The 72089-nt window shown below is 42.4% G+C and overlaps 2 non-coding genes and 1 pseudogene across 2 annotated transcripts; 2 read left to right on the top strand and 1 right to left on the bottom strand.

Annotated features, from left to right (window-relative positions):
• Window positions 1-26127: 26127 nt before the first annotated feature.
• Window positions 26128-26234, bottom strand: LOC147947037 (small nucleolar RNA R71). Its single transcript, XR_015595619.1, has one exon. It is a non-coding gene; the product is annotated as a small nucleolar RNA R71 (small nucleolar RNA).
• A 16535-nt stretch (window positions 26235-42769) lies between these two features.
• Window positions 42770-45846, top strand: LOC104779109 (lysine-specific demethylase JMJ29-like; annotated as a pseudogene).
• An 18260-nt stretch (window positions 45847-64106) lies between these two features.
• On the top strand, window positions 64107-64213 carry LOC147947036 (small nucleolar RNA R71). Its single transcript, XR_015595658.1, has one exon. It is a non-coding gene; the product is annotated as a small nucleolar RNA R71 (small nucleolar RNA).
• The last annotated feature ends 7876 nt before the right edge of the window (window positions 64214-72089 follow it).

Here is a 72089-nt window from a genome sequence, read left to right as displayed (position 1 = left end):
GCAACTAAACTCTAATGCATGATTAGTCCTAGAGCTACACAATAATGATGAAAATGGCTAGCAAAAGATGCAAAAGATGTGAATAAACTAAGGGAAAACATGGTAAAATATATGAACATCACATATGTCGCCCAAATCCAAGGAAGCTACACCAAAAGCGGCAAAACAAGACATATTCCTCTCTTACACTCAAGAATTCGAGAAGAATAAAGAAGTTGATAGCCAGTCCATCAACTCAAGTAACATAGTAGCAGAGTTACTTACAAAGGAGGAGAATATGATGATTCGCGTGGCTGCACTCTTTTTCCCTTATCATGATTTTTATCCCAATGAGTTTTTCCATGACAAGGTTTTTAACGAGGCAGCAAATAACACGCAAAAGATCAACCTCAAAGAAAAATGGTCCCATACCCACTAGCCACCTAACACAAATCACAAAACAACAGCGGAATAACAATACCAATTAAATAACCAGTAATAATCCAATATAGTATAACCAATATCCAATCCTAACCATTTCAATGTCAAACAACAGGAAAACAAGGAACCGGCAACCTAGCAAGTTCTAAAGACCAACTCTAGCAACCTAGCAACACTAGACAACATCCAATCGAGTCCCTAGAACATCTTCCTCTTCATTGCCTTGATTCCACGATCACACTTTGCCTTTACCTGCACCACAAACACAAATTGAGATGCATGAGTATTTGATAAATACTCAGTGAGGAAATCCTCCCATCTACTGGGCTATACACACAAGCAACAATGACTCCAATGTTCCAAACAATCAACAAACAAAACACACAAACCAGGAAAACGAACATCGTCACACTGGAAGGGAGGTGTCGACCAACACTGGCATTGGTGTCGACTGACACTACCCCATAGTGTCGATCGATGCCCATTTTGCTGGTGTTGACCGACACCAAGTGGTCTCGATCGACACTCCACCTGCAACTGCGATCCGCACGAAGCCGAGAGTCGAATCTGGCTTCCCAATCTCCTCCAAATTATCCAATACTCAAAACCCATGCCGAAAACATCATTAGGAACCTGTATAATCTAATCCCCAGCAAGAAAACACACAAAAACAACAACAAACAAGCAAGAACAAGGAAATCAAGGGCTTAGATTAGCCATGGTCATGCACTCACCTCTTTGCACGAAGATTCAGACCAATAGCAACGAATCTAACCCTCCTAGCAAGCTTCTATCTCCCCCTTAGCCTCAAATATCCCAAGAAAAGCCAACAATCTTCTCAAAAATCACCAAAATCTCAAGAACAAGGTTTTTCTCTCTTTTCTCTCAAAAACAGGAGAACGGCGACAAACACAACTTGCCAAAACCCTCTTCTGCGACAAAACACCTAAATATTTCGGTTCAATTCTCCCCCACCAAAATAGATTGAACAACTCCCAGTCAAGGACTCATGTGCTACCGACTCCACGGCCCGCACTCCTCCGACTGATATAAGAAAGTTCACCTCTAGGTGATAGACTCACGCTCCAGGCATTATTTGCTCTCGACTTTTGGACTCACCTTTTTTTTACTCACAGGCCCAAACCTTGAGTTTTTATTGGCTCCTCATCAGACTGAAGTCTGCATGCCATAATATTGGCTCCTCATCGGGCCTAAACCCGCATGCTATAATGTATATAAGGGAGTCCAATACTCGTCTCTCAGGTTGCCACCCTACACCGCGAAGTCGATATACCAGCCATACTCCCAAGCAACAAAGTCTTAGAATATGACGGTACTAGGAGAACCTTAGTTCCCCAAGAGTCGCGAGCAAACAATTCTGAACACGTCTGAGTCTTATCCCTATCTAGGTTTCCTTCTCGTGGCTCGCGTAAGACAACACAATGTCCTACCAACCACATATCCCCTCACTGGAATACCCCATGACCACACAAGGATCATCTCACTGCCCCACGGGACGCCACGAAGGCCAAACAAATGTCCTAAACAGGACCGCCACAAAGGCCAAACAAATTTCCTAAACAGCACCGCCAGAAAGGCCAAACAAATGTCCTAAACAGGACCGCCACAAAGGCCAAACAAATGTCCTCAATAGGACCGCCACCAAGGCTACTCGTCCCGAAGGACCATCACGAAGACCATCTGTCCCGCAGGACCGCCTCAACAGGCACTCTGGCTAAACAGCCCGCCACGAAGGCCACACAATGGCTAAACAGCCTGCCACGAAGGCCACACAATGGCTAAACAGCCCGCCACGAAGGCCACACAATGGATAAACTGCCCGCCACAAAGGCTAAACAGCCCCCCGCACAGGCCACACAAGCCCTCCCCCAGGATCTCCGCCACCAGAAATGTACAAATTCTAACTTACATAAAACTTTCCATTTTTAGCACTTACCACATTTGGAAACTTTCCACTTATAGCAACTTCTAATTCAGGGAACTTCCCTCCAAACACTGCCTTGCGGAAATTTTGTACCCCAAACACCACCTCATCTTGTTACTGAGTCACACAACCAACCACCCCAAGCGACCGAGTAACAAGAGAAATGGGCTGGATTACTCTATTCCCGCTCCAGCCACGGACTACATATGGGACTAGGCTAGGCAAGCTCAAGTCGTGGCTTGCTTCTCATACCACTTCCTAAACCTTGCCTTCATCCTCGCCTCAGGCTCCCAAGTCTGCTCCTCAACACGATCTCAGTCCCATAGGACTCTCATCAAAGGAATGTTCTTCTTCCGAAGTTCCTTGATCCTCCTCTCGAGAACCCTCACTGGTCTCGCCTCCAAAGTCATGTTGGGCTGAAGATCCTCAGGGATCTTAGCCAACAACTGGTCATCCTCACGGAGACACTTACGCAACATAGACACGTGGAAAACCTTATGAAATGCATGCACAACATTAGGTAACTCCAGCCTATATGCCGTTGGTCCAACTCGCTCACTCACTCTGAACGGACCCATATACCTCGGACTCAACTTAGTCTCAGTCAATGACCTGTCCGGGCCCTGCAACATGGCCATCTTGAGGTACACTCTATCTCCAACCTGAAACTCAAGATCTCTCCTCCTCCTATTGGCATAACTCCTCTGCCGATCCTGAGCTTCCTTCATCTTCAGCTTGAGAACCCGAATCTTCTCTGAAGTCTCCTGAACAAAATCTACCCCGTACATGCTCCTCTCCCCCACCTGAGTCCAGCATAACGGTGTACGACACGGCCTCCCATACAAAGCCTCATAAGGAGCCATGCCAATACTCGCCTGGTAACTGTTGTTATAAGCAAACTCTACCAAGCTCAAGTGATCTGCCCAATGACCACCCCAATCCAACACACACATCCTCAGAAAATCCTCCATCATCTGGATCGTCCTCTCTGACTGTCCATCTGTCTGGAGATGATAAGTTGTACTCATATGCACCTTAGTGCCCATCTCTGCCTGAAATGCCTTCTAGAACACCGAAGTGGACTTGGAATCCCTATCAGACACAATACTCGCTGGCACCCCATGCAACCTGACTATCTCCTTCACATACTTCTTAGCCAAGACTGCTGCTCCATCAGTCTTCTTAATGGCCAGAAAATGTGCCGACTTAGTCAACCAGTCCACAATGACCCAGATAGCATCAAACGTCCTGGACACTGGCAAACCCACCACAAATTCCATAGTAATCATATCCCACTTACACTCTGGAATGGGAAGACTCTTCAGAAAACCTCCAGGTACCTGATGCTCAGCCTTCACTAGCTGACACACATCGCACCTTGCAACCCAACTAGCCACATCTTTCTTCATCCCGACCTAGTGATAGTACTCTTGAGATCTCGGTACATCTTAGTCGCTCCTGGATGAATAGAGAACATGCTAGCATGAGCTTCTCTCAGAATCTCCTGCCTCAACTCCTCATCCTTAGGCACACAGATCCGCCCATGCACCAGAATAGTACCATTAGCCGAAACCTGATACTCTGAGTCAACATCCTTTGAGGCATTCACCAGCCCCAAATCCAACTCCTGAGCCAACCATACTCTGTTCAACAGATCTGCTTGATCAGCTGCAACTAAACCCAACGGCTCCTGAGAAACCGCACACAAGCTCAACGCACTGATCTCTCCTACCAGAGAATCCATATCCTGCTCCTGAGCCGAAGCATCCCGCTTCCGACTCAAAGCATCAGCAACCAAGTTAGCCTTATCGGGATGATAGGCTATCTCAAGATCATAATCCGCCACCAGCTCCATCCACCGCCTCTGCCTCAAGTTCAGCTCGGGCTGAGTGAATATATACTTTAGGCTCTTATGATTTGTAAACACCTGTACCTTTGCACCATAATGATAAGATCTCCAAATCATGAGTAGGATAGTTGTCGTAATGCTTCCACAACTGCCGCGAAGCATAGGCAATCACCTTCCCTTGCTGCATCAACACACATCCCAAACCAACTCTAGATGCGTCTGGATAAACCACATAAGGTTCTCCCTGCTCAGGCAAAGCCAACACCGGAGCAGTGGTCTACATCTCCTTCAGGCTTGCAAAGCCCTCCTCACACTCCTATGACCAGACAAAAGGGGCATCCTTCCCTGGCAACTTAGTCATAGGTCGTGCTCTGCTCGAAAACCCCTACACAAACCTCCTGTAGTATCCTGCCAACCCAATAAAAATCCTGATCTCCGTGGCATTCTGCGGTCTAGGCCAATCCCTGATAGCCTGAATCTTCTCCGGATCTACAAAAACCCCATCTGCACACACAATGTGACCCAGAAAACCCATCTCACGCTGCCAGAAACTACACTTGCTCAGCTTAGCAAACAACTTCTGCTCCCACAGCTTCTCCAGAACTGCCCTCAAATGCACTGCATGTTCTTCAGGACTCTTAGAATAATCCAGGATGTCGTCGATGAAAATGATGACAAACATGTCCAGAAACTCCTGAAACTCGCTGTTCATCAATCTCATAAACGCAGCTGGTGCGTTAGTCAACCCAAATGGCATAGCCACGAACTCATATCCATACCACGTCCTTTTACTTCACGTACAACACCGATGCTCCCCACGGTGAAGTAATAAGACGTAAGAATCCCCAATTTTCTTCCTCAGCTTTACTAGACTAATAATCAAGTATGCTGACATCATCTCACCACCACCCGGATATCCACACCTCTTGTCCATCCAAGAACCTCTAGTAACTTGCCTCTTAGGGAAACTTCCACAAGATAGCTTATTAGAAAGTTAGCTTTTCGCTTAGCAATTCTCCACAACAAATCATCAATACGAGCGTAATAAAACAAACAAGTACCATATGTTCGCACATTCTGATTTACCGCATCAAATGCTTTGCAAGCCGCCAACTCAAACCACTTGCCTTATTTCCCTCAGCAAGCTTACCAAAACCTTGAATCTAGCAACCTTGTCCATCTCCAATGAACGTAATCCAAATTGTCGCAACGATTAGATTATCCTGCCATGAAGGCTTCTCTGAACTTATGTATCTGGCAAACATGCCTTTCCCGGCTCAAACCTGCTGCAATTCTCCTTCCCGGGACTCCAGCACCACCAGCCTCATAATCCTGGCGCAACAGCCACACATTCATAACCGCTTCGGTCAATAAACCTCTGGCCCATTGGTCAACACATCTAAAACCCAAGTTTAAACCACCGTCAATCTCTCAAGGTCTACAATAAATCCTTATGTTTATACTCACGTCCTAGGCATTGCTTGCTCCCAACTCCTCCACCCTTAGGTCGCAACCTTTGAGCCATACCGATCTCATTCTTAGGCTAGCGTCTTCGAGTTATACCGTCTCACTCTTGGACCACAATCCGCAAAATCTCGGTATCAGGGAAACTACTCATCCCCTCAGGGGAACATAATCTCCTCTGCCACTCTCGGAGCCCCAACCCCTCGAGCTATCGGTATTCAGGGGAATCACCATCCCCTCAGGAGCAACAATCCTTAACGACTATAAACATATCCCGACCAAAAGTTCCTCCTATGGTCCGAGTATAACATTGCAATGTTACACCTTCCCACTCAATTTCTCATATCAACCTGGATTACCCATCAAACAGAGAAGTATCTGATCGAACTTCATATGAATACCTATCTGCCCCTCTAGGCTCGATAGCTCTCGAGAAGAATCTCGTACCGGTCATCTACAACTGCTCCATCCTCCTAAAAAAATATGGATAGTCCTCAACATCCGCAGCCCTCGGCTTCACCCCGCCTCATGCGGTACACTGGAGCCTGCACTAGTACCCCTCTCTGTAACCGCTCCCACAGCACGCCAACAGATCCGCCAAGCGATCATCTCGACCCTGGACTCCACCTGCTACAAGCCCACACTTGGGTTCCCAGCACCCCGGCACGCTCACCGGCTAACCCCCTCTGGGACCTCCTGATACGCTTGCGATCCTACGACGTACATCCTCCTGGAACTCTGGACCACACACTCGCTGGCCTCGGGAACCCGCCCGACCACGACCACGACAACGCCCATGTCCACGACCAACAACTCAAACACCTTTAACCACTGCACTTCCAAGAACAGGGATCGCACTGTAGCCTCAAAGAAGATGTTCTAGGACTCCATGCCACAAACAATTGACTAACTCACATAATCAATCAAGACATGCAATCTCAGACAACACAACAGAAACGACCTGACCCGTTTTTTTTTTTTTTTTAAATAATAACAATTACAATAATAATAATTAACTACGACGAGTGGTCCCATATCCACTAGCCACCTAACCATAATCACAAAACAACAGCGGAATAACAATACCAATTAAATAACCAGTAATAATTCAATTTAGAATAACCAATATCCAATCCTAACCATTTCAATGTCAAACAACAGGAAAACAAGGAACCGGCAACCTAGCAAGTTCTAAAGACCAACTCTAGCAACCTAGCAACGCCAGACAACATCCAATCGAGTCCCTAGAACATCTTCCTCTTCATTGCGTTTATTCCACGATCACACTTTGCCTTTACCTGCACCACAAACACAAATTGAGATGCATGAGTATTTGATAAATACTCAGTGAGGCAATCCTCCCATCTACTGGGCTATACACACAAGCAACAATGACTCCAATGTTCCAAACAATCAACAAACAAAACACACAAACCAGGAAAACGAACATCGTCACACTAGAAGGGAGGTGTCGACCGACACTTGCATTGGTGTCGACCGACACTACCCCACAGTGTCGATAGATGCCCATTTTTGCTGGTGTCGACCGACACCAAGTGGTGTCGATCGACACTCCACCTGCAACTGCAATCCGCACGAAGCCGAGAGTCAAATATGGCTTCTCAATCTCCTCCAAATCATCCAATACTCAAAACCCATGCCGAAAACATCATTAAGAACCTGTATAATCCAATCTCCAGCAAGAAAACACACAAAAACAAAAACAAACAAGCAAGAACAAAGAAATTAAGGGCTTAGATTAGCCATGGTCATGCACTCACCTCTTTGCACGAAGATTCAGACCATTAGCAACGAATCCAACCCTCCTAGCAAGCTTCTATCTCCCCCTTAGCCTCAAATCTCCCAAGAACAGTCAACAATCTTCTAAAAAATTACCAAAATCTCAAGAACAAGGTTTTTCTCTCTTTTCTCTCAAAAACAAGAGAACGACGACAAACACAACTTGCCAAAACCCTCTTCTGCGACAAAACACCTAAATAGTTTGGTTCAATGGTTTTTCCTAAACCAAATCGGTTCAAATCGATAATTAAATCGATCTGATCGAACCAGAATAAGTTGTGTCGACCGACCACACATGAGTGTCAATCGACACCCACCCCCAAAACGCAGAGTTTTGGTTCGCGGGCGTTACAAATGTCAATGGGCAAGGCCTATTTCTCTTCAAAATCTTTGTCATATATTGACTAGATCAGAAGAATGAAGAGAATGATCGATATGGATCATCTACGAAAGATAATAAGAAAAGTAGACTCGTATGTTCAAAGAAAAGAGTGGACGATATAAGTCATCTATGAAATCTATGAAGAAAACAAGACTCGTCTATTTTAGCGGGAAATTGCGTCACTGTACTCTTTTGTCCGAAACATGGCTTTTATCCTAAATTGTTTTTCAATTATAAGGTTTTTAACGAGACAGTACATAATATGCTAATAGTGATGGATACTCAAGGGGGAGTGTTATAAAATGGATAATTACTTTTGTGATTATCCATCACATACTTCCTCTCTAAGTAACTTAGACTTTAAGTAACTTAGGCTCTAAGTAGTATTTTGTTTTTATCCTTTAACTTCTCTATATATACTTCATTTGCTTCATTGTAATTGAGGATAAGGAGAGAACAATTTTCTTTCACTTACCTCTCATCCCTCTCCCTTTATTATTATAGTGTATATAGTTATACATATATATATATACACATATACATATATAATATAATATTATTATATATTTTTTGCGTTATGTTTTATAACAGTATATGAATATTTTTCATATCTTACAAATATATAAAATATCTTTAATATTTATATATTCTACTAATCATAATTATTATAAATTTATTTTTTTGGCATTACTATAGGACATTTGGATCTGCGGGAGATTTAAGACGTGAGATTGTTGAGATTTTTAAAAAGATGCTTGATAGTGTTGAGCTTTTTAAAAAGATGCTTGATAGTCATAACCCGCATGTTAAGGCGTTTAGATCGGCACATAAAAGATTTAATATGGAGGACGGTAGCAAAGGTTTGCGATTAATGTTACCTTTAGAAAGGACTATTGATGCAAGAACTCATAATATTCCTACCAGCAAAGATGTTGCTGCTCTAGTAACCGGAGATTTTACAGCTGATGAGTTGATAAGATAATTGAAGCTGCTGAAAAAGGACATGGAGATCTTGCACAACACGGAAAGAGAATATTTATTCTGTCATCGTTTACAGGTGGAAAGAGATATATGATGCAACATTATCTGGACGCCATGTCGACGATGCTGGTTATCCAATATATAGACGACGAAACAATGGGAGAGTTGTGGAAAAAAGGGGTTTTCAATACGATAATAGTTATGTTATCCCTATAATCGTGATTTGTCTCTCCGTTTTCGTTCTCATATTAATGTTGAGTGGTGCAATCAGACACGTTCAGTCAAGTATTTGTTCAAGTACATCACTAAAGGTCCGGATTATGTTAGAGCCAAAGTAGGAGAATAAGATCAGGAAACTGAAATCAAAAAGTTTTTCAATTGTAGGTAACCGTTTATACAAATTGTCAAACATATTCATATTTTTACTAACTAATTCAAACTTTTTTAGATACGTATCTGCATGTGAGGCCTCTTGGCGAATATTTCCTTTCCCGATTTATTATCGTACTACACCTGTAGAAAAGCTGCCGTTTCATCTTCCAGGACAAGAATTGGCCATTTACAATGAGGATGATCCAATAGAAGATGTCTTGCACCGTACAACGAACATAACTTCTAAATTTTTGGGCTGGATGGAATGCAACAAGATATATCCCAAAGCTAGAGAACTCACATATGCTAAATTTCCATCTAAATTTGTGTGGAATAGGAGAGAAAGACTTTGGAAGCCAAGGTCAGAGAAGGGGAAAAGTTTTGCAATATGCAGGATTACGTATGTACCGCCTTCTGTAGGAAAAGCCTATTACTTGAAAGTTTTGCTTAATAAGATTCTAGGACCAACAAGCTTTAACTATTTAAAAACAGTCAACGGTGTTCTTTATAAGGATTTTCAAGAAACTTGCTATGCATTGGGATTACTGGATGACGATAAGGAATACATTGCGGCTATAAATGAAGCAGGTGAATGGTGTTTTGGGGAATTTTTAAGGAAATTATTTGCGATCCTACTACATACAAAGAGTTCAACTGTTCCTCTTGAAGTTTGGAATATGAAACAACCCTTCTTTTTTTTTTTAATAATAATATCAATTCACTAGTGGTCCCATACCCACTAACATCCTAGCAACAATCAACATCAGCGGATAAAAAAACAATTCCATAGATCCAACATGAATTCCGAGAATAACAATCCAATAACCAACAATGCAATAAACCAAAAACCAACAATGAAATAACTAACTTCCAACATCCTACAATGTTCTATCAACTCAACACTAGCAACCTAAAAATAGCTAGACCACAATCAATCATGCCTCTAGAACATCCTCCTCCTCATCGCCTTGATTACACGATCACACTTTACCTTTACCTGCACATCACAAACAACAATTGAGATGCGTAAGTATTATCATAAATACTTAGTGAGGTCGTCCTCCCATCTACTAGGTTATACACACAAGCAACTGAGACTCTCGGGTTTAAACAAGCAAACAAACACAAACAATACATGAAACCAGGAAAACAAGTCTCATATGAGACTGGTGTCGACCAACCCTAACTCGGTGTCGATCGACGCTGGCACAGAGTGGTGTCGACCAACGCTATCTCAGTGTCGATCGATGCTGAGTGGTGTTGACCGACACTGCCTCTGCAGACACGAACTGCATGAACACGAACGATGAACCTCCGTTTCAAATCATCTCGAAATCGTCCCAAACTCACCCAAATGCCTCAGGAACCTATGGGAAACCCGAAAACAACAAACCCAAGCAAGCAAACACCACAAATAGACAAAGAACAGCCAAACAAAAGAGATCTCAGGCTTAGATCAACAATGGTCAAGCACTCACCTCTTTTACAGGAAGATTGGAATGAGAAACGGTGGAACCAACACCTTAGGAAGCTTCTCCTTCGTTCCCAATAACAGCTCTCCCTTCCACAGCCACATATCTCTCCAAAAACACCAAGAACAAGACAAAAATCTCTCAACAACACTCTCAACGCTCTCCAACATTTTCTCTCCTTTTTCTCTCTTCTCTCACTCAACGGCGACAAAACAAGACAACCTAAACCCTTAATTCGTTGCTTCTCCTCTTATATACTTGGTTTAGGGGTTTCCAATTGAACCAAGCCGAACCAAACAGCAATTAAAACAAAAAAAATCAAAACTGGAAATGATGGTGTCGATCGACACACCCATGGTGTCAATCGACACTCAGACGACAAATATAATTTCTGGTTCACCGATGTTACAATTCTCCCCCACCAACAAGGATTCGTCCTCGAATCCTGCAGCACCGTCCATCCATCAAGGACCTCCGTGCCACCGTCAAGACGGCCCGCACATCGACTGACTGGACTTAAATACCGTCAGCCAAGGTTTCCCGTGCAACTGTCGCAACAGCCCGCACACCTCTGACTGAACCCGGAGGTCTCCCTCTAGTCAATATACTCACATCCAAGACCCTATTTGCTCACAACTCAGTGCTTCCCCCGTCCGTGGTTGCAACGACCGAATCAGGCCGGCTCGCTATCATGCCAGCCGTCCTAAGCTACGACATCCAGGAAGTCACTCACACATACTCCCCCCGCTCTCGGGTCGCAACCCTCGAGACATAACGGCTCACTGCCGAGCCACGGCTCACAGCTACGGTATCCAGGGAGTCCCAAATATCCTGCTCTTGGGTCGTCACCCTAAAGCGCGCTCTCGGATCGTCATCCGGAGTAACATACCACTCCCACTCTCCGGACACAAAGTCCATCGAGCTATCGGTATCACATGAGTTGGGCCTTCACGGCCTTGAGCAAACAAGTCTGATACCCTCGAGTATCTCCCGACTAGATCTGCCTCAACACTTTCCACAAAATTTCCCTTTTTAGAAACTTTCTAACTCAGGAAACTTCCTTTATGTGGAAACTTCCTATTTATGGAAACTTTCCAAAATAATAGAAACCCGAGCTATTTCTCTTTTTCCCATGACAATAACAGTCAAACATAAAGAAAAATACTCATCTTATTAATCTGAAAAAGTCATAATCGGTACAACCCTAACGACAATACATAAGAAAAATAAGATATCACGATCCAATCCATTAACCCGCATCCCGAACACCACCTCATCTTGGTACTTAGTCGCACAACCAACCACCGCTAAGCGACCAAGTATCAAGAGATTCCTGGAATACTCCGTACCCGCTCCAACCACGGACTACAACTTGGACCCGGCTAGACAAGCTCAAGTCGCGACCTGCTTCTCAAACCACTTCTTAAACCTTGCCTTTATCCTCGCCTCGGGCTCCCAAGTCTGCTCCTTTACTCCATCACAGTCCCACAGGACTCTCATCAAAGGAATCTTCTTCTTCCGAAGTTCCTTGACTCTCCTCTCGAGCACCCTCAACGGTCTCGCCTCCAAGGTCATGTTGGGCTGAAGATCCTCAGGAATCTTAGCCAACAACCGATCGCCCTCGTGAAGACACTTCCTCAGCATCAACACATGAAATACTTTGTGGAATGCACGCATAACTTCAGGCAACTCCAGCCGGTATGCCACTCGTCCCACTCGCTCAACCACTCTGAACGGACCCATGTACCTTAGACTCAACTTAGACTCTGACAATGATCTGTTCAGACCCCGCAACATGGCCATCTTGAGGTACACTCTATCACCAACCTGAAACTCAAGATCCTTCCTCCTCTTATCAGCATAGCTCTTCCACCGATCCTGGGCCTCCTTCATGTTCAGCCTCAGAACCTGAATCTTCTCCGATGTCTCCTAAACAAAATCCGCACCATAAATGCTCCTCTCCCCAAACTGAGTCAAGCATAACGGTGTACGACAAGGCCTCCCATACAATGCCTCATTAGGAGCCATACCAATACTCGCCTGGTAGCTGTTGTTGTAAGCAAACTCTACCAAGCTCAGATGATCTGCCCAATGACCACCCCAATCCAACACACACATCCTCAGTAAATCCTCCAAAATATGGATCGTCCTCTGTGACTGACCGTCTGTCTGAGGATGGTAGACTGTACTCATATGCACCTTCGTGCCCATATCTGCCTGAAACGCCTTCCAGAACACCGAAGTGAACTTGGAATCTCTATCAGACACAATACTAGCGGGCACACCATGCAATCTGACTATCTCTCTCACGTACTTCCTGGCCAAAACTGCTGCTCCATCAGTCTTCTTGATGGCTAGGAAGTGGGAAGACTTAGTCAAGAGGTCCAGAATAACCCAAATCGCATCAAACATCCTCGACATAGGTAATCCCACCATGAAATCCATCGTGATCAAATCCCATTTCCACTCTGTAATGGGCAAACTCTGCAATAAACCACCAGAAACCTGATGTTCCGCCTTCACTAGCTGACATGTGTCACACTTCGCAACCCAATCGGCTACGTCCTTCTTCATCCCGACCCAGTGATAATACCGCCTGAGGTCACGATACATCTTGGTCGCTCCTGGATGAATAGAGAACTTGCTCGAATGAGCCTCTCTCAGTACCTCTTGCCTCAAATCCTCACCCTTGGACACACACACCCGACCATGCACAAGTATAGTACCAATAGCAGAGACCTGATACTCTGAACCTGCTGTCTTAGAGGCACTCACCAGCCCCTCATCACTCTCCTGAGCTAACCGCACTCTACTCAGCAAATCCGCTCGATCAGCTGCCTCCAAACCCAAAGGCTCCTGTGAGTTAGAACACAACCTCAATGCACTAATCTCACCTATCAATACCTCCATATCCTGCTCCTGAGCCGAAGCCGCCCGCTTCCGACTCAAGGCATCTGCAACTAGATTAGCCTTACTAGGATGGTAAGCTATGTCCAGATCATAATCCGCTACTAGCTCCATCCAACGCTTCTGTCTCAAATTCAGCTCTGGCTGAGTAAAAATGTACTTCAAACTCTTGTGATCTGTAAATACCTGTACCTTCCCGCCATACAGATAAAACCTCCAAATCTTCAGAGCAAAAATCACTGCTGCCATCTCCAGATCATGAGTATGGTAATTAGCCTCGTGCTTCCGCGAAGCGTAAGCTATAACCTTCCCCTGCTGCATAAGCACACAACCCAACCCCACTCCAGAAGCATCTGTATACACAACATAGAGCTCGTTCTGCTCATGCAGTGCTAACACCGGAGTGGTAGTCAACATCTGCTTGAGACTTACAAAACTCGCTTCACACTCTGATGACCACACAAATCGGACATCCTTCCCTGTAAGCTTAGTCATCGGCTGTGCCATACTCGCAAATCCTAGAACAAACCTCCTGTAGTAACCTGCTAAGCCCAAAAAACTCCGAATCTTAGTGGCACTCTGAGGCCTTGGCCACTCACTAATGGCCTGAATCTTCTCGGGATCCACCGAAACCCCCTCTGCAGAAACAATGTGGCCTAGGAAACCCATCTCACGCTGCCAGAAACTGCACTTACTCAGCTTAGCAAACAACTTCTCCTCCCGCAGCTTCTCTAAAACTGCCCTCAAATGTACTTCATGCTCCTCAGGACTCTTGAAAAATACCAGGATGTCGTCGATGAAAATGATGACTGACACGTCCAGAAACTCATGGAACATGCTGTTCATCAATCTCATAAACGCAGATGGCGTGTTCGTCAAACCAAAAGGCATCACCACAAACACATAATGCCTGTATCTCGTCCTGAAGGCAGTCTTCCTCACATCTGCCTCATGTATCCGAATCTGATGATAACCCGATGCCAAGTCAATCTTGGAGAACCAAGTAGAACCCCTCAACTGATCCAACAACTCATCAATCCTCGGGAGAGGGTACTTGTTCTTCACAGTGACCCGGTTCAAACCCCGGTAGTCGATACACAACCGAAAACTCCTGTCCTTCTTCTTAACGAACAGCACCGGTGCTCTCCATGGTGAACAACTAGGACGGATAAAGTCCTTACTCAATAAATCCTCCAACTGCTTCTTTAGCTCCGCCATCTCTGCTGGATCCATCCTGTAGGGCGCCTTAGACAACGGCATCGTCCCCGGTTCCAACTCTATCGTGAAAGGATCAGACTGAGATGGTGGTAATCCCTACAACAACTGGAACACATCCTCAAACTCCTCCACAACCAGAATACCTCTGACAGAAGACTGCCCCACAGACTACGGCATCGAGATTGTAACCAAACATGCTTCACGCCCCTTCTCGATCATCCTCCCGGCCTGCATAGACGAGATCACGAGACTCCCCAAAGTCGGTCTCACTCCCTCGAAAACCAACTTCCCTTGTGGGCGCTCAAAGACAACTCTGCCCCTGTAACAGTCCAAATGCACCCTATGACGATGCAACCAATCCATACCCAAAATCACATCATACAACTCCACTGGGCTGATGATCAAATCTGCCGGTCTCGACTCTCCCGCAATCAGAATTTCCACATCTCTCGCATGAATGAAGACTCTCAGGAACTTCCCTCCTGCAACCCTGACAACACCCATGCTCTCACCGGGATCTCCACTGATACAAGCGCTCTCCGTTCTCTCTGCGCTCTCTGCGCACTCTGACGTAATGAAGTAATGAGTTGCTCCAGAGTCAAACAAAACGTGGGAAATAAACCCGCCCACCAACACGGTCCCTACACAAACCTCATGTGTTGAGAACCTAACATTCAATAACAAGCAAAACAACAAGCAGAATCTGAACTAATGAATTGACCAAGTTTAAATCTCAGAAGTTATACTTGTGATCGCTCCCGCGATAGTGCCACCGGTCTCCACAGTCGAGTACACCCGCGATGTCGGCTCGATCCAACCCACCGGCTGCGACCCTCAGCCTGCACCGCTGCTACTGCCATCTGCTGCAACTTAGGACAACGAGGCTTGATATGCCCCGTCTCCCTGCAGTAGTAACACACCCGAGTATCTGTCCATGGCTCCATCACCGCCCGCTGCTCCGTCACTTCCCGCTGCTCACCTCTCTGCGGACAGTTGGTCACCTTGTGGTCCCTGCTACCACACCCAAAGCATCTCGGACAACTGTACCTCGATCTCTGCATATCCTCAAACTTCCGCTTTTGCCCCTGCGCAGGCTTGCCGCCCTTGCTAGGAACATAATGCAGCTGGGACCGTTGTGGCTGCACTAAAGGACTGACCACAACCACCTGTGACCTCAAGTCGTCCTCTATCCCAGCTGCAACCTCCACCAGCTCCGCTCTCGTAATATAGCTCTGCACTCTACACCGAGTCCTCAGATCATCCCGTAGAGCCAACAAAAACCTCCGCACCTGCATACCCCACAAGTCGCTTGAACTCAGCATCCAGCTCCCGCAATGTACGGTCACACTGAGTCTACCCCAAGAACCGTGCCTCCATGCGGTCAAGAGCCTCCTGAGGAAAATACTTGGAGTTAAACTCCCTCACAAAATCCTCCCAAGACATATCCCGATGCACCCTACGTGTTGTCACCGACCTCCACCACACACGTGCATCACCTGACAAGTAATGTACTACCAATTCCACCCTAAACTGGTCGGGACACCGTAGCGAACAGAAAAGATCCTCCATCCGCTCCCTCCACTCATCGCTACACTCGGATTCGTACCTCCCGAGAAAGATCCCGCCCCCACTCGCTGCAGCTGCACCATCATCTGCATGTACTGAGTGTCCACTACCTCGGCCCTCGGCTGCACACATGGTTGCAAACCTGCCACAGGCGGCACCGCTGGGACCCGCCCACCAACAACTGGCGGCACTACTGGAACCTGCCCACCAACCACTGGCGATACTACCAGAACCTGCTCACCAACCACAGGCGGCACCGCTGCTGGAAGCCGCGCCAAAACCTGAGTTAGCAAGCCCAACAAGACATCCTCCCTGCCTGGAGCACCCTGCTCTGCAGCCCTCACACCCGGGGCATCCCCGTGACCAGCACCGGGCCCATTCACCCTGCCGTCACCCAAACCAGCCTGGTCTCCAGCCACACTAGGATGAACCTGCGACTCCGCTATCTCCTCACTGGCCATACTCTGGGTCACACTCACACTGGCCTCGGGAACCTGACCTCGCCCCGACTACGACCACGACCACGAACTCGACCACGCCCGTGACTAACAGCATCCGCACCTCTAACCATCTGTATCACCAAGAACAGAAGGCTAAGCAACAATAACTCTAATTACACAAGATCACAACTCACCGTGGAATCACGAAGTAGGCTCGAAGGGGATGTTCTAGGACCTCATGCCAAACACAATTGACTAAATCACATAATCAACTCTAGCATGAAATCCCAAACAACAACAGTAAAAGCACAGTGGATAACTAAAACCGTAAGCGCTCTGATACCAAAATGAAACAACCCTTTTTTTATATATAATAATATCAATTCACTAGTGGTCCCATACCCACTAACATCCTAGCAACAATCAACATCAGTGGATAACAAAACAATTCCATAAATCCAACATGAATTCCAATAATAACAATCCAATAACCAACAATGCAATAAACCAAAAACCAACAATGAAATAACTAACTTCCAACATCCTACAATGTTCTATCAACTCAACACTAGCAGCCTAAAAATAGCTAGACCACAATCAATTAATCCTCTAGAACATCCTCCTCCTCATCGCCTTGATTCCACGATCACAGTTTACCTTTACCTGCACATCACAAACAACAATTGAGATGCGTAAGTATTATCATAAATACTTAGTGAGGCCGTCCTCCCATCTACTAGGTTATACACACAAGCAACTGAGACCCTCGGGTTTAAGCAAGCAAACAAACACAAACAATACATCAAACCAGGAAAACAAGTCTCGGATGAGACTGGTGTCGATCGACGCTAACTCGATGTTGATCGACGCTGGCACAGAGTGGTGTCGATCGACGCTATCTTGGTGTCGATCGATGCTGAGTGGTGTCGACCGACATCACATTGGTGTCGACCGACACTGCCTCTGCCGACGCAAACTGCACGAACACGAACGATGAACCTCCGTTTCAAATCATCTCGAAACCGTGCCAAACTTACCCAAATGTCTCAGGAACCTATGGGAAACCTGAAAACAACAAACCCAAGCAAGCAAACACCACAAATAGACAAAGAACAGCCAATCAAAAGAGATCTCAGGCTTAGATGACCATGGTCAAGCACACACCTCTTTTACAGGAAGATTGGAATGAGAAACGGTGGAACCAACACCTTAGGAAGCTTCTCCTTCGTTTCCAATAACAGCTCTCCCTTCCACAGCCACAGATCTTTCCAAAAACACCAAGAACAAGATACAAATCTCTCAAGAACACTCTCAACGCTCTCCAACACTTTCTCTCCTTTTTCTCTCTTCTCTCACTCAACGGCGACAAAACAAGACAACCTAAACCCTTAATTCGTCGCTTCTCCTCTTATATACTTCGTTTAGGGGTTTCCAATTGAACCAAACCGAACCAAACAGCAATTAAAACAAACCAATCAAAATTGGAAATGATGGTGTCGATCGACACACCCATGGTGTCGATCGACACTCAGACCACAAATATAATTTCTGGTTCGCGGATGTTACAGAATAAAACAAAGGACATCTTGTGTGAGGATATTTTGTTTAAAGAAAGGAGACGCAAAAATGATCCAGGTATATCAAAATGTTATTTTGTTAATTGAATATATTTCATTTTTCGCAAGACAAGATTATAAATAAGTGTTTAACTTTACTGTGGTAGGTCTAATGTTGACATGTGCTCAGATAGAAAATATATGTTTAACTGAAATAGAACTTATGTTGCGATCAAATGGGACGTCTCTTACGGCCTTCGAGAAAATGCCTAAACCAGACGATAGTATAATGAACACAGGTGTAAATAGGCTTATCGCAGATGAAAGAATTTATAAGCCTCATAAACAACAAGAATTGTACGATAAGTTGTTACCAGTGCTAACTGATGAGAAGAGACGTGTTTATGAAGAAATCATTCACTCTGTGAATCACGAAAAAGGTGATATTTTTGTTGTCCATGGTTTTTGTGGTATTGGGAAAACTTTCATGTGGACTATTCTTAGTGCTAATATAAGGTCTAAAGGTAATATTGTTCTGAATGTTGCCTCAAGTGGTATAGCTGCTTTGCTTTTGGAAGGTGGTAGAACGGCTCATTCAAGATTTGATATTCCAATCAATCTTAATGAATATTCTGTGTATTCTATCGATACCGAATCTGATCTTTCAGATTTAATTAGAGAAGCAAAGCTTATAATATGGGATAAGGCTCCAATGATGAACAAGCTTTGTTAATAAACTTTGGATAGGAGTTTGCGAGATATCATGAAGTGTGACCAGACTTTTGGAGGTAAAGTTGTTGTGTTAGGAGGTGATTTTAGACAGATACTACATGTTATTACCGAAGGAGGAAGAGTAGCGACAGTTTTAGCATCTATCAACTCATCTGTTCTTTGGAATAGTTGTAAAGTTATTAAACTTACCGAAAATTTGAGACTTCACAAGGCACGTAATAGTATGGACGCGGGTGCTCTCGCTACTTTTTCAAAGTGGCTTCTTGATATCGGGGATGGCAAAATCAATGAGTCAAATAGTGGGGATGTGGAGATAGAAATTCCGGATGATTTATTTACTAATACAAGTGGAAATCCTATTGAAGCAATAGTTAAAGAAATTTACGGAGAACATTTTGCAAGGAGGACTGATCCAAATTTCTTTAGTGAAAGAGCTATTCTAAGTCCAAGAAATAACGATGTTGATAAGATAAATCAGTTTATGCTTACTAAGCTCCCAGGTATGCAAATTTAATAGAATATGGAATATGGATATGGAAGAAAAAGTTTTTATTTAGAAAAGTATAATATTAAAACATACCTAAAATTCTAATTTTTTCTTAATTACAGGTGAAGAGAGACGATATTGTAGCTCTGATAGTATTGAAACGTCTGATACAAGCGGACATGATAATATGATCTACACTCAGGAAGTCTTAAACAGTATACAAGTTTCTGGATTGTGAAGCCATGTTTTGACGTTGAGAATAGGAGCACCTGTCATGTTGTTAAGGAATATAGATCCTAAGGGAGGTTTGTGTAACGGTAAGAGGCTAATTATTACTCAGATAGCCAATCATGTAATCGAAGCAAGAATCGTGACAGGAAAAAAGGTTGGTGATAGAGTACTTATCCCTAGGATGTATGTTAGTCCACCTGATGCAAAGGTTCCCTTTCGTATGAGGCGACGACAGTTTCCTGTTACCGTGGCGTTTGCAATTACTATAAACAAGAGTCAAGGTCAAACGCTAGAACATGTTAGATTGTTTCTACCGAAACCGGTTTTCACACATGGACAGCTTTATGTCTCCTTCTCTCGAGTCACAACCAGAAAATTGCTAAAGGTGTTAATTACAGATAAAGATGGAAAATGTCAAAAAAAACAATTAATGTTGTTTTCAAAGAGATATTGTTTTGGATCTTTAGACTTGAACTTTGTTTTATCTCTTAAAATAACATGATTTTTATGATATTTATAAATCTTTGCTTGCCCCATTATTTACTATATTTTACTTTAACATCTCTCAAATGATAAAAATGCTATGTCAGTAGAATTTAGACTTTCACATTGGATAAAACCATATTCTTAATATCGTCTTATTCTATATTATAAAAGAAGGAATAGAGAAATACATTGTTGATGCTCTAAGAACATATTATTTTAAATTTTCACATTATCAAATTTTATTAGTTTCAACAATGTTGTTTGAAATTATATATTTGTTAGCTATATCTTTAAGGTTATATATCAACAACAAAATTTACGTTTAATCAGTTATTATAAATATAATATTAATTGTTTAAAAAATACTTTATAGTCAAGTAAAGGTAAGACACTAAAATGTTTAACTCTAACATATCTCAAATAATAAGATTGTTATCTCATTAGGATATAAACTTTCAAATTACAGAAAGCCATTTTCCTAATATTTTCTTATTCTATATTATAAAATAAAAATTACACCAAAACATTGTAGATGGTCTAAGACAAAAAAGAAACACAGCTGCTAGCGTTCATGAATCAGAACTCGAACTTTGTTTACATCAGAAAAAACCCGCATATCTTCACCTGTGACTTTGAGGTGTAGATGAGATGTCTTGCTCTGAAACATAAGAGTTAGACCCATTTCTGTAAGTTGTCTATGTTTTCTTTCCGCCAACCCATTTTGTTGTGGTGTGTGTAGAGAAGAAATGTAGTGTTGTATACCAGACTCCTGCAAATGAGTCAAAAATATTTGACTTATGAATTCACCTCCACCATCAGTCTGAAAAATTCCAATTTTTTTTTATAGAAGATTTTCAACAAGAAGCTGATACTTGATGAATATGGAGCAAAAAACTGACTTTCTCTTAAGAGGATAAAACCATCAATATCTTGAAAAGTTTTCAATAAAGACTACATCAAACCTGAATCTTTGATGGAAGAAACAGAAGAAGGACACCAGAGATCACAATGAACTCTCTCTAAGGGTCTAGAAGCATGAAAATCAAAAGAAACAAATGGTAATTTCAAACTCTTCCCTAGCCAACATGATTCACTGATAACTCTCTAATTTATATGTTTTTAGCATCCTTTTTTGTCCATATTTTGCATTGTTCATACCTCTAACTTAGCATTTTTAGGTCATTAACTGTAGGAATTCACTTTTAGACCATAGGTTGTTGCATTTATGCATTTGCATATTTTGGATGAAAACAGGTACTAACGAGCCAAAAATGGGGAAAAACAAGGGCAATCCGAGCATGTACCCGAAGGAGCCATCGAGCTGCAAGAACAAGTCTGAACCCCAACACGATCGAGGAGGATCCGAGAGCATGAAGAACAACCCGAAGATCCACCCGAGGAGTAACCCGACTTCACCCACGTGTACCCCATCGAGTAGACCATCGGGCAGGTTTGGGAAGCTAGGTCAAAAGGGTTTCCATATATAAACCCCCTCCTCTATTAGCTCGCAGGGGAGCACGCCGCAGACCCTCAAACTAGAGAACGAGAGCTTCTGTGAGAGAACTGAGCGACTCAAACATTTTCCTTTTTGTTTTGCATTTTTGTTTCATAGTTTTTATAGTTTTCTTAGATTTATATCTTGTACTCTTTCTACTCTACTCTATCTTTTAATACAATGCAAGTTTCATTCATTTTCGTTATTTTGTTCCTTATTATCATGTCCGAGTAGTGTAGTAACGTTTCTAGGGATGAGATAGATGATTTTATGTTCTTGATTGGTTAAGATGCCTTAGTTTGATTGTAAATGATTGATAGATTTCCTTCTAGGTTGGTGTTCTTAATGTTGTCAACAGACCGAGAGGTTGAGATTAGATCTAGGGCGTTTCAGCAACCGAGAGGTGTAGATGAGATGCGTAAATTAGCCAATGCTAGAGGTTTACTTGACTCTGAGTAAGGGATTATATGAGTTTGAGTTTACTGACAATAATGAATCATTCTTAATGCATGCTTGTTCATATTGCTAGTGCGAGAGTGTGGTAAGTGATCAAGGTTGATTGTTGCTAGTGCGAGAGTGTGTTGACAAGGTTTTAGAGATTCATTGTCTAGGAAATAATTGCTTGAGGCATGTAAGGCATCTGTACTGGTCCAGAATACTTAGGATTCGATTACCCCATCCTTAGGAGCTTTCGTATTTTATTTGTTTACATTTTCTTTACTTACTCGACCACTTACCCGATCAGGTACACGATAACTTGCATCGATTAATACCTCGAGCTGTTCATATCTCATTTGCTTACTCGATCACCCCACTCGATCATGTACTCGACTGCTTGCATCGAGTACTTAGGTCGTGTGGTTTCTTTGTTTATATTCCTTTCTTTTATTTATTTTAGGACTGTTAGAACAATAACCCTATCTGCTTGGCTTGACTTGTATTGTCTTGATCATATTCTTCCTGCTAGCAATAAACAACCATTTGGATTGATAACCCTTTGTACTACAACAGCATATGGAATTGATACCCTGGGTGAAAACTCAACTATCAGTAAGCTTTTTCCTTTCTCTCTAGCCGACAAGGCTAATAGATGGTTGAAGTCTTTACCTCCTGGATCGCTTACTAGCTGGGAAGGATGCAAGTCAGCCTTTCTAAACCACTTCTACACCAAGTCGTGATCCAACTCTCTTCGCGACAAGCTGCAAAGTTTTCAACAAGGACCGGTCGAAACTTTTTTATGAAGCATTGGAACATTTCAAGGACTATGAACGTGATTGCCCCCATCATGGTTTTGCTCAAGGTAACCTCTTAAGTACTTTCTATAGAGGATTACACCCTAAGTATCAACTATCACTCGACACGGCCAGCAATGAAGATTTTATTACGAAGACTGTTCAAGAAGGACGAGCTCTCATTGACAATCTTGCCGCAAGTAGCAGCAACACTTGCACCGATTTTGATAGAACCATCCGTTCTAGCAATTCCGACTCTAAGGATATTGCTGACCTTAAGAACATGATGAACCAACTTCTAAGGAACCAACAACGTGGAGTAAACTCTTGTGAGAATCTTAACAATGGAAACATGGAGCCTTTCCAAGAAGATTCTTATGACCAAGAAGAAGAAGTCAACTATGTTGGTGCTCAAGGTTACTACCAAAACCGTGGGTACAACAAAAACTTCAACAACAACTTTAGAAATACTTATAACCTTTCTTATAGGAACCCAAATGTGGAGAATTCCTAGGATCAGAGTTATCCTCAGCAAGCTAATCGCTGTCAAGGCAACAAATTTGGTAGAAACAACAACAACAACTTTCAGCCGCGACCCCAATTCAACAACAACAAGCCGTCTTTCCAAACAGGACCAGCCCAAGCGTCTACCTCTCAAGCTGATGCCTACGTCGATACAAAGATGCAAGAGCTCCTTGTTGCTTTTCAAAAGCAATCAAGAGAGATCAACTCAAAGATGGATAACATCTATACTGAACTGAATGGGAAGTTTGAAAGCATTTCTATCCATGTCAAGAAGCTTGAAACTCAAGTCGCTCAAACCGCTAATGTTGTTCCACGCCAAGTTGGTGTACTTTCGGGAATACCCGAAGAGAATCCTAAAGGATATTGCAATGTTATTTCAGCCGTACCAGCCCTCACTTACCGTGACGCCAAGCCCATGGTACCACTCTTTGACTCTTATGAAGATGTTATTCGTATGATGATGTTCATATATTTTACCATGCTTTCCCTTAATATATTCACATCTTTTGCATCTTTTGCTATCCATTTTGACCATTATTGCATAGCTTTAGGACTGTTCTTGTATTAGAGTTTAGTTGCATTGCATTTGCATCTTTTCATGCATAAACAGGTGATTTTAGAGCTTAAGGAGCATGGAAGCAATGCTGAGGAGAAGTGAAGCAATCATGAGAAGAAAGCAAGAGAGCTAAGGCTGAAGAACCAAGGTCCGGAGTCCAACTCGACTGCCCACTCGACCAGACACTCGACCGTGTGCTGAGAGGGACTCGACCGAGTGGGAGGAGCACAAGAGGACCCAACTCGACCGGTCACTCGACCGAGCACCAGGTCGAGTTGGTCGAGCCGCCTAGCTATTTTGTCTTTTAGCGTTTTTAGGGATTCCACTACTTTTTCTATATAAGGGCTTGTACCTGCAGCCACCAAAGGAGTCCAGCTTTTTTAGAGAGTCAAAAACCTAGTTTTTACCTTTTTTAGAATTATTCCTTTTGCACCTTTATTTTTTTAGATCTTGTACTTCTTTTAAAAGGAGAAAAAAAAACTAAATTCTTCAATATTGTTGGTTTCATAACTTTCTTAATATTGAGAATTTGAGTTTGGTTCTTTCTTCAATGTTGTAGATCTTTAATTTATCTTTCTAATGATGCAAGTTTCAGTATTTTCTGGGTTTATGACTTTATTGTTGATCATGTGTTCTTGTGAGTAGTTGCTTAGGATCTTGAGGATGGGTTAGGCTGGGTTGTGTTTGAGGTTTGTTTGATTTGGTCAAGCTTCATTGTTGTAGATCTCTTATAGGCTAGATATTCTTAATGCTGATCCTATATCTGAGAGGGTAGAATCTGATTTTAAGCCTCTTAGCATCACACCAATGTCTAAGGAGCATAGATAAGGCTAGATCTGGAGACTATCATTAGGCTTGCTAAGAAATTAGAAGTCTTGTTTGATTTTTGACATATTGCTTAATGCCTGCTTGTGTAGATTCTTTACTTTGTGAAAACAAGTCTAGAAATGCATGAGTTTGATTGTTTCTTGCCATGAGAGTGGATTAAACATGTCTTAGAAATATATGTCTAGAGATTAGCTCAAGTTGTTTGAGATTTGTTGACCAAGTTAGATGACCTCAATCATAGTCCAGCCCATGAATCCCTCCTCAAGACCTTCCTTGTTTATTGATTTCTTAGCTTAAATCCTGTTGTTTGATCGTTGTTTGATTTGCTTTTGGTATTGCTCTATTTTTCTTGTGTTGCTCTGTTTTGCGTATTTGTCCAGCTCGACCCTCCACTCGATCAGCACTCGATCGAGTGCTTGCTCGAGTTCCAACCCAGAACTTGTGTTTATGATTTGTGTTTGTCCTATTTCACCCTAGTTGTATTTCTGTTGCATTCATTTAGTATCATGTTCATTACTTACCTTGCATTAGTTCAATACTTGCATTATCATAGTTTCTGTTTCTGTTTTAGCTTCATAATTGTCATAATCATTCTGTTCCATTTGCATTTAGCTTCCAATTCTTGTAGTTTTACTTTCTGCATTTTACATTTCATCATAGGATTGTTAGAGACAAACAACCTTTACATCTGGCTTGACTTAGACTCATATGCACATCTTGATTGATCACAAACACTCATATTGGATTGACACCTCTTATACTACAATTGCATAAGGGGAATCGAAACACCCTCACATCCATTCATTCATAAGTCATTATTCCATACATCATTCACCACAACCACAAAATAATGTGTTTCAATTTGGCGTCGTTGCCCATTTGAGTTTGTTTTGTGACATTTAGGATCATTATTAGTCTAAGATTAAGTTCGTTTATACACTTGTGACGTTACTGAACGCCAATGGAGGATCCTCTAGATCACCTTGATGAGGTTGACAGAATATGTGGACTCACAAAAATCAATGGAGTAAGTGAAGATGGCTTCAAGTTAAGGCTATTCCCATTTTCCCTTGGAGACAAAGCTCATCTATGGGAGAAGACTCTTCCTACTGGAGCTATAGCCACATGGGATGCATGCAAGAAAGCTTTTCTGGCCAAGTTCTTCTCCAATGCAAGGACTGCTAGGTTGAGGAATGAAATTTCTGGGTTTGCTCAAAGGAATAATGAGAGCTTTTGTGAAGCTTGGGAGAGGTTTAAAGGATTCCAGACTCAGTGTCCTCACCATGGCTTCAGCAATGAGTCCCTTCTCAGCACTTTGTATAGAGGAGTGCTTCCCAAGATAAGAATGCTTCTTGATACAGCTTCAAATGGCAACTTCCTCAACAAGAATGTGGAAGAAGGATGGGAATTGGTTGAGAACCTTGCTCAGTCAGATGGTAATTATAATGAAGATTATGATAGAACAATGAGGATCCCCTCCACTGATCAAGAGGACAAATACAAGCAGGATTTAAAGATGGTCAATGAGAAGCTTGACAAGATTCTCCTAAGCCAGTCAAAAACCATTCACTTCATTGGTGAAGAAGAAGCTCCAGTCCAAGAAGGAGATAGGGAGTTTGCTGAGTTGTGTTATATGCAGAACCAAGGAGGAGGATACAAAGGCTACAACCAAGGTGGAGGATTCAAGCAGAACAAACTCTCTTATAGGAGCACCAATTTAGCCAACCCTCAACACCAAGTCTATCCACCTCCTCAGCCTCAACAACAGCACAACTATGCACCCAAGCAGCAGCAACAAGTGTTCCAGCCCCAATTGTGTCCCCCACCAGGGTTTCAGACTAACCAAGGCCGGGAACAAGACCTAAGAGCAATGATACAACAGCTGTTGATTGGGCAAACCAATGGGAAGATTGAGGAAGCCAAACAGTTTGTTGAGCTGAATCAAAGGTTAACATCACAATATAATGATCTCAATATGAAGTTTGAAGGTCTTAACTCAAGAGTGAAGTATATGGAGAGCAATATAGCATCTACTTCAGCTCCAAAACCCACCCAACTCCCTGGAAAAGCAGTTCAAAACCCAAGGGAGTTTACTGCCAAAGCCATTCATATCTTTGAAGAGGAAGTCACTGAGGACAGTGAAGTTCAAGTTGGGGAGGATTGGTCATTTCTTGAAGCTCAGAGTGATATTTGTGCAAAGCAGACTGACTCCGGTATTGCATTCGACCAGGTGCTCGAGCATGCACTCGACCGAGTGAGTGTTCGTGTGGCCGATCGAGCTGAAGAGTCAGAAGCTGTCAAGCCTGCTAAGTACATCCCTCCTGCTTACAAACCGCCTCTACCATTCCCAGGACGTTTCAAGGCACATAAGCTTAAGGAATTAAGGGAAATCATTGAGAAAAAACAAATGTTAGCTTTGCAACAAAAGGAAGAGAAGGCTTTGAAGGAAGTGATTGTGATTGAGAAACAAGAAGAAGTGATGGCCATACAAGAGATCATTATTGCTTACCAAGAAGAAGAGAGAGGACCTGCCTTGGAACAGTATGATCCATATCCTCTCTATAAGGATTTTTTGCTTGATTTATCAAAGAAGAAGGCTCAAGCTCAAGATGAGAAGGATCTTGAAGACCTCGGAGGAGTAATCATCCCAATTAAGCTTAAGGATCCAGGTCCATTCTATCTGCCTTGCACACTTAGCTATCTTCACTACAACCAGTGCTTATGTGACTTGGGAGCATCTATCAGTGTGATGCCCTATTCTATAGCACCAAAGCTTGGGCACACTGACTTCAAGTCCACCAACCTTCATATATGCCTAGCTGATGGTTCAAACAGAGATGTGGTTGGCAAGTTGGAGAATATTCCAGTCAAGATAGGAAGAGCAAGGGTTCATACAGATTTTGTGGTATTGGAGATGGACAAGGAACCTGAAGATCCTATCATCCTTGGGAGGCCATTCTTAGCCACAGTTGGAGCTGTTATTGATGTTAAGGAAGGTCTTGTGACCTTGAACATTTCTGAGGGTATAGCTATGAAGTTTAACATCTATAACCCAACCAACCTTCCTACCATTGATGATCAACCTTTTACTATCAAGGACAAAGGTGGTCATGAAGGTTTAAGTGAAGTGGCAACTCCAAAGGACAATCTCTCTCTTTAAGAGGTCAGTTCAAGAGTTGACTGGTATGGTTAAGGATCTCCAATTCAAGCTAAACAAGAGGTCTTTGAGGAAAGCAAGACCAAGGCTCAAAATCAAGAAGAAATATGGTTTGTGTGTTAAGGGTGAGGTGATCAAGGATCAGACTCACAGTGATCAAGAAGTGCCAGGGAGGATTTCATCACCTCCTTGGTATCTAAACAAAGCCTAAGAAGGCAGCCAAAGTCAAGCTTAGTGACTCTAAACAAGCTCACTAGGGAGGAAGTCCCTAAGGTATCCTTTGTAAATATGCTTTATTTTCTTAGTAGTTTTGATGTGTTTTGTTTTATGTTTGTGTTGGGCAGGGCTTTCAATGAAAGTGTATATGGGTATGGAGAGATTTGGACTTGGGGAAGGAGATTCGCAAGCCCACTCGACCAGCCCACGAGAGGTACTCGACCGAGTTGGCAAAGAACTAAGACCCACTCGATTCTCATTTCTCTAGAATGATCGAGTGGAGGGAAGAACAAGAAGAAAATTTTTGAAATTTCAAACTTTGGTCAAGGAGCTCGACCACGTGCTGGTCGAGTGTGGGGTCGAGTGGCAGCAAAAAGCAGGTCAAAGATTCTCATTTCAAATTTGAATGGTATGGACGCTCCACCCTTGTCTCCTTGCCCCCTTAGCTTCTCTAAATAAAGCCTTACACGATCCTATGTCTCTCACACTCTCTCATTTGCCCAAAACAACTAAAATCAAGTTTTAAAATCTCTCTCAAAGTTCATCTTTTGCTCAAGCTTAGCTCTTTTAAGTTTTGAGGTCATTAACCTATTAAACTTAAGCTTTGAGTCTATTCCCTTCAGTTCTATTCGAAAATGTCTTCAAGGATTACAAGGAAGTCTCAACAAGCGACTGCAAGCTCCATGGAACGTTCTGATGATCGCCTACAATCAAGAGGAGAAGCTGGAAGAACCACTCGACGCCCCACTCGAGCATGCACTCGATCGAGTGGTGGTCTGAGTGGTCGATCGAGTCAGATGCCGTGTTCAAGAAATCAGTCAGTTGAGGGAGATCCTGAGAGAACTGAAAGTGAAGAGGAAAGGGAGCCAACTCTTAGTGATTTCATGAGGAGAAACAAGGCCAAAGGGAAGAGGCCAGCAGTTGAGATTGAACAAGAGGAGGTTGAGAGTGAGAGTGAAGAAGAAGGTGAAGAAGAAGAGGGAGAGGATGATGGAGAAGCAGAATCTTGTGGATTGACAAAGAGGCAACTTTATGAAGCCTTCATGAGAATAGAGTTCCTGGGAACTAGGTATCCACACAAGGAAACCATGGAGAAGCTAGCCATTGATAAAGATGTGGAGTACCTTTTTGAGAAGAGCAACCTAACCAAGTTCATGGGGATTTGCATGGAGGGGTATAAAGAAGAAAGTTGTGAGTTTCTAGCCACAGTCAAGCTGCACACATATGCAAGGAAGGATGATGAGTTTGGAGCTGGTCATATTGCTTTCCCAATCAAGGGGAAGAACTATGAGCTTTCTTTGAAGAAGATAGCAAATGTGTTTGGTTTTGAAGTTGGTAGTAATAGGAGCTTGATGATACCAAGAGAGGAGCTCTATGCCATTTGGGAAACCATTGGAGACAACATCACCTATTCATCCTCCAAGACCAAGAGTTCAAAGATAAGAAGCCCAGTCCTAAGGTACTTCCACAAGGCCTTAGCAAATACATTCTTTGCTAGGAAGGAGACTGGAAATCTCAATGAGGGTGAGCTCAAGGTAATTGACATGGCTCTCAATGGAATCATCCTTGAGGCAAGAAATGGAACCATCATTCTTGGGACCACTGTGGAGACTGACCTTGCAATGGTGCTCATTGACCACATGATATATTTGAGAAGTTGGGTAGGCAAGCTACAAAACAAAGGGTCAAGAGGAGCCTTAGCCATTGGAGGCATCATCACTCCAACACTACAAGCTGCCAAGGTCCCACTTAGAGGAGAGAAGGTTTTGCCAAGATGGACTGACTCAAGCTACCTCACCTCCACTCTCATATTGGCCAAGGAAATGCATCAAGGAAATCACATCTTCAACTTTGAGCTTCCAACAGTTGGGAAAAAACAGTTGATCTTACCTAACCAAGAGCTCACCACCATTCAAGAAGGAGCAAACATTGACTTTTGGCCAGCTGATGAGTTCTTGTTTGATGGGATAGTTCAACCTAGAGTTGATGAAGCTGGAGATGTGCAAATGGCTGATGGGGAGGAGCAATTTTACTTTGAAGATTATGAGCCCAACCCAAGGGATAGTAGAGGAGTGAGAGAGACTAGCAAGAGGTTGACTCTCCTACAAAAGTGGAGCAAGTGGCATGGGAAAATGTTTGATAAGCTTAAGAAGAAGGTGACCAATTTGGCTAAGTCCATCAAGGACCTAAAGAAGGAGATTGCTGAGCTGAAGAGTGCAAACTCATCTCCAAGCCATTCAAGCCCTTTGAGGAGGAGTAGCTCAACTAGAGCACTCTCAAGAGTTGCAAACCCTGTGGAACCAGCTAGAGCTTCAATGTACGAGCCAAATCAGAGGAAGAGGAGTTCAAGTAGCCGAGAACAACAATTTTCAAGGCACTCGACCGGGTCACTCGAGCACCCACTCGACCGAGCACCCCAGATGCACTCGGCCGAGTTCCAGCGCAGATCACCTTATGGCTTCCCACCACCAGCTGCTTATCCAGGATATCCAGGGTACCCTCCAATCCCACCCAGTACTTCATAGATCCAGCACTCTACCAGCAGTTCTACCAGCCGCAAGGTCAGAATTTTGCCACTCGCGGTCCAGCTCGACCCCCCTACTCGAGCACGTACTCGACCGAGTCCCGGTCGATTCCCATCGTCGAGCTGCCCCAATCTCCACCTCCAAGTCATCAACAAGACCCCAAATACACTTTTGACAGCATGCAAGAGGATGTGGACAGTTTCTTCTCCAATCCTTGAGGTACCACTATCACCTTCCCTTGTAAATACCATAGCATTTGATGTTGTGTTTTGTTTTTTATTTAGAATCTCTTACAAATTTCTTTCACACAGAGGACTGTGTGATTTAAGTTTGGGGGAGGGTTTGAGATAGCATTTGATATTGTGTTTTGTTTTCTTATTTCAAATTTTTAGCATCATCATGTTAGTACTTGCATAGCATATAAGGCATAGAAAAACCCTAAAAATTTGAAATTTTTTGCAAAAATCTTTATAAACAAAGAGTGTTCATGTAGTTTGCATTGCATAATAGCATCTTGTTCAGCATGTTTCATGTAGGATTGTATAATATTTGCATTAGGGATCTATGATGAGTTTTGCCTTGTTAGCTTGTTTAATTCACTAGACTAGGATCAATGCTCAAGTTAATAGTACTTTGATGCTAGTGGAGTGGTTAGAAGCATAAGATTGAACCAAGCCTTGAATTCCTGCATTACATTTGGTCTAAATTGAAGCATGTTGTGATTTGACACCATTTCCTACTTATAAGAACTTAATATTGACTGTTAAATATCAATGTGTGCATTGCTTTAAACTCAAGGATATCATATACATATTTGGATCATCTTTCTCCTCTTTACCACTCTTGTTGATCCAAGTAGCTGATTGAATCATTAAAATCAGTTTCTAATACCCTTAACCAACCCTTCTTTCAAGCCATGTTTATTCTTGAGTGTGTGAGGCCTTTTTGGGATTGAGCTTGGTAGAAAGTGTTATTTGAACTGACAAGAATAATGCCTTGTGTAGTTCTAGTTTGCATTTTCTAAACTAGATAGGACTAGGTGATTTCATTGTTGGGTTTGGGATTTGGTTGTTTGAAAAAGAAAGAAAAGAAAAGAGGAAAAGAGAAAGAAAAGGTTAGAGTCTTTAGGAGGGGAATGTGTTTAAGTAAAGTCAAAGTCTAGTGAAAGAATGGGACGTATGGTATTGTTTAAAGATGGTTTCAGTCAAAGAAAATAAAGAAAGAAAAAGAAGAGTATAGCAAAATGCTTTTATGTCTTAAGAATAAGAAGAAAAGAAAACCATAGCAAATAAGTAAGAATCTCCCATTCCACTAGAAAGATCAAATAAGAAACCTCTCCTAAGACTTTAAAATCAAAAGAGAAAAGGGTGAAAGAGAAGAGAAAAAGTTAAAGGGTAGCACTAGGATCAATTGGGTTTAGATTGATAGGATAAACACTTTGGGTGCCTTTGGGTAGACAAGGTTTTGTTCTTGTATGTGTCTAAGTGTTCTTACCTTTAGCATTCTTCTAAAGCTCAATCCATTTTTATGAGAGAACCTTGATATTGATAAGCCCCACTCTAAAGAGAGACCATCATTGTCTCTAAACCTTTTACTACCAAGCCAAATGAGTTTAAGCATTGCATATAATTGATTCATGTTCATGATTAATGAATGTTAAAGGAAATGGTTGATTTGAATGCATGTGGACATCTAAGGCTCAAATCAGTAAAGGATGTGATATGCTCATTCAACTTGCATTATAGTACTAGTAACTTGGACATTGATCCTAGATGGTCTATTTGCAAGCTTTACGAGCTGAGATCCCACTTTCAAACCTCACCTACCTTCTTATGGCTTGTTCATTTGCTTGAGGGCGAGCAAAGACTAAGTTTGGGAGTGTTGATGTTCATATATTTTACCTGTTTTCCCTTAATATATTCACATCTTTTGCATCTTTTGCTATTCATTTTGACCATTATTGCATAGCTTTAGGAATGTTCTTGCATTAGAGTTTAGTTGCATTGCATTTGCATCTTTTCATGCATAAACAGGTGATTTTGGAGCTTAAGGAGCATGGAAGCAATGCTGAGGAGAAGTGAAGCAATCATGAGGAGAAAGCAAGAGAGCTAAGGCTGAAGAACCAAGGTCCGGAGTCCAACTCGACTGCCCACTCGACCAGACACTCGACCGTGTGCTGAGAGGGACTCGACCGAGTGGGAGGAGCACAAGAGGAGCCAAATCGACCGGTCACTCGACCGAGCACCAGGTCGAGTTGGTCGAGCCTTCTAGCTATTTTGTTTTTTAGTGTTTTTAGGGCTTCCACTACTTTTTCTATATAAGGGCTTGTACCTGCAGCCACCAAAGGAGTCCAGCTTTTTTAGAGAGTCAAAAATCTAGTTTTTACCTTTTTGGAATTATTCCTTTTGCACTTTTTATTTTTTAGATCTTGTACTTCTTTTAAAAGGAGAAAAAAAAGTAAATTCTTCAATATTGTTGGTTTCATAACTTTCTTAATATTGAGAATTTGAGTTTGGTTCTTTATTCAATATTGTAGATCTTTGATTTATCTTTCTAATGATGAAAGTTTCAGTATTTTCTGGGTTTATGACTTTATTGTTCATCATGTATGCTTGTGAGTACTTGCTTAGGATCTTGAGGATGGGTTAGGCTGGGTTGTGTTTGAGGTTTGTTTGATTTGATCAAGCCTGATTGTTGTAGATCTCTTCTAGGCTAGATATTCTTAATGCTGATCCTATATCTGAGAGGGTAGGATCTGATTTCAAACCTCTTAGCATCACACCAATGTCTAAGGAGCATAGATAAGGCTAGATCTGGAGACTATCATTAGGCTTGCTAAGAGATTAGAAGTCTTGTTTGATTTTTGACATATTGCTTAATGCCTGCTTGTGTAGATTCTTTATTTTGTGAGAACAAGTCTAGAGATGCATGAGTTTGATTGTTTCTTGCCATGAGAGTGGATTAAACATGTCTTAGAAATATATGTCTAGAGATTAGCTCAAGTTGTTTGAGATTTGTTGACCAAGTTAGATGACCTCAATCATTAGTCCAGCCCATGAATCCCTCCTCAAGACCTTCCTTGTTTATTGATTTCTTAGTTTAAATCCTGTTGTTTGATCGTTGTTTGATTCGTTTTGGTATTGCTCTGTTTTTCTTGTGTTGCTCTGTTTTGCGTATTTGTCCAACTCGACCCTGCACTCGATCTACACTCGATCGAGTGCTTGCTCGAGTTCCAACCCAGAACTTGTGTTTATGATTTGTGTTTGTCCTGTTTCACTCTAGTTGCATTTATGTTGCATTCATTTAGTATCTTGTTCATTACTTACCTTGCATTAGTTCAATACTTGCATTATCATAGTTTCTATTTCTGTATTAGCTTCATAATTGTCATAATCATTCTGTTCCATTTGCATTTAGCTCCCAATTCTTGTAGTTTTACTTTCTGCATTTTACATTTCATCATAGGATTGTTAGTGACAAACAACCTTTACATCTGGCTTGACTTAGACTCATATGCACATCTTGATTGATCACAAACACTCAGATTGGATTGACACCTCTTATACTACAATTGCATAAGGGGAATTGAAACACCCTGACATCCATTCATTCATAAGTCATCATTCCATACATCATTCACCACAACCACAAAATAATGTGTTTCATATGACATGTCCATTTGATGAAGAAACCGCAAGCCACTACCCCTTAAGGAAACTACCTAAAGCTGAAGACCCAGGACGTTTTGTTTGCACATGCTCCATAACAGGCATTGAATTCTCTAACTCTCTTTGTGATTCTGGTGCTAATGTTAATGTTATGTCAAGAAGTGTAGCTGATACACTAGGATTGCGAGACATATCGCCAGCCAACCTCAGTTTATGGAGACTCATCACAGAAGGTTCCCGACAGATTCGTTCGAGACCTACAACTTGTTGTAGGAGATTGCATAGTCCCTACCGATTTTCACATCTTAGAGATGGAAGACAAGACAGAGAGACCATTGATTTTAGGAAGACCATTCCTAGCTACTGTTGGAGCCATCATCGACCACAAGTCAAAGAGGACAACCTTTACTAACATCAACAAGAAGAAGTTATATCTGACTATCTCTAAGTCGAAGCTATGGCCAACCAATTCATTACATGAAGAACCAATGGATCCTAACATCGACAAGCTGAAGCAATTCGACCATTCTGCATCCACAAGTACCAACAACCTGCTACCCAAGCAACCTAAACCGCCTAAGCCACCACAAATTTTCAAGATCAAGATCATAGTTCCTCCTGAGCTAAGTAGCGAGAGCAAGGAACAGATCCAAGAGATGATAACGCATACTAAAGAAGTTCTTCTTCATGCAAAAGTTTTTGAAACTTCCGCAAAAGGACAACTTGTTATTGAAGCTGGAGCAGACTATCAAGATATCAAAGGAGCCGAAGGAGCCGAAGGAGTATTCATTCCTGAAGCTTACCTTTCTCAAGCCTAACTTGGCCGCTAAAGTCAAGCCAACGACATTAAACAAGTGCGCTTCTTGGGAGGCAACCCAAGCTAGTAAGTATTTATTTTTAGGATTTACTTTCTTTTACTTTTGATATTTTTGCATTTTAGTTTCAGGTTATAAAAAAAAAAAAAAAAAAAAAAAAAAAACACAAAAAAAAATAGAAAACAGAAAAGCCAAAAAAAAAAAGGAGGAAGAAGAACCATAGCTTGGCAACATATTATGTCTAGTGGCAAGTACCACCTACTGACCGGCCACCTCCAATGTGACCGATGCAAGCCGAAGGCGACGGCTCATCACCATCCTTGAGTGATTGATGCTGAGAGTCCCCACCAGCCATACCGACCGTAGCCAATGCCATGTCCTGCGTCCCACGTACCGTGCACCATATCCTGCGTACCACGTACCGTACCCCACCGTACCTTCTGCTTATGTCCGCGACCATTCATCCATGTACCGCAAGACTACTCCGAACCACCACCATCCTCACCACCAACCATCACCATTCTATCACTTAGGTATGTTTTTATTATTTTTGTTTTCTCATTTTTATTGATGGTTTTAGGGTTTTTTTTCAAGAAGGATGCATTTTAGAGATATATCAAACACAATTCGAATGAACTTAGCCTAGTTCATATTCAATGTCAAGTAACCAAAGGAAGTACAAACGGTTAGTCACCACATTTTCATTCCACAGCCGAATTCTAAGACAATTTTTGGGCAACCATAAAATGGCTAAGATTCGACACAACATATTCCATCAAGGTGACATTGTTCTTAAACCCTATACTTTTCCTTATGATTTTTAATCCTCAACTCTTTCTTTTTTCCCACCGAGGACGGTATGATATAAGTCTGGGGGGGAAGGATGTGTTCCATCCTATACTAATGCTACTTTCTATTTTGTTGACTTGAGACCTTTTTCCACTTTTTACATCAATAATTTTGATATTTTTATCGAATCACATTTTTTTTATTGAGTCAAAACTAGTAGGGGATTATGATCTTATTCTAACGGTTTATTTGATTTGGATTAACACTCTTATGACTCTTGATTATGCTTGACAACAGGACCAAAGTTTGGAAAGACTGTGAGCCGACTCAACAATCCCCCAAGTCCCTATTCGATGGATATTCAGATGATCTAACGTTGTCTCTAACTTTTATAGGACCTAAACCGGACTTAATTATCAAGCCCTGGGAACTGGTATACATTGGACTAGATCTCAACATTCAAGCCACACAAGACATTGCACTTCTTCAAAAGTATGTTCTCCTTTCTCTTCCCTTCAATACTAAAAAACAAGAGAAAGAAAAAAAAAAAAAAGAGAATAAAAGATGAGATGATTTTGATCAGTTGAGAGAGGTAGGTAAATTACCCGTGACCTCATTATTCTACACTTGAGTCAAATGATCACACAAAGCTTGGAAGCGAGGGGTAGGTAAACTAACGATGACCCCAGTATTCGCCTACACTTTTGAATTTTTTTTAAAAAAAAAAAAAAAAGAAGTGAGAAAAGGGAGAGGAAAGGAATAATACGAAGAAAGTCTTGGCTTGAAGAGAGTCTGCAAGCCATTGATAGATTTTCCCTTTGTAAGATTTCACTTTTTATTATTGCTTAATTTATGTAAAGAGATGACAATGGAAATTTTGGAGACTCTAAAGAATTGTGGGATCAAGGAGCGTGGTGACTCTCATGGTGGATTACAAATGGAAGTTCCTAATGTCAAGGCGAAGAAGAGTACAAACACAATATCCCCAAAGATAAGTGAATTCCCAATATTTTCAAAACCTCTTTTCCATGATTTATTCGGATTATTTGCTTGAGGACAAGCAAAGTCTAAGTCTGGTGGAGTTGATAACATCATTATTTTACCCATTTTAGCTATAGTTTTAGTATGCATTTAGGAATATTTTGGTATGATTTCAATGCTTTAATGTCTATTATCAATTATTTTAGGTTTCAAGAAGGTTTTACAGGTTTTATAGCAAAAAGGACCAAAAGACAAGGAAAATACGTTTTAGGAAAGATTCAGAGTTTTACAGTATAGGCCACTTGTGAAGACCTTCCCCAACTCAAAGTGAAATCAAGTTAATCCATTCATTCATCCGGAAGTTATGGTCGATTTACCGAGACGTGTTATAAACCAACGTTAAAAGAAGCAACTAGCCGATCGGCTTTTATTCAAGGCCTGACCAGCGACCATCACCACGGCCCAGTCCAAGCCTCCTCCACGTTCCAGAAGTCTCTCACGCCGTCCCTTGTCCTGCACTTAAGAAGAGAAGACGTTTCTACCCTTACAAAACCCTAACCCTAATCAAAACCATATAAATATTCTTAAGTTCCTCATCCGCACCACCAGCAGCCGACCTAGAGACGACCAGAGAATACTCTACCGCCGTCGAAGCTCGTCCTCTCTCACCTCCTCTTAGAAGCCATCGCCGAAGACACCAAATCTCTAATCTTCCTTATTTCTTTCATACTTACATTGCTTTTGGGATCAAGTTACTTTTGTGACAAATAAAAAAGTTTCCTTTGAACCCCTTTTGTTATTTGATTTGTTTTTGATGTTATTCTTAATAATATCAATGTTGTTTCTTTGCATCATGAGCGAGTAGTTTACTTTGTTGGGTTTTATGGGGTGATTCAAGGGGAATTCATGGTTCGCTTCAATTAGGTTGTTAGATCTTATTTCGGTTTTATTATAGAGTTCTTTTGGGACATCTTTATCTTAATGCTTATGCTTGGATTGATCACCAAGTACTGATCTAGAGAACGGGAGCGCTAACCGCGTTATCCTACACATACATGAGCTAATCGTGTTATCTGATGTGCCATGGCTCCCTGCAAAGATAGCATACACGAGTTGCTGCCGTCGGAGCACTCCTCTTGGGACAGCTAGCAATCTTGTGGTCCTTGCCCCCACACCCGAAGCAACTCGGACCACCTGGCCTCTGCGTAGCCTCCCATCTCCTCTTGGTTCCCTGCGCAGTCTTGCCGCCCTTGCTAGAACCTCCCTGATGCTGAGCCTTACTAAGCTGAACTGTTGGGCTAGCCGCTACTGACTGCACCCGGATATCCTCCTCAATCCCTGCTGCAGTCTCAACCAGCTCTTCACGCATAGCATAAATCCTCCCTCTACAGTAAACCCTCAAATCATCACATAGGACCCTCAAAAATCTCCTGATCTGAGCCTCCTCGGACTCCATATCCCGACCCCCATACCTAAGAAGTTGACTGAACTCCAAGTCAAGCTCCGGCACTGACCGAGTCCCCTGAGCTAGCTGAAGGAAGTGCACCTCCAACCTATCTAGTGCCTCTCTAGGGAAATACTTGCGGTTGAACTCCAAGACGAAGTTAGCCCAAGACATATCCCTCTGTACTCTCCTAGTAGCCACAACACTCCACCAAAACTGAGCATCATCAGTCAAATAGTGGACCCCAATGTCCACCCAAAACTCCTCAGGACATCACAGAGAATGGAAGTTACGTTCCACACTCATCCTCCACGCATTCGCAGCGGTAGGATCAGTACCTCCCGAAAACCGCTCGGTACCAATACGGCCCATCTCTGTCAGCATGCTCATATAACGAGAATGGGCCCCCACATCCACAGCCACTGGTTGCCGCTCCTCCGCCACCACTAGTGGCACTACCTGAGCCTGAGCCGGTGCCATTAGCGGCAACTGGGAATCCCACACCCGGTGCCAACAATCCCGCAAGGTCGACACCCGGGACTCCACCCACTGGGAATCCCACACCTGGGGCCCTAACATCACCGGCCACTGGAGCATCAACACTGCCCCCTCCGGCCACACCCATGGAATCCCCCTGGATACTTTGCAACTCGCCAACACCCTTTGCTGTCACACTCTGGTCCGCAATGTCACTAACCGCTGGGACTCTGCCCCTACAACGACCACGTCCGGGTCCACGACCACGACCACAACCAGCAACAACATCCTCTCTAACCATCTGCACTACCCATGAACAGAAGGCAAAGCACACAATTATTATAACACAGAGACATAAACTCACCATGGAATCACACTGTAGGCTAGAAGATGATGTTCTAAGACTCCATCCTACACAAAATTGACTATCTCAAATAATCAATCAAGACATGCAATCCCAACTGATAACATCATTATTTTACTCATTTTAGCTATAGTTTTAGTATGCATTTAGAAAGAGTTTAGTATTTCATGATTTCAAAGCTATAATTTCTATTATCAAGTATTTCAAGTTTCAATAAGGTTTTACAGGTTTTATAGCAAAAAGAACCAAAAGGCAAGGGAAATACGTTTTAGGAAAGTTTCAGAGCTTTACAGTACGGGCCACTTTTGAAGAGCTTCCAGAGCTCAAAATATATCATGCGTGGTGTCTATAGAAAGCTGGAAGAGTCATCTTTCTCCTCGAAGTGGAATCAAGTCAATCCATTCATTCATCCGGAAGTTAAGCCCGATTTACCGATATGTGTTATAAACCAATGTGAAGAGAAGTAACCAGCCGATGGGCTTATATTCAAGGCCTGACCAGCTACCATCACCACGAACCAGTCTAAGACTCCTACACGGTCCAGAATCCTCCTTCGACGCTCCTTATTCTGCACTTAAGAAGAGAAGACGTTTCTACCCTTACAAAACCCTAACCCTAAACAAAACCCTATAAATACTCTTAAGACCTAGGGTTTTGGTGTATGCTTTCTTGGTGTCTATTTTCCGCCTCTTAATCACTCATTCACGCCTCCAGCAGCAGCCTTAGAGACGTCCCTAGACCTCTACTCAGCTGTCGATGTTCGTTAATCTACAGCTCTCTTGGAAGCCACCACTGTTGCCTTTGAAGTCACCAAACATCTTTCTAGTTTTCTTATTTTCGGTTTCCTACTTGTTTAAGGAAGAAGGATCATCTACTTTGTATCACAGAGAAGATCTCTAAACCCTTCTCTCATACTTCTAATCTTATATGCAATATCTTATTCATATGGTTTTGATTTACATGAGTATGTGTGAGTAGTTTACTTGTTGGGTAATAGGGTTTCAAAGGGGATTCATGTTATCGTTTGTTTGAGGGGTTTTAGATCTTGTTAGTTCATCTTACTTCTTTGATCTAGTTTTATTCTTAATGCATATTGCTTGATTAGCTAACTAGTAATTGATTATAGGCGTTTTACACATCACAAATGTTGTAAAATCGCTCGCAATAGCCTAGACAAGTATCGTGTTATAACCTGCGTAAGTTGAGTTATAGAACCTTACGGATTAGAATCGAACTTGCTTTAATTGCTTGGATATATGCGTCGTTTCCTGCGAAAGTTGAGTAACGGAGTATATAGACTCTAGATAGGTGGTTAAAGAGTAGTTATCTCCCGTTCTTTCATGTTTTGTAGTCCAATAACGTTTAACCATTGAATTTCCAATCCTATTCTCTTTAGGCTTAGACCGGTGCTTGATACCCTAAAAATTCCCTACAGCCCAACATTCCGTCCATTTATATTTTCTTAGATTACTCGCATTTAGTTATTGTTTTCTTTAGTTACAAACCCAACCAAAACCCCCATCTTATTATAGACTTAGCCATAGTCCTCTCTAAACAAACTCTTAACGTGATTTATTCGTCTCTGTGGGATCGATCCTTAAATACTACTACCGATCAATTGTGCTCTTGCAGTATTTCGTGTGGTCTTTTGAGGTAAAAGATTGAAGTGAAATTCCACACACATCACAAACATCAACAACATCAACAACAGAAACCTAGTGAACCCAAACCTAGAACCGTAAGGGCTCTGATACCAAACTGAAATGACCCGACCTTTTTGAAAAAAAAGTATTAAATAAATAATATAATACTAATAATAATAATAAATAACTACAGCTAGTGGTACCATACCCACTAGCCACCTAACCACAAACACAATCAACAGCGGAAATAACAATATCAGTAAATAACCAATCATCCAATAACCATTAATCCTGATATTCCGATAATGCATAATCAAATAACAAAAGGCATAGACCAGCAACCTACTAATGTTCTACAGACCCAACTCTAGCAATCTAGCATAATCCGACAACATCCAATCGAGTCCCTAGAACATCCTCCTTTTCATTGCCTTGATTCCACGATCACACTTTGCCTTTACCTGCATCACAAACACAAATTGCAATGCATGAGTATTTTATAAACACTCAGTAAGGCAATAATCCCATGTACTGGGCTATACACACAAGCAATAGAGACATCTCTAACCATCAACCAACAATCAACAATAACAAACCAGGACTCTGCATCGACTGACACCAACATGCATTGACCACACCAATTGGGGATTGCATCGACCGACGCATGGTGTGCATCGACCGGTGAAAGTGGAACTTGCATCGACCAATACTCTCTTTTCATCGATCGATACATGCTCGACATAGCATGAAAACCCTAAATTTTATCGCGCCTTCCTCGCACAGTTGCATCGACCGATGCACATGCCGAGCATCGTTTTCCCTGAAGCTTCTTGCCGGATCTTCATTCCTTCAACCACAAGACTCAATCCCAAGACACAAGAAAGCCTCACACGAACCTAAATAACGCTCTAACAAGCCAAAAAACACATAAACAAACATATCGGAGAATCTCCAGCTTAGATAAGCCATGGTCATGCAATTACCTTTGCCAAGAAGATTCTGAACCTCAATCAAGCAAGAAAACACTTCTAGAATCCTACAACGTCCTAAGCCTCATATATCACCAGAAAATGCCACCAATCCACATAAATCACCAAGAACACCACGAACACTCTTTCTCTCTTTTGTTTCTCTCAAAAGCGGCCAAAGTCGACTAATGAGACAAAAGAATCTATTTAAGGGTTTTCCTTTTCCCTTTGCCCAAAATGCAGCGTTTCACTTAAGTTGAAACGCGTAGAACCTGACATGCATCGACCGATGCAACCCCTAAACCGAGATTTTGTTTCGCGGATGTTCCAGATGCCGTCATCTCAAGTACCTGATTGCATTGATGCATCTGTCTCTAAGTGAGATAATTAAAGCTCAGAAGCATGAGATTGAAGTCGAGGCAAAGAATCAAGTTATGAATTTTCCGCTACTAATTCTTGGTTTATGTTCCTTCTGAGGGACCTCTGCTAACATATTATATATATGACCTGATTCTATAGGAATACAATTTTTTGAAGTTAAGGCAACTTTGACAGAAGCCCCCGTTAATCAACGCATGTTCAGGTAAGCAACTTATGCTATCTAATACAAAGTTAGGATCTTCCATTTCAGTTGAGTTGATCTTACTACAGATCATCTTGTCTTGCAGTGATATCTGCCAAACTTCAATTTTTGACTTGCATCGATGCTACTCTTTTAAAGATTACAAGTATAAACTTTGTTTAAACTGTTGTCAAGAGATTTGCAAAGTAAAGGAATATGTGCACGGTTCACATGCTTCATAATCGAGCTCCACCTTCGTTCCTAAGGACAAAGATAATCGTAACCAATCTATTAAGTGGCATGATGATCATAACAGAAGAACCCTTTTTGCATCTGGTTATGGTGAAGGTGTTATCATGGAGCTCACACGAACCTTACCGGTGAGATTTATGTAAGACTTGAAACAGAAAGCAGATACTATCATGGCGTCATAAAAGAAAATTCCTAGATTGTTGAACTGTAGATGTCCTGGTTTGGAAACAAATAAGAAAAGAAAAACAGCTTCGAAGAAGGAATCAAGAGACAACTACTTGTTATCTCCTAAATCTTGCGATGAATTAAAAGAAGAAGGGCCTCTGCATTTTCAAGAGCATTGGGCAAAAGGTGAACCAGTAATCGTTAGGAACACTCTCAAGAACATACATGGTTTAAGCTGAGAGTTGGACGTTATGATGCGAGCTATAAGCGACGACATGAAATCATCAGAAGAAAGTTCTGGGATACCCAAAGCTGAAACAATTGATTGTTTATCTAATTGTTCGGAATACATTGAAGCAGATTCCTTCTTTGATGGTTACAAGAAAATAAAAAGATACAAAATCTCATGGCCTAAGATGTTTAAGCTAAAAGACTGGCCTCCTAATAATAGTTTTGAGAATGATTTGCCTTGTCACTACACTGAGTTCATATCCGCGTTACCTTTCCAAGTATATAGCAATCCAGTAACGGGAATTCTTAACATTGCAACAAAGCTTCCTGATAAACTTCTCAAACCAGATATGGGTCCCAAAAGTAATATATTGTTCTATGGGTTCCCAGATGAGCTTGGTAGAGGCAATTTTGTGACTAAGCTTCAGTTGGATATAGCAGACGCGGTTAATATACTGACACATATAACTGAAGTAACTGTAAGTGAAAAAAGAAAAACTAAGGTTGAAATGCTGAAATGGAAATACAAGGAAGATGACAGTATTATTGGGTATCGTTGCCAAGAAGAGGAAAAAGAACCAAACGTGGAAAGCAAACAGAATCATCAAGAAATAGGAGGTGCTCTTTGGGACATATTTAGGAGTAAAGATTTTCTAAGTTAAAACAGTATATTAAAAAGCATTGCAGAGAATTTAGACGTGCATTTGGTCAACCAGTTATGGGGGTAATTACTCACCTACTTGCAATAGCCATTTTGACTGAGATTTTACTTTCTTGGTACTGACATTTTATTCAATTTCCTTGTTCAGGTTTATAACCTGATACATGACCAATCATTCTATTTAACTGTAGAGCATAAAAAAAACCTCAAAAATGAATTTGGTAAGTAATCAAACAACTATATGTTACTCTCCTTTCGACTGGAATGGGTTATATTAACGCATTTTTTGTTGTCTATTATTTTAGGGATTGAGCCATGGACATTTGTGCAAAATCTAGGAGAAGCGGTGTTTATTCATGCGGGTTGTCCTCATCAAGTTCAGAATCTAAAGGTAAAACTTTCGGGTTGGATATGTATAAGGTTTGTCGATAGGGTTGGGTGACCTGACTTGAAATGCAGAGCTCTAAGTAAAACTGAATAGTTTTTGATCTTCCACCTTATACTATCATTATACCATTTTTTTTGTAGTGAGAACTCTAATCAAAAACTCTGTTTCTGTATGAACAGTGGTGCACAAAAATTGCAGTTGACTTTGTGTCACTAGAGAACATCCGTAAGTGTCTGCGTCTGACCGAAGAGTTTCGCCGACTTCCCGTGAGCCACTCATCCAATGATGACAAAGTTGAGGTCAGTCTTTGTTGATTGATGTCGTGTGCATTGTTGATTGATGTCGTGTGTAGGTTAGCCATACCATTGGCACATTGGTTCAACTAGAGAACTAGTATAACTCGCAGAAATATGTACTTTGATAGGGCATAGTTTCTCTCTTCTAAATGATCGAGCATATTTTTGAGTTTGTTTGACTGCGTAGATAATCATCTTCTTTATTGTTTCTCTTTCCTTTATATATTCATTCACTTGCCTCACCATTTTAAACTTTTCATGGTAAAAGGTAAAGAAGGTGCTCATCTACGCGCTTTCGGAAGTATTGAAAGAACTAGAAACAATACGAGGAGAGACTGGTGTTACGGGAGAGCAGACACAAAAGTATATTTGTTACAGCCGCCGAAAAAAGAAGTGAGTTTGGTGTTTCATTTTTTTTCCTTTTTGGTATAACTCATGATACACTTCCCTTTTGGCTGCACGTTTTCTTTGTGGCTAAGAGTTATGATTTATCTTGTTATGAATTATCTTGTTTTGGTTTTTTCATGGCTAACAGATTGTTGACTAAACAAATATGGAATTGACTGTTACAGGAGAACAGACACGAAAGTATATTTGTTATAGTCGCCAAAAAAAGAAGTGAGTTTGGTGATTCATGTTTTTTCCTTTTTGGTATAACTCATGATACACTTCCTTTTTGGCTGCACATTTTGTTTGTGGCAAAGAGTTATGATTTATCGTGTTTTGGTTTTTTCATGGCTAACAGATTGTTGACTAAGACAAATATGGAATTGGGATTTCCCTCGAGATTATACTCACTTGGTTGGGAGCCGGAGTGTGAAAAAAGCCTCAACTACCATAGCAAGATTGCATTTCTAGGAGAAGTGAAAAAGGCTGTTGGAAAAGTAGTGTGGAACTGCATTTGTAATTCGCCTTTGGGGGTAATTGCACTGTTTGTTACAAATAAATTCAACTGGTCGTCAAAGATTGTCAAAACGCTGCTTGTGTTGCAACTTGTCAGCAACAAGAAATACGAGATATACCAGCTTAGATTTCCCTATCAGAATTGGAAAACATAACAGGTTTAAACTGTGCACCTTTACCAGATAAGAATAATAAGGAAATATATGTGGGGAAAGGTGTGCATGAAGACTTCTGGAAAAAGATGAGAGTCAAAATATACGAGAACCCAAGTACGTTCAATCTTATGCTGGTTAAGGATGTTGCAACTTGGTCAGATGAAGACAAAACTCGCTATGGCCATGATCTCAAGAGAAAACTACGTAAACAAGCTCTTATGGTATTCGATTTTCCCGTTTGAGGGTAATCCATGAGGCTTTCAAGACTCTGATTAAATCAGTCAAGAAGGCATATTTGGAACGTGCCTCAATCACAATACATGGCTTTCTACGAGTACTGCAAATATGGATGTACAATCTTTTCCCTAATTTTGGAAAACAGTTTGGTGATCCATCAGGTGCCATAAGTCCCCCTCTTCTGAAGTTCAAGGGTAAAAAATGGTATCAGAGAAGAAATGTCGATCAGATCTTAATTGATGATGATATATATGGAGTGATACTTATGTTTCTTTTTTGGTTTAATTCACTTTTGTTTTTGTGATAACCCGTCCTATTGACCCCACTAGCCCATTGCTATCTTGCCCCCATAGGCCCGAAGCTGGCCCTACAGGGCATCGATCATAACCCCTCACCGTGGAAAGGAACTAATCATCCAAATCCACCTGTAGGTTATTGGTGCGCCAGGCATTCCTCGAACTGTGGTCCCTATTAATAGTAGGGATTTTCACCCAGGGTATCAATTCCCTATGCAGTTGTAGTACAAAGGGTTATCAATCCAAAGGGTTATTATGCTAACAGGTAAGATGCAATCAGAAACAAGCAAGTCAAGCTAAGCAATCAATGGGTTTGATCTAAAAGTCCTAAAGTTGTAACGCCCGCGAACCAGAACTCTACGTTTTGGGGGTGGGTGTCGATCGACACCACTTATCTGGTTCGACCAGATTGATTTAATTATCGATTTGAACCAGTTTGGTTTAGGAAAAACCATTGGACCGGGTTATATAAGTGAATTGTCGACCAGAAGGGTTTTGGAGGTTTATTTTGTCTGCCGCTTTGTGGTTTTTGAGAGAAAAGGGAGAAAAGAGAGTTCTTGAGTTTTTGAGAGAGATTGGTGAGATTTCTTGGCTGTTCTTGAGAGATTTGGAGCTAGGAAGGATCTAGAGGCTTGTATGAGGGTTGGATTCGTTGATCTTGGTCTGAATTTTCCTGCAAAGAGGTGAGTGCATGACCATGGCTAATCTAAGCCCTTGATTTCCTTGTTCTTGCTTGTTTGTTGTTGTTTTGTGTGTTTTCTTGCTGGGGATTGAATTATACAGGTTCCTAATGATGTTTCCGGCATGGGTTTTGAGTATTGGACGATTTGGAAGAGGTTAAGAAGCGATATCCGATTCTCGGCTTCGAGCAGATCGGAGTTGCAGGTGGACTGTTGATCAACACCACTTGGTGTCGGTCGACACCAGCAAGACGACATCGATCAACACTGTGGGGTAGTGTCGGTCGACACCAATGCCAGTGTTGGTCGACACTAGGCTGGTGTCGGTCGACACCTCCCTTCGCGCGAGACGATGTTCGTTTTCCTGGTTTCTGTGTTTTGTTTGTTTGTTGTTTTGGAATATTGGATCATTGTTGCTTGTGTGTATAGCCCAGTAGATAGGAGGATTGCCTCACTGAGTATTTATCAAATACTCATGCATCTCAATTTGTGTTTGTGGTGCAGGTAAAGGCAAAGTGTGATAGTGGAATCAAGGCAATGAAGAGGAAGATGTTCTAGGGACTCGATTGATTGTTGTCTAGCATTGCTAGGTTGCTAGAGTTGGGTCTTTAGAACTTGCTAGGTTGCCGGTTTCTTGTTTCCTGTTGTATTGACATTGGAATGGTTAGGGTTGGTTATTGGTTATTCTACTATGGATTATTATTGGATATTGGTTTGTTGGTTATTTAATTGGTATTTGTTATTCCGCTGTTGTTTGCGATTGTGGTTAGGTGGCTAGTGGGTATGTTTGCAATTGTCAGAGCCCTTACGGTTCTGGGTTTGGGTTCACTAGGTTTTTGTTGTTATGTTTGGGATTGCATGTCTTGATTGATTATGTGAGTTAGTCAATTGTGTGTGGCATGGAGTCCTAGAACATCTTCTTCAAGCCTACAGTGTGATTCCACGGTGAGTTTATGTTTCTGTGTTATGATAATTGTGTGCTTAGCCTTTTCTTCATGGTAGTGCAGATGGTTAGAGAGGATGCTGTTTCTGGTCGTGGTCGTGGACGCGGACGTGGTCGTGGTAGGGGCAGAGTCCCAGTGGTTAGTGAGACTGCGGACCAGAGTGTGACAGCAGCGGGTGTGGGCAAGTCGCAGGGTGTCCAGGGGGATTCCATGAGTGTGGCCGGAGGGGGCAGTGTTGATGCTCCAGTAGCCGGTGATGTTAGGGCCCCGGGTGTGGGTGTCCCAGTGGGTGGAGTCACGGGTGTCGACCTTGCGGGTTTACTAGCACAGTTGTTGGTGCGGTTGCCACCAGTGGCACTGGCTCCGGCTCAGGTAGTGCCACCAGTGGTGGCGGAGGAGCGGCAGCCAGTGGGTGCGGATGTGGGGGTCCATTCTCGTTATATCAGCATGCTGACTAAGATGGGCCGTATTGGTACCGAGCGGTTTTCGGGAGGTACAGATCCTACCGCTGCGGATGCGTGGAGGGCGAGTGTTGAACGTAACTTCGATACTCTGAGGTGTCCTGAGGGGTCCACTATTTGACTGGTGGTGCTCAGTTGTGGTGGAGTTCTGTGGCAGCCAGGAGAGTGCAGAGGGAGATGTCTTTGGCTGACTTCGTCTTGGAGTTCAACCGCAAGTATTTCCCTAGGGAGGCACTGGATAGGTTGGAGGTGCAGTTCCTTCAGCTAGCTCAGGGGACTCGGTCAGTGCGGGAGCTTGACTTGGAGTTCAGTCGACTTCTAAGGTATGGGGGTCGGGATATGGAGTATGAGGAGGCTCAGATCATGAGGTTTTTGAGGGCCCTACGTGATGACTTGAGGGTTCACTGTAGGGGGCGGAGTTATGCTTCGCGTGCAGAGCTGGTTGAGACTGCAGCACGGATTGAGGAGGATATCTGGGCACAGTCAGTGGCGGCTAGCCCTGCAGTTCAGCTTAGTAAGGCTCAGCACCAGGGAGGTTATAGCAAGGGCAGCAAGCCTGCGCAGGGAACCAAGAGGAGGTGGGAGGCTAGGCAGACGTCGAGTGGTGCGGGTTGCTTCAAGTGTGGGAGCAAGGATCACAAGTTTGCTAGCTGTCCCAAGAGGAGTGCCCCGTCGACAGCAGATCATGTATGCTACTATTGCAGGGAGCCAGGGCACATCAAACTCTATTGTCCCAAGTTGCAGCCGGTAGTAGTAGCAGCGTTGCACGTGCAGCCGGGAGGGCAGCAGGTGGCACGGATTGAGCAGGCGCCACGGGTTTACACGACTGCAGAGACTGGTGGGACCAGCGCTGGGGCGTTCACAGGAATAATTTCTGGTACTGTATCATTGTGAATTCTTAGTAAGTTTAGATTTTATGTTGTCCTATGATAAAGTGTTAGGTTCTCAACACATGAGGTTTGTGTAAGGACCTTGTTGGTGGGAGGGTTTAAGTCTCATGTTATGTTTGATTATGGAGCTACTCATAGCTTCATTACCCCGGAGTGTGCAGAGAGTGCGGGTATCGTGGGAGATCTCGGAGAGCATACATGAGTTGTCAGAGTTGCTAGAGGCAAGTTCCTGAGGGTCATTGGTCAAGCGAGGGGTATCGATATTCAGATCGCGGGAGAGTCTTTGCCTACGGATTTGCTTATCAGCCCAGTGGAGTTGTATGATGTTATCTTGGGGATGGAATGGATGCATCGGCATATGGTTCATCTGGATAGTCATCGGGGTAGAGTGGAGTTTGAGCATTCAGGACGGAAGTTGGTTTATCAGTGGATTAGACCGACTTTAGGGAGTCTCGTGATCTCGGCCATTCAGGCTGGGAAGATGATCGAGAAGGGCCGTGAGGCTTATTTGGTTACTATATCTATGCCAGAGTCAGTGGGGAAGTCTACGGTTAGCGGTATTCAGGTTGTAGAGGAGTTTGAGGACGTGTTCCAGTCATTGCAAGGGTTACCACCTTCTCGGTCTGATCCTTTTACGATTGAACTGGAACCAGGGACGACACTGTTATCAAAGGCTCCTTACAGGATGGCTCCAGCAGATATGGCAGAGCTGAAGAAGCAGCTAGAGGATTTGTTGACCAAGACTTTCATCCGTCCTAGTGTATCACCGTGGAGAGCGCCGATGTTATTCGTTAAGAAGAAGGATGGGAGTTTCCGCTTGTGTATCGATTACAGGGGTCTCAACCGGGTCACTGTGAAGAACAAGTACCCTCTGCCGAGGATCGATGAGTTTTTGGATCAGTTGAGAGGTTCTACTTGGTTCTCCAAGATAGATCTGGCGTCGGGTTATCATCAGATCCCGATAGATGAGGCGGATGTGAGGAAGACGACTTTCAGGACGAGGTATGGGCATTACGAATTTGTGGTGATGCCATTTGGGTTGACTAACGCACCAGCTGCGTTTATGAGATTGATGAACAGCGTGTTTCAGGAGTTTCTGGACGTGTCTGTCATCATTTTCATCGACGACATCTTGATTTATTCTAAGAGTCCTGAAGAGCATGCAGTGCATTTGAGGGCAGTCCTGGAGAAGCTGCGGGAGCAGAAGTTGTGTGCTAAGCTGAGCAAGTGTAGTTTCTGGCAGCGTGAGATGGGTTTTCTGGATCACATTGTGTCTGCAGATGGGGTTTCTGTAGATCCAGAGAAGATTCAGGCTATCAGGGATTGGCCTAGACTGCAGAATGCCGCGGAGATCAGGAGTTTTCTCGGGTTGGCAGGGTATTATAGGAGATTTGTACAGGGGTTTGCGAGCAGAGCACGTCGTATGACTAAGTTGACGGGGAAGGATGTTCCTTTTTTCTGGTCAAAGGAGTGTGAGGAGGGCTTTGCTACTGCTCCCATGTTGAGTACTGCTCCGGTGTTGGCTTTGCCTGAGTTGGGAAAACCTTATGTGGTTTATACAGATGCATCTAGAGTCGGTTTGGGATGTGTGTTGATGCAGCATGGGAAGGTGATTGCCTATGCTTCGCGGCAGTTGCGGAAGAATGAGAACAACTATCCTACTCATGACTTGGAGATGGGTGTTGTGGTTTTTGCCCTGAAGATTTGGAGATCTTATCTTTATGGTGCAAAGGTACAGGTGTTTACAGATCATAAGAGCCTAAAGTATATATTCACTCAGCCCGAGCTGAACTTGAGGCAGAGGCGGTGGATAGAGCTGGTGGCGGATTATGATCTGGAGATAGCCTACCACCCTGGTAAGGCTAACTTGGTTGCAGATGCATTGAGTCGGAAGCGGGCGGCTTCGGCTCAGGAGGAAGATATGGATTCTCTGGTAGGAGAGATCAGTGCGTTGAGCTTGTGTGCGGTTTCTCAGGAGCCGTTGGGTTTGGTTATAGCTGATCGAGCAGATATGTTGAGCAGAGTACGGTTGGCTCAGGAGTCGGATTTGGGGCTGGTGAATGCCTCAAAGTATGTTGACTCAGAGTATCAGGTTTCGGCTAATGGTACTATTCTGGTGCATGGGCGGATCTGTGTGCCTAAGGATGAGGAGTTGAGGCAGGAGATTCTGAGAGAAGCTCATGTTAGCATGTTCTCTATTCATCCAGGAGCGACTAAGATGTACCGAGATCTCAAGAGGTACTATCACTGGGTCGGGATGAAGAAGGACGTGGCTAGTTGGGTTGCGAGGTGCGATGTGTGTCAGCTAGTGAAGGCTGAGCATCAGATACCTGGTGGTTTGCTGAAGAGTCTTCCCATTCCGGAGTGGAAGTGGGATATGATTACTATGGACATCGTGGTAGGTTTGCAAGTGTCCAGGACGTTTGATGCTATTTGGGTCATTATGGACCGGTTGACTAAGTCGGCACATTTTCTGGCCATTAAGAAGACTGATGGAGCAGCGGTCTTGGCTAAGAAGTATGTGAAGGAGATAGTCAGGTTGCATGAGTTGCCAGCGAGCATAGTTTCTGATAGAGATTCCAAGTTCACTTCAGTGTTATAGAAAGCATTTCAGGCAGAGATGGGCACTAAGGTGCATAGGAGTACAACTTATCATCCCTAGACAGATGGACAGTCAGAGAGGACGATCCAGACGTTTGAGGATTTGCTGAGGATGTGTGTGTTGGATTTGGGTGGCCAATGGGCAGACCATTTGAGCTTGGTAGAGTTTGCTTACAACAACAGTTACCAGGCGAGTATCGGGATGGCACCTTATGAGTCTTTGTATGGGAGGCCGTGTCATACACCGTTATGCTGGACTCAGGTGGGGGAGAGGAGGATATACGGGGCAGATTTTGTTCAGGAAACCTCGGAGAAGATTCGTGTTCTCAAGCTGAACATGAAGGAAGCTCAGGATCGGCAGAGGAGTTATGCCGATAGGAGGAGGAGAGATCTTGAGTTTTAGGTTAGAGATAGAGTGTACCTCAAGATGGCCATGTTGCGGGGTCCGAACAGGTCATTGACTGAGACAAAGTTGAGTCCGAGGTATATGGGTCCGTTCAGAGTGATTGAGCGAGTTGGACCAGTGGCATATAGACTGGAGTAACCTGAGGTTATGCGAGCATTCCATAAGGTTTTCCATGTGTCTATGTTTCAGAAGTGTCTTCATGAGGATGATCAGTTGTTGGCTAAGATTCCTGGGGATCTTCAGCCTAACATGACTTTGGAGGCGAGACCAGTGAGGGTTCTCGAGAGGAGGATCAAGGAACTTCGGAAGAAGAAGATTCCTTTGATGAGAGTCCTTTGGGACTGTGATGGTGTGGAGGAGCAAACTTGGGAGCCTGAGGCGAGGATGAAAGCAAGGTTTAAGAAGTGGTATGAGAAGCAAGCCACGACTTGAGCTTGCCTAGCCTAGTTCTATCTGTAGTCCGTGGCTGGAGCGGGAATGGAGTATTCCAGCCCATCTATCTTGTTTACTTGGTCGCTTGGGGTGGTTGGTTGTGCGACTAAGTAACAAGATGAGGTGGTGTTTGGGGTACAAAATTTCCGCAAGGCAGTGTTTTGGAGGAAAGTTTCCCGAATTAGAAGTTTCTATAAATGGAAAGTTTCGGAAGTGGAAGGTCTAAAAATGAAAGGTTTTATGTGAGTTAGAATTCATCTATTTTTAGCGGTGGAGAGCCTTTGAGGGGCTTATGTGGCCTTTGTAGCGGGCTGTTTAGCCATTGTGTGACCTTTGTGGCAAGCTGTTTAGCCATTTTGTGGCGGGCTGTTTAACCATTGTGTGGCCTTTGTGGTGGGCTGTTTAGCCATTGTGTGGCCTTCGTGGAGGGCTGTTTAACCATTGTGTGGCCTTTGTGGTGCGCTGTTTAGCCAGAATGCCTATTGAGGTGGTCCTTTGGGACAGATGGTCTTCGTGAGGTCCTTCGGGACGAGTAGCCTTGGTGACGGTCTTGTTTAGGACATTTGTTTGGCCTTTGTGGTGGTCCTGTTTAGGACATTTGTTTGGCCTTTGTAGCAGTCTTGTTTAGGACATTTGTTTGGCCTTGGTGGATGTCCTGTTTAGGACATTTGTTTGGCCTTGGTGGCGGTCCTGTTTAGGACATTTGTTTGGCCTTTGTGGCGGCCCGTGGGACAGTGAGATGATCCTTGTGTGGTCATGAGGTATCCCAGTGAGGGGATATGTGGTTGGTAGGACATTGTGTTGTCTTACGCGAGCCACGGGAAGGAAACCTGGATAGGGATAGGACTCAGACGTGTTCAGAATTGTTTGCTCAGGACTATTGGGGGACTTCGGTTCTCCTAGTACTGCCATATTCTAAGACTTTGTGGTTTGGGAGTGTGGTTGATACATCGATTTTGGATGACGATCCGAAGGCGCGTTGTAGGGTGACGACCCAAGCGACGAATATTGGATTTCTCCTTATACATTATGGCATGCGGGTTTAGGCCCGATGAGGAGCCAACATTATGGCATGCAGACTTAGGTCTGATGAAAAGCTAATAAAAACACAAGGTTTAGGCCTGTGAGTAAAGGAAATTCCAAAAGTCGAGAGCAAATAACGCCTGGAGCGTGAGTCTATCACCTAGAGGTGACCTTTCGTATATCGTTTGGAGGAGTGCAGGCCGTGGAGTCGGTACCACATGAGTCCTTGGCTGAGTGTTGATCGAGATTCGAGGACGAATCTATTTTGGTGGGTGTCGATCGACACCCATGTTGGTGTCGGTCAACACCACTTATTCTGGTTCGACCAGATTGATTTAATTATTGATTTGAACCGGTTTGGTTTAGGAAAAACCATTGGACCGGGTTATATAAGTGAATTGTCGACCAGAAGGGTTTTGGAGGTTTATTTTGTCTGCCGCTTTGTGGTTTTTGAGAGAAAAGGGAGAAAAGAGAGTTCTTGAGTTTTTGAGAGAGATTGGTGAGATTTCTTGGCTGTTCTTGAGAGATTTTAAGCTAGGAAGGATCTCGAGGCTTGCTAGGAGGGTTGGATTCGTTGCTCTTGGTCTGAATCTTCCTGCAAAGAGGTGAGTGCATGACCATGGCTAATCTAAGCCCATGATTTCCTTGTTCTTGCTTGTTTGTTGTTGTTTTGTGTGTTTTCTTGCTAGGAATAGGATTATACAGGTTCCTAATGATGTTTCCGGCATGGGTTCTGAGTATTGGACGATTTGGAAGAGGTTGAGAAGCGAGATCCGACTCTCGGCTTCAAGCGGATCGCAGTTGCAGGTGGAGTGTCGATCGACACCACTTGGTGTCGGTCAACACCAGCAAGACGACATCGATCGACACTGTGGGGTAATGTCGGTCGTCACCTCTCTACCAGCGAGACGATGTTCGTTTTCCTGGTTTGTGTGTTTTGGAACATTGGATCATTGTCGAGCAGGTGTCGGTCGACACCCAAGTGGTATTGGTCCACACCAAATGTCCAGTGTTGGTCGACACCTTCTGGTATCGGTCCACACCATTCTAACAGTAAACGGATCTTGTCGGGTCACTTCTTCATGTTCATGGTTTGTTTTATTGTTGTTGTTTGTGGCATGAGAGATCTTATTCCTTGTGTGTATAGCCCAGTAGATGGGAGGATTGCCTCACTGAGTATTTATCAAATACTCAAGCATCTCAATTTGTGTTTGTGGTGCAGGTAAAGGCAAAGTGTGATTGTGGAATCAAGGCAATGAAGAGGAAGATGTTCTAGGGACTCGATTGATTGTTGTCTGGCGTTGCTAGATTGCTAGAGTTGGGTCTTTAGAACTTGCTAGGTTGCCGGTTTTTTGTTTCCTGTTGTATTGACATTGGAATGGTTAGGGTTGGTTATTGGTTATTCTACTATGGATTATTATTGGATATTGGTTTGTTGGTTATTTAATTGGTATTTGTTATTTCGCTGTTGTTTGCGATTGTGGTTAGGTGGCTAGTGTGTATGGGACCACTAGTCGTAGTTTATTTATTATTATTATTATTATTATTATATTATTATTATTTATTATTTAAAAAAAAACGGGTCAGGTTGTTTCGATCAATTGGTGACAGCTTGTCCTGTGGGAAGGTTGTTAAAGAGTGAGGACCAGGGTTCGAGGAACGCCTAACACACCAATAACCTACTGTGGATTTGGATGAGTAGTTCCATTTGCCACGGTGAGGGGTTAGGATCGATGTCCTGCAGGGCCAGCTTGGGGTCCGTCGGGCGGCTAGCGGTAGGCTAGTGGGGTCCACGGGACGGGTTGTCATAAAAGTAAACAAAAGAAAGCAAATAAATAAGAACCACACGACCTAAGCACTCGATGCAAGAATTCGAGTACAGAACGAGTATGAACAGCCCGAATGTGTACTCGAAGCGGGTGATCGTGTACCTGTTCGGATAAGGGATCGAGGTATTAATAAAATGTAACACAAAATCGTCTATCCCATCCCTAGAAACTTTGTTTCACTACTCAGATCTCATTGCAGAAAACACAAAAGCATAGATAAATGAAAATTGCATTGTATTGAAAGTAAAAGTAGAGTAGAAGAGTACATAACCGAAATCTAAAAGAATAGCAAAAGAAATGTGAAATAAATCCTAACAAAGTGTAGAAAGAGTTTGAATCGCTCAGTTTCTCTCCCAGAAGCTCTCGCTCTCTGTTCTGAGGGTTTGCGGCGTGCTAGGGCGAGAGGAAGAAGAGGGGGGTTTATATATGGAAACCCATTAACCCTAGCTTCCCGGTCCTGCTCGAGGGTCTGCTCGATGAGGTACTCGAGGAAGAGCTCGGGTTGCTCTTCGGATAGGTCTTAGGATTGTTCTTCTTGCTCTTGGATCCTCTTCGATCAGGTTGGTGTTAAGACCGTTCTTCCTGCTCCATAGCTCCTTCGGGTACATGCTCGGATTTGACCTTGTTTCTCCCCATTTTAGGCTCTTAAGCATCTGTTTTCATCCAAAATATGCAAATGCAAGAATGCAACACCCTAAATGTGGATTCCTACAGTAAATGACCTAAAAGTGCTATGGTTAGGGTAAAAAAAAAATGCAAAAGATGGACAAAAAGGGATGCTTAAAACATGTAAATTAGAGAGTTATCAGACTCCCAAACTTAAATCTTGCTAGTCCTCTAGCAAGGAAGTAGGAGGGTGTGGTTTTAAAATGGGACTCATAACCTTTTGAGCTAAGCGAAAGATTCAAGGTATAGTCCTTAAAGATAGTTTAATGGTGCTAAGATCAATCAACATACTTAAAAATATTTTTCTATGCTTATCACCATGCATCGATCTAGTTCAACCTCCAACTAACAGTAAGGACTTGCAATTCCAAAGAACATCTCTTTCACATTCATTAAAGTGTTTGGTGAATTCTTGCAAATGGAAAGTGGATCAAGCTCAATCGGTTTCAAGGGTAAGGCTTTTTGGTGGGTAGGTTTCAAACAATATTTTTGGGTGGCTAACTCTTTAAAGAAGGAATGCTAGACAGTTGTGAAAACAATCTAAGATTGAGAACAATTAGGGCATACAAAGCTTAACTCTTGATAATCTACCCTTTTCTCATTCACTCTCTCTTTTTTTTTTTATCAAACCCCCTAGAATAAAACTACCCACATCCTTGATTTTAACTCCCTTACTTTTATAATCCCTAAGGTCTAAACTTTAGACATCTAGCTTTTTTTTTTTCTTTTTTTTTTTTTTTTGCTAAACTCCTAATAATACTCCTATATTATTTTTGTCCTTTTTCTTTTCTAGGAGACTATAGCAAGATCTTTTTCTCTTCTTTTTTTTTTTTACTTAGAGACTTAGAGCTAATTGAATTGAACCTTATGGACTTTCATTGTTAATTTCTCTTTTTTTCTTCAACCCAACCCCAAATAATCATGCTACCACATATCTTTCAAAACCGATCCTAATAGCTAGTTCAAATGATTCTAACTTAGCTAAATCAAGAGCCAGTTCTTTGTAGTTCTCAATACTCTCAAGGTTTCACAACCTATACCACAATGAAAAGGCCTCACTCAACGATTCACAAAAAGGTTTGAAAGAATGGTTTGGGTTCAAGGGTAGGGAAAAACAAATTGAGTTAAATGAAAAAGATTGGCAAAAATGGAATGTTAACCTGAGTTTAGAGTTACCATGAGCAAGTATTCAAATTCCATAAGTAAAATAATTTAAGTGCAGGTTAAGTCCAATAATATAGAGATGAAGCAATGTTCAAGGTTTTAAACAAAGATTTTTCATTTTTTTCCAAAGATTAATCTAGCAACAATGAACTATGATTAAGGGATATAGCTTCAATCCTAAGGTTTGACTTTAAACAAGGTGGTTTTAATCATTGTCCCCAAAAATGCATATGCAACAATCCTATATGAAGCAATCTAGACTCAATCCTAATATGAAAATACAACTACATGAACACTCTTTTTTTTATTTTTCAATTTTTTTTTATTTTTCAAATTTTTAGGGTTTTTATGCAAATAGATGCAGACTCAAATGAATAAAACTAGCATGCAAAAGTTTGAAATTAGAAAATAAAACACAATGTTATATACATTCTATGACCCTCCCCCAAACTTAAATTACACAGTCCATGTGTAAATAAAAGTATGAAAAAGATCCAAGAATCACACAAAATGAAATAAAACTAAATGCAATGGTATTTACCAAGGTGGATGAATGTGGTACCTCATGGGTTGGTGAAGAAGGAGGTTGTAGCAGCCTCCATACTCGCCAACGTGTAGCCAGGGTCATCATCGGCTTCAGCAGGTGCCGCTATTCGCTCATCAGAGAGCTTGGTTATGCTCACAGACGACCTTCTCGGACCAGCATCCAAGGGGTTGATCGGGTAAGGCGTCGCGTAGGCCATAGGGTAGGGCATCGGGTAGTAAGACGGGTATGGTGGGAGAGGTCTGGAATGATCACCCGTATAGCCTCTTGCAGGGTGCATCACATACGGCATCGTGTATGGCATCTGGTAAGGCGGAGGGTAAGGCCCTGAGTACTCACACGAATGGGTGCTTGATGGGTGCATCGGATAAGGCATCGTGTATCCCATCGTGTCAGGCGTCGGATAGGCGTTTGAGTGGCTTCTCCGCGATCTTTCGGGTCTGGTGACATCCACCTCTGGTTACGGATCATAAGATGATGCTCTGTGAGGTTCTGGAGGTGCCAGTCCTTGGATCCCTCCTAGCGGTCCGCTCCTCCCCATCCATGTGGGTGCATATGCCAAAATGGGAGCTGAGGCACAGCTTGCCTTGTCTTGAAGATCCTTGATCTTTCCTCCCATTACCTTCACTGAGCCAGTGAGGTCTTTTACCTTCTTTGCCAAAAACTTGTTCATCCTCTTCACCCACCCGATTCTTTTGTGAGCTTCTCTCACTCCAACAGGTTGCTTTTGAGAGCAAAGATACTCCTCAAAATCAAAGCCTTCCTAGTTTTTTTCCTGTCCTTTCCCCGACGACTCTCTCTATCTTCTACCTTGGACTCCTCTTCCGGGTTGTATAACTCCTCCAAAGGTGGTGTGAAGTCTATGTTATTCCCTAGCCGGATTTTAGTGCACACGACGTTGGGAAAAACCATTTGAGCGGCTCCGACTGCAGGATGGACGAACTTGAATAGGAACATATCATTTGGCCTCTCATAAGCCAAGAATCTCAAGATGTAGGTGAGGTAGTCGATGTCTAGCCATTTCGGCTCATGAACCACTCCCTTTAGGGGCACATCATAAGCTACCAAAATTAGTGTGACCAAACCTCCTATGGAGATCTCTCCAGCTCCATCTCTCCTCTCAGTTTTCATTGCCCACGACTTCAGGTAGAGGAACTGATCGAGCAGCACAAATACCATGCTAGTATCCGCAACATCTCCTACTAGCGGTGTACCATCCCTAGCATTGTCTAAGACTTCACACAAGGCAATGTCTAGCAGTTGGAGCTCATGATAGTTCACATTTCCAGTCTCCTTTCTAGCGAATAAGGTACAAGCAAGAGACTTATGGAAGTACCTCAAAACACGGCTCCTTATTTGAGCAGATTTGGAGCTTGTAGACTTGTAGGGAAGCTTGTCACCTATTGTCAGCCATAAAGACTTCATCTCCTCCTTGCTCATTTCCATGTTCTCTCCACTCCCAGCCTTGAAACCATACAGCTTCTCCATCTCCTTGAATGTAAGTCGGTATTCCTTGTTGCGCACGGAGAAGGTGATGAACCCGATCCCCCCATTGGGTAGTAGGGTCGGGTGGTCCTCAAAGAAGTGTAACCACATCGTGGATAAGAAGTGTATCGTCTCCTCCTCATAAGCCTCGAGGTTGGCTCACATCATATGGCCCAGGTGGCACATGTCGAACAGGAAATCGACATCTCTAGCGATGCCCAATTGCTTCATTGTTTCTCGGTGGGGATAGCGGGTACCAACAAAGTTCATCTTGTGGAGGACCTTGAAAAGCTTGGCCGGAGTCTCCACCTCTTTCTGCTTCAGCCTCCGCGAAGCTAGGCGTGTGTGTTCTCTCTGCTCCTCCTCTCGGTCACGGCTCTCCTCCTCTGTATCTTGATCTTCTTCTTCCGCTGCTCTCTCAGCCACCTTCTCAGCCTTTTCAGAACCTGGTCTCTTCCCCCTCGCAACTGTAGCTCTGCTTCTCAATCTAGAGGATTGGATCTCCTCCGGTTCCCTCCTTCTGCATCCGAATCGACCTCCATTGGGTCAGTAACGGTTCCCTTGGACGTAGACAGGTCCCTACGTCAAGGAGATCAGCGGATTGCAACTGCTACTGGGTCGGGGGAGAGAACTCAAGTATCTACCCTATCGGTTGCTCAAGCATCTGCTCGGATGGTGGATCGAGTTGAGCATCGGGTTGGGGACGCAAAACGTCCAGCCAACGGTTGAGAATGTGGAACGTCTCCCCTTCCTTGTGAATCGCGAGCTTTGCGGCATCACCTCCGGTTCTAGCAGCGGCGGAGGTTGATTTGCTACCCTTCTTTTGGTAGGTCTTCATTTTTGGTGCCATTGGTGGATCCTTCAAGGTAAAAACAGAGACTAAGCCGAGATTAATAGGGTTAGTCCACAAAGACAAAGAAAACTCGATTTCTAGAGAGAGAGAAGAAGTTTGGAAGACAAAGAGTTTAGGGTTTAGAAAAAAATTAGGGAATTATGGAGTTGTGAGGTTGAGGCTCCTTAAATAGAGAGGATTGGCTTCTTGGGTTTCACCGATAGTGGACTAGGGTTTTTTGGAATTCGGACTCCACTCGCCACTTGAAGGGGAACACGATCAGGCGCGTCGGGTACGGATTCGGGTAGATCCTCGGGTTCCCCAAAATCTATCTTTCTTCCTTTTTTATATATATATGTAAAAATCGAACATAATGCAAAGTAAAAAAATAAATAAAATTAAAAGAAAATAAAAATAAAAAGATACCTTTGGGACTTCCTCCCAAGTGAGCTTGTTTTAAGTCACTAATCTTGACTCTTCATGCTCTTATAAGCATGGGCTCTAGCAGGGAGAGGTTCAGGAATCCTGTCCACTTTAGCAAGTTGATTTACTTGATATTCTAGGTCTTGTCCAGGTTCCACAGAAAATGTAGTGTTGACTTCTTTGTGATGCTTGAACCTTCTTTGCTTCGTTTTGGTGGAAAAGGCTTGACCATCAATGGTTGGTTTTTTAATTCCCCTCTTGATGCCAAATTCCGTTTTGAAGTGCTCTCCATGCTCAATTCTGATATTCTCATGTTTTATATCAATCACTGCTCCTATTGTTGCCAAGAATGGTCTTCCTAGGATCAGTGGATCATCTGGTTCCTTATCCATATCAAGGATCATGAAATCAGTAGGAACTTCCACTCTTCCAATCCTGAGAGGTAAGTCTTCCAGAATGCAAATGGGGTGTGTGATTGTTCTATCAGCCAGAACCAAATCCAGACTACTAGGTTTAAAACTGCTAAAACCCATCTTGTTGGCAACTGATAGTGGCATGATGCTGACTGAAACTCCCAAATCGCACAAACAATTGTCGAAAATTCGGAGTCCTATTGAACACGACAAAGTAAAAGAGACAGGATCCTCCAATTTTTCCTCAATTCGTAGTTCAGGATCAAAGCACACCCCACTCCTCAGAATTGCATTAGCAATGTCCTTGACGGCTTCCTTAACCTCAATCTACAGTTGAGCTGTCTCTTTGATGATTTCCTCTCGAAGTTTGTTTGGTGGCAAGAGCTTAGGAGGTGGAGCTTTTCGCTGGGACATACGCTCTGCAAGCGCCTCTAATTGGATGTCAAGAGCAGCCTTGAACCTTTCTTCTAATTCCCTTTCTTCAGCCATAGGCATTTGAGGTTGATCTATCATCTGAACGGCTACCCGGTTTATCATCCGATCACCGTTGTCGGGTGTGTCGTCGGGTTCAGCCTTGGGTAGTTCTTCAGTTTGTGATTCTCGAACCAGTGCTTGATAATCAACTCGATCACTCTCCTCGGGTAGAATCTCGGATTCATATTCGGATATGTGGTACTGGTACTCATTCATCTCGTAATGGTCCATGTCCTCCCCATCTTGAACATCACTGTCCTCAGTGAGGTACTCCTCAAATTCATCATCAAGAAAAATGGCATGTGCAGTGGCATAGTCCTTTGGATTTTGAACAGATTTACCTGAAAGCTGATTGATCTTCTGTGGTGGTTGGTTGTTGTGGTGGCCTTCTAGGCATCGCAGCATAGTGTTGAGAGAGTTATACTTAGCAGTCAGGTCATTTGATAACATCATTATTTTACCCATTTTAGCTATAGTTTTAGTATGCATTTAAGAAGAGTTTGATATGATTTCAATGCTTTAATGTCTATTATCAAGTACTTTAGGTTTCAAGAAGGTTTTACAGGTTTTAAAGCAAAAAGGAACAAAAGACAAGGAACATACGTTTTACGAAAGATTCAGAGCTTTACAGTACGGGCCACTTTTGAAGATATTCCACAACTCAAAATATATCATACTTGGTCTCCACGGAAAGCTGGAAGAGTCATTTTTTTCCTCGAATTAGAATCAAGTCAATCGATTCATTCCTCTGGAAGTTATGCCCGATCTACCGAGACGTATTATAAACCGACGTGAAAAGAAGTAACCAGCCGGTGGACTTTTATTCAAGGCCTGACCAGCGACCATCACCACGGCCTAGTCCAAGCCTCCTCCATGGTCCAGAAGCCTCTTTCGCCGCCCCTTGTCCTGCACTTAAGAAGAGAAGATGTTTCTACCCTTACAAAACCCTAACCCTAAACAAAACCCTATAAATACTCTTAAAGACCTAGGGTTTCAAGTGTGCATCTTCTACAGCCCTTGGAGTCGCCCTAGCCACGACCAGAGAAGCTTTTTCTCTCTCGCTTGCCTTCTCTCTTGAAGCTTGAAGATCTCCCATCAATCTCTCTTTCTACTCTTTCTAGTTCTTTCATACTTACATTGTTTTTGGGATCAAGTTACTTTTGTGACAAATAGAGAAGTTTCCTTTGAACCCCTTTTTGTTTATTGATTCAATTTTGATGCTATACTTTATAATATCAATGTCGTTTCTTTGCATCATGAGCGAGTAGTTTACTTTGTTGGGTTTTATAGGGTGATTCATGGGGAGTTCATGGTTCGCTTCAATTAGGTTGTTAGATCTTATTTTCGGTTTTATTATAGAATTCTTTTGGGACATCTTTATCTTAATGCTTATGCTTGGATTGATCACCAAGTACTGATCTAGAGAACGGGAGCGCTAACCGCGTTATCCTACTTCTCCGAACTAGTGTTGTACCGAAACCTTGCTCGTAACCTACGTATGTTGAGTTACGAAGTTTGGTGAATGTATCGAACTTGTTGAACTAGCTGGTTGACATGCGTCGTTGCCTGTGAAACTTGAGTAACAGAGTGTGAAGACTTTAGACTTTCATTCTATGAGAATAGCTTGTTAGTTCATTAGTGTTTCATAGTTGAGAACCTAGACCGAAAATTAGTATTTACTTGTTAGATCTTACACTTAATATTGCTTAGAACCATGAAAACCCTGAGATGATTCCCAGAACGCCCAACGCCTTAGTCTTATAGTTTTAAACCGTTTTTATTTATTTGCAATAGTTATTAGGAAAACCAAAACCCCAATCTCTTATTTAGTCTTAGCCATAGTTTCTTCTCTTTTAATTCAATTTGTGTTTGCTATTACTCTCTGTGGGATCGATCCTAAAATACTACACTGATTAACTGTGCACTTTCAGTCGTTTTGTAGTCTTTTCAGGTAAAATATTTGGAGTGAAATTCTACACCCATCATCATTATACCTAGAATCGATCTTGTTGCTCATCTCCGCAAATCGTTTGACATTTTCCATTGCAGCCGATGCTTGACTCTGTATCATTTGCTGAATGAGTCCGCGTATATCAGCTTCGTGAGATTGGTTTTGTGGACCTTGCTGTTGTTGGAATCCCGGTGGTGCAAATAATTGATTGTAGTTGCCAGAGTATTGCTGCTTAGGAGCATAGCCTTGATTGTATTGGACAAAAGGCTTTTGTTGGCCTTGGTTCCCTTGTACTGCGGATTGGTAGACTTGGTCTTGAGGATTAGCAACATTGGGGTTACGATAGGATATATTTGGGTTTGGTTTTTAGTTGTTGTACCCCTTGTTGTAACCTCCTTGGTTGTTGATGTAGTTCACATCCTCAAGTTGAGCATTCTCCCCATCTTCTTGCAGAAACTGCTCCTCTTCGGAGATTGCATGAACATGCTACTGCTGGCTTAGGAGTTTATCCAACTTGTCATTGAGGGCTTTCATGTCTCTCTTATACTTTGCATCATCCTCGCCACTAGACCTTACAGTGCGATCATATTCCTCATTGTAATGGCTGTCAGATTGAGCCAAGTTCTCCACTAGATCCCAACCTTCATCGACATCCTTGTTGAGGAAGTTACCATTGCTTTCGGTGTCCAGAAACATCCGTATCTTAGGGACCACTCCTTGGTATAGTGTACTTAGCAATGAAGCATTGCTGAATCCATGATGAGGGCATCTGGTAGTGTACCCCTTGACATGTTCCCAAGCTTCACTGAACGTCTCATTGCTCTTCTGAACAAAGCTGGAGATATCATTTCGCAGCCTTGCAGTTCTGGAGTTGGAGAAGAATTTGGCTAGAAACGCCTTCTTGCATGCTTCCCATGTGGTGATGGACTCCTTGGGGAGTGATTTCTCTCAGATGTGTGCTTTGTCTCCCAAAGAGAATGGGAAAAGCCTGAGCTTGAGGCCATCTTCACTGACTCTATTGATCTTGGTTAGGCTACAGAGCCTATCAAACTTATCTAGATGATCCAACGGTCCTCCATTGGCAAACCATGAAACTTGTTGCTCTGTATCATCTGGAAGAGACTACTCTTGATCTCAAAGTTGTTGTTTTGGACTGCATGTGGCACAATGCCATGTTTTTGAGTGTGAGTAGATGGAGCATCTCCGACTCCTATGTTGGTCCTCTCTTGAGGAGCTGGTGGACCATTCTGATTATTCATTTCCTCCTCAGTTTTTGGTGGTTGCGGTTGATGGACTTGTGGTTGACGTAGCAGCTGAGGTTTGTCGATGTTATCGATGAAAGGACTCAAGTGTTGGCTACCCTTGGATCGTGTATGCATGCACAAATAGTGGACCGAGTGAGTACACGAAGGTCAACTCAATCCTGGTGATCGAGTGACGGGTCGGGTGGGTACTCGGGTTGTACCTGAAATGCAAAACGACTGAACACGAAGGTAAACAAGTCAGTACCGAACCAAAATATAAGATAGAACTTGATCTAGCAAGTGCTGAAATCTTAAACGTAGCAAATTTAAATTCAACCAAATGGCAACGGCGCCAAATTGATAATAGGGATTTTCAACTTGGGTATCAATTTCCTATGCAGTTCTAGTACAAAGGGTTATCAATCCAAATGGTTGTGATGCTAACAAGTAAGATGCAATCAGAAACAAGCAAGTCAAGCCAAACAATCAATGGGTTTAATCTAACAGTCCTAAAGTAAACAAAAGAAAGCAAATAAATAAAAACCACACGACCTAAGCACTCGATGCAAGAATTCGAGTACATGATCGGGTGGGGTGATCGAGTAAACAAGACGAGTATGAACAGCTCGAAGGTGTACTCGAAGCAGGTGATCGTGTACCTGTTTGGGTAAGGGATCGAGTTATTAATAAAATGTAAACAAACTAAATACGAAAGCTCCTAAGTATGGGGTACTTGACTCCTAATTGTTCCTAACCAGTATGGATATCCTACATGCCTTAAGGAGATATTTCCTAGACAATGAATCTCTAAAATATTATTTAAACACTCTCGTGATAGAAACAATCTACCCAACTCTCGTTGGAGAAACATGACCAAGCAGGCAATACAAACGGATTCATTATTGTCAATAAACCCCTTACTCATCTAATCTCTTAGGCTAAGTTAGTAAATCTCTAGCATTGATTGATTCAAGCATTTCATCTACACCTCTCGATGGTAAAACGCCCGATCTAGAAGGGAATTTATAAAACATAATCTCAACCTCTCGATCTAATCTCAACCTCTCGATCTAATCTCAACCTCTCGGTCTGTTGATAGCATTAAGAAAACCAATCTAGAAGGGAATTTATAAAACATAAACATTCAAGCTAAGACATCCTAACCGATCAAGAACACAAAATCGTCTATCCCATCCCTAGAAACTTTGTTTCACTACTCAGATCTCATTGCAGAAAACATAAAAGCATAGATAAATGAAAATTGCATTGTATTGAAAATAAAAGTAGAGTAGAAGAGTACAGAACCGAAATCTAAAAGAATAGCAAAAGAAATGTAAAATAAATCCTAACAAAGTGTAGAAAGAGTTTGAATCGCTCAGTTTCTCTCCCATAAGCTCTCGCTCTCTGTTTTGAGGGTCTGCGGCGTGCTAGGGCGAGAGGAAGAAGAGGGGGTTTATATATGGAAACCCATTAACCCTAGCTTCCCAGTCCTGCTCCTGCTCGATGAGGAGCTCGAGGATGAGCTCGGGTTGCTCTTCGGATAGGTCTTAGGATTGTTCTTCCTGCTCTTGGATCCTCTTCGATCGGGTTGGTGTTCAGACTATTCTTCCTGCTCCATAGCTCCTTCGGGTACATGCTCGGATTTGACCTTGTTTCTCCCCATTTTAGGCTCTTAAGCACCTGTTTTCATCCAAAATATGCAAATGCAAGAATGCAACACCCTAAATTGCCTAAATGTAGATTCCTACAGTAAATGACCTAAAAATGCTAAGGTTAGGATAAAAACAATGCAAAATTTGGACAAAAAGGGATGCTTAAAACATGTAAATTAGAGATTTATCACCCACCCTTTAACAACCTTCCCACAGGACAAGCTGTCACCAATTGACCTGCAATTTTTATATGACAACCCGTCCCGCGGACCCCAATAGCCCACTGCTAGCCGCCCAACGGAAGGTCCATTCGTGACAGCTTGCCCTGTGGGAAGATTGTTAAAGGTTGAGGACTAGGGTTCGAGGAACACCTGGCGCACCAATAACATACTGGTAGATTTGGATGAGTAGTTCCTGTCCACAGTGAGGGGTTAGGATCGATGTCCTGCAGGGCCAGCTTCAGGCCTATGGGGGCAAGCTAGTAGTGGGCTAGTGGGGTCAACAAGACCCAACTCTTGGTGCATGTTTCCCTTCCCAAGGTGTCCTTCCCAAGCTGAGTTGAACTCTATTTTCGTCACTCCTCTTTGACCACAAAATCAAGTGATTATTTTGGGCTTTCTTGGGCTTGTATTAGGCTCAAAGTGGACTGGACTTGATAGACATCATTTCCAATATAATTTCCCATTCTCTCTTTGGCCATAAGCTCTTGAATTGATCCATTAAATGTTTCCTTGATCTTCTCTCTTTGACTCTTTGGTCCAAGGTGATGATGAGAAACAACATGGGCTGTACCATTTCTTTCCCTTGGGCTTAGTAGAAACACCTCCTGGTTGCCAAACATAATTCTGGAAGCACATAAACCAATTGGACATAAAACTCTTCATGTGAAGAATTAGATTGACCTCCTTTGGCAAATGAAGTGTATCCTTGTATTCCTTGGGCCAAATCTTCTGTTTCTGATATTCTTGGAAACATAAGAGATCTAATAACATCTTCCAAGTAGTTTTGTGTTTCAATTGATGTTGAGTTGGTCTGTGTAATACGATCTTTGACTCAGACGGGAAACTGAGACTGAGATAGATCCACTGACTTGAAATATCCATATCTTTCACATATGAACTGATCTCAATGTGATTGAAATTCTCCATGGTTCCGGAATGGATCAAGATTCCAGAACAGTTAGTTTCATAGCTTGAATCCTTCTTACTTGGTTGGAATCTTCCGTTGAATACTCGTAGATCCAAATCGCGTAGTCAGGAGTTCACCTGATTTGTAAAATGAATAAATCCTTCAACGAACTCTAATTGAACTGATTCCACTTCGAGATATGCTCTAACTGAGGTAAAAATGTATCCCAAATAGTCGTTTGGCTGGAAGAATCGATATTTGACTTCGTTCGTATCATTTCAATCTTGTTCAAGAATTCTAACCTTATCAGTTCCAATTTCCTTGTATATGTTCTGAAGTGGATAGCCTTTTTCACTGGTTAAGAGAAACATTGTCTTGCGCATTCTTGGACATGTACTCGTTGCTCCTTCTACATCAACTCTATATTTTTTTTCTTGAGCGGTGCAATACACCAAAAGGCAATATCTGCAGAAAGAAAGTCCATTGTTATAAACAGATCGTTGTAAATCTCGAGATAGTGTACAATATTAGTTGGAGGAAGAGTTATTAGAAATATAATAAATTTAACTCTAAAGCAGTAATGAAAGTCCATGATAGATGCCTCTAGAGGAGTAATGTAGCACGGTATAGACCATGTCCATGAAGCCGCTGGGCCTTTCAATTTTTTTACCATGCCTTTAAGACTCTCTAGGCTGTAATGAAATGATATAGTGCCCCAAGGAAACACTGCACAGAGAGACTTGTATCTGAAGCATAACCAAAAACTAAGATTTATCAGTCATATTGAGTTTTTTTTATGCTCTAAACTTAATCTTCGTTTCAAGGATTGAGTACAATTAAACTTGGGGATTCGTTTCAATGTTGTTATATTATTGCTATCTTTCCATCTTCCTCCTTCGAGAAGGCTGTGAGGTTTTTAATAAGATTCCGGTTTCTAATTACTTTTACCATGGATCTTTATTTTTTGTCTACTACCATTGATCTTTATTTTTACCATGGAGAGTTTGGTGAAGCGATGCTCTAATATGCTTATCCTGGTACGATTCTTCTTGTTTACGTTTGTAGATCTTGATGAATAGGAATGTTTAGATCTGATTAATATTAGGGTTATATGAATCGGGAATTGTTGTTAGGAAAATTAGCGTTCTTTGATGTTACTGTAATTAGAGTTGAGTGCACTGCAGGTAACTAGTATCTTGATTTGTCGATCTTTGATAACTATGACGGGGTTTAAAGCTGCATTGCTGCTCCGAGCCTTTTGAATAGAAGAATTTTATACCTTACAAGAACATAGAGATTTTTGGTTTCTCTATCGACGGATTCAGATATTTGTCTTTAAGAACCAGTAAATTGGTTGACTTAATAATGAATCAGTTTGAAGAATACCAGGATTCTAGGAATACAAAATGGTCATAGCCGTATATGTACGCCACCCGGACGTTTGACAGAGAAGAAGAGAGTAGTAGCATGTGTGATGCTTGTTCATCTCTAAGGAAGAAGAAATGGCGGCGGAGAAGATGTGAACGGGAGACGACTATGTCGACCAACAGCGGGGAGACTGAGGCATGAACACCCGGTTGTGTGAAATCACAATACAATATAAAAACATGAAACACCCGGTCGTTTGACAGAGAAATTTCCGAGCGTTTTGAATAGAAGAATTTTATACCATACACTAACATATAGATTTTTTGTTTCTCTGTCGATGGATCCAGATATATGTCTTTGAGAACCAGTAAATTGTATGAGTTACTAATGAATCAGTTTGAAGAATACCGGGATTCTCGGATTTGTCCTAGCCAAACATGTACGTGTTCGTTTTGACATAGCCGTACATGTATCTGTAAGTTATAAAAGCATGAAACACTTGGTCGTTTGACAGAGAAGAAAATAATAGTAGCATACGTGATGCTTGTTCATCTCCGAGGAAGAATAAATGGCGGTGAAGACGGAGAAGATGTGGACGGGAGACAACAGTATCAACCAACGGCGGGGAGACTGAGGCATGAATAACATGGTATTATGAAATCGCAATAGAATACAAAAACATCAAACACTCGTTTGTTTGACAGAGAAGTATTCGAGCCTTCTGAATAGAAGAAATTGATCCATACAAGAACATATAGATTTTTGGTTTCTCTGTCGATCGATTCAGATATTTGTCTTTGAGAACCAGTAAATTGTCTGAGTTACTAATGAATCAGTTTGAAAAATACCGGGATTCTCGGAATACAAAATTATCATAGCCGTATATGTACGTCACCCGGTCGTTTGACTGAGAAGAAGAGAGTGATAGCATGCGTGATGCTTGTTCATCTCCGAGGAAGAAGAAATGGGGGCAGAGAAGATGAGGATGGGAGACTGAGGCATGAACCACCCGGTTGTTTGAAATTGCAATTCAATATAAAAGCATCAAACACCTGGTCGTTTGATAGAGAAGTTTCTGAGCCTTTTGAATATAGATTTTCGGTTTCTCTGTCGACGGATTCAGATATTTGTCTTTGAGAACCAGTAAATTGTCTGAGTTACTAATGAATCAGTTTGAAGAATACCGGGATTCTCGGAGTACAGAATGGTCATAACCATACATTTACGTCACCCAGTTGTTTGACAGAGAAGAAGAGAGTAGTAGCATCTATGATGCTTGTTCATCTCCGAGGAAGAAAAAAAAGGCGGCAGAGAAGATGTGGACAGAAAACGACTGTATCGACCAACGGCGGGGAGACTAAGGCATGAAACACTCTCTTGTGTGAAATCGTAATACAATATAAAAGCATTAAATACCTAGTCGTTTGACAGAGAAGTTTTCGAGCCTTTTGAATAGAAGAACTTTATACCATACAAGAACATATAGATTTTTGGTTTCTCTGTTGACGGATTCAGATATTTATCTTTGAGAACAAGTAAATTGTCTGAGTTACTAATGAATCAATTTGAAGAATACCAAGATTCTTGGAATACAAAATGGTAAGTTATAAAAGCATGAAACACCCGGTCGTTTGACAGAGAAGAAGAGAGTCGTAGCATGTGTGATGCTTGTTCATCTCCGAGGAAGAAGAAATGGCGGTGTAGAAGATGTGGACGGGAGACAACTTTGTCGACCAATGGCAGGGAGACTGAGGCATAAAATACCTGATTGTTTGAAATCGCAATACAATATAAAAGAATCAAACACCCGATCATTTGACATTGAAGTTTCCGAACCTTTTGAATAGAAAAATTTTATACCATACAAGAAAATATAGTTTTTTGGTTTCTTTGTCGACGGATTCATATATTTGTCTTAGAGAACAAGTAAATGTATGAATTACTAATGAATCAGTTTGAAGAATATCGGGATTCTCGGAATACAAAAAGGTCTTAGCCGAATATGTACGTGTAAGTTATAAAAGAACAGAGTAGTAGCATGTGTGATGCTTATTCATCTCCGAGGAAGAAGAAATGGTGGCAGAGAAGATGTGGACAGGAGACGACTGTGTCAATCAACGGCGGGGAGACTGGGGCATGAAACACCCGGTTGTGTGAAATCGCAATACAATATAAAAAAAATGAAACACTCAGTCGTTTGACAGAGAAGTTTCTGAGCCTTTTGAATAGAAGAATTTATACCATACAACAACATATAGATTTTTTGTTTCTCTGTCGACGGATTCAGATATTTGTCTTTGAGAACAAGTAGATTGTCTGAGTTGCTAATGAATCAATTTGAAGAATACCGAGATTCTTGGAATACAAAATGGTAAGTTATAAAAGCATGAACACCCGGTCATTTGATAGAGAAGAAGAGAGTAGTAGGATACGTGATGTTTGTTCATCTCCGAGGAAGAAGAAATGACGGCGGAGACGTAGAAGATGTGGACAAGAGACGACTGTGTCAACCAACGGCGGGGAGACTTAGGCATGAAACACCCAGTTGTGTGAAATCGCGATACAATATAAAAGCATGAAACACCCGGTCGTTTGACAGAGAAGTTTCTGAGCCTTTTGAATAGAAGAACTTTATACCATACAATAACATTGATTTTCATATATTTTACCCTGTTTTCCCTTAGTATTTTCACCTCTTTTGCATCATTTGCTATTTAGTTTCACCATATTTGCATAGCTTTTAGGACTGTTCATGCATTAGAGTATAGTTGCATTGCATTTGCATATTTTCTTGCATAAACAGGTGATTTTGGAGCCTAAGGAGCATGGAAGCAATGCTGAAGAGGAGTGAAGCTATCAAGAGAAGAAAGCAAGGGAGTTAGAGGTGAAGAATCAAGGTCCTGAGTTCCACTCGACCAGACACTCGACCGTGTGCGGAGAAGGACTCGACCGAGTGGAAGGAGCACAAGAAGAGCCAACTCGACCGGTCACTCGACCGAGCACCAGGTCGAGTTGACCGAGCCGCCTAGCTATTTTGTCTTTTAGCATTTTTAGGGCTTCCACTACTTTTTCTATAAAAGGGCCTTGTACCCTTCAGCCACCAAGAGAGCCACCTTGGAGAAAATCTAAAAACCCTTTTGGGAATTTATGCTTTTTGTTTTTTACATTTCTTAGATTTTGTTCTACTTTTAAAGGAGAAAACAAGAGATTTCTTCATACTTGTTTGTTCAATAACTCTCAAAGTATAAAGAGTTCGAGTTTGATTCCTTCTTCAATATTGTAGATCTCTACTTTATCGTTCTAATGATGCAAGTTTCGCTATTTTCTGGGTTTATGACTTTG

Source organism: Camelina sativa, chromosome 3 (genome assembly GCF_030686135.1).
Source record: "Camelina sativa cultivar CO46 ecotype springtype chromosome 3, ASM3068613v1".
Lineage (NCBI taxonomy): Eukaryota > Viridiplantae > Streptophyta > Magnoliopsida > Brassicales > Brassicaceae > Camelina > Camelina sativa.
This window is presented reverse-complemented; position numbering and strand designations above follow the sequence as displayed.